The sequence below is a fragment of the Aegilops tauschii genome, chromosome 7 (assembly GCF_002575655.3).
Source record: "Aegilops tauschii subsp. strangulata cultivar AL8/78 chromosome 7, Aet v6.0, whole genome shotgun sequence".
Classification (NCBI taxonomy): Eukaryota; Viridiplantae; Streptophyta; class Magnoliopsida; order Poales; family Poaceae; genus Aegilops; species Aegilops tauschii.
The window spans coordinates 611,978,087-612,049,261 of NC_053041.3; the positions used below are offsets into that span (position 1 = coordinate 611,978,087).

Sequence of the window (71,175 nt, forward strand, 5' to 3'; positions counted from 1 at the left end):
GGGGCGCCCCCCACCAAGGCCCAAGGCGCCTCAAGAGAAGATGGGGGCAAACCCTAGGGCAGATGGGCCCTAAGGCCCACCCCAGGTGCGCCTCCCCCTCTCCCCCTTTGGCCGCCACCCTAGATGGGATCTGGGGCTGCCGCACCCCTTGGGGTGGGAACCCTAGAGGGGGCGCAGCCCCCTCCCCTCCCCCTATATATAGTTGAGGTCTAGGGGTTGCCCAATATACGAGTTATTCTCTCCCAGGCGCAGCCACACCTCTCTCCCTCCTCGTCTCTCGTAGTGCTTGGCGAAGCCCTGCTGGAGTTCCGCGCTCCTCCACCACCACCACGCCGTCGTGCTGCTGCTGGACGGAGTCTTCCCCAACTTCTCCTTCTCCCCTTGCTGGATCAAGGCGTGGGAGACGTCACCGGGCTGCACGTGTGTTGAACGCGGAGGCACCGTGGTTCGGCGCTTAGATCGGAATCAACCGCGATCTGAATCGCTACGAGTACGACTCCTTCATCCGCGTTCTTGCAACGCTTCTGCTTAGCGATCTACAATGGTATGTAGATGCACTCCCCTTCCCCTCGGTGCTAGATTACTCCATAGATTGATCTTGGTGATGCGTAGAAAATTTTAAATTTCTGCTACGATCCCCAACAGACTATGCTTCAGTCGCCCACCCCCAGTCGAATGGACAAGCTAAAAGAGCAAATGGATTGATTCTCAAAGGACTGAAACCCCGACTGATGTATGATCTCAAACACGCAGCAGGAGCCTGGGTCGATGAACTTCCATCAGTGTTGTGGGGACTGAGGACGACTCCCAATCGGTCGACTGGCATAACTCCATTCTTCTTGGTTTATGGAGCTGAAGCTGTACTTCCGAGTGACTTGCTCCACAATGCGCCCCGAGTTGAGCTTTTCTCAGAAGATGAAGCAGAACAGGCACGGCAAGATGCAGTTGATCTCCTAGAAGAGGAAAGAGAGATGTCCTTGATGCGGTCGACCATCTATCAGCAAGACCTGCGTCGATTCCACGCCAGAAACGTGAGGGGTCGAGCATTTCAAGAGGGAGACTTGGTTCTTCGAGTGGATCAACAAAAACCACACAAGCTTGCTCCTGCCTGGGAAGGCCCCTTCGTTGTCACAAGAGTGCTCCACAATGGAGCGTACCACCTCTACAACATCGAGCACAAGAAAGACGAGTCGCGCGCTTGGAATGCGGAGCTGCTCCGCCCCTTTTATACTTAAGCACTCAGTCTGTTGAGATGTAATAAGAAGCACCTTTGTAGTTTGTTTATCAAAGACAAGAGTTTTACAATCTTTTGAAATGATTGTCGTTGCTTACGTTTGTGTGTGAAATCCCCTAGTGGGTGAGCAAGCCTCTCACTCGAAGGCTTAGCTGCGAATCCATTTCGCCTAAGTTTGAAAAATCCTACCGAGTGGTGAGCAAGCCTCTCACTTGGGGGCTTAGCTGCAGTCCAGTACTCGCCTAAGTTTGAAAAATCCTACCGAGTGGAGAGCAACCCTCCCACTCGGGGGCTTAGATGCAGCCCAGTACTCGCCTAAGTTTGAAAAATCCTACCGAGTGGTGAGCAAGCCTCTCACTCGGGGGCTTAGCTGCAGTCCAGTACTCGCCTAAGTTTGAAAAATCCTACCGAGTGGTGAGCAAGCCTCTCACTCGGAGGCTTAGCTGCAGTCCAGTACTCGCCTAAGTTTGAAAAATCCTACCGAGTGGTGAGCAACCCTCCCACTCGGGGGGCTTAGCTGCAGTCCAGTACTCACCTAAGTTTGAAAAATCCTACTGAGTGGTGAGCAACCCTCCCACTCGGGGGCTTAGCTGCAGTCCAGTACTCGCCTAAGTTTGAAAAATCCTACCAAGTGGTGAGCAACCCTCCCACTCGGAGGCTTAGCTGCAGTCTAGTACTCGCCTAAGTTTGAAACACATCCCTATCCGCAAGAACAACGAGGTGCAGGTCAACTGCAACCTTCTCCTCAGAGCTACGCCACAAGTACAACGTACGCTCCATCCCTATCCACAAAGATGACGAGGTGCAGGTTGACTGCAACCTTCTCCTCGGAGCTACGCCACAAGTACAACGTACGCTCCATCCCTATCCGCAAGGACGACGCGGTGCAGGTCGACTGCAACCTTCTCTTCGGAGCTACGCCACAAGTACAACGTACGCTCCATCCCTATCCGCAAGGACGACGAGGTGCAGGTCGACTGTAATCTTCTCCTTGGAGCTACGCCACAAGTACAACGGACGCTCCATCCTCATCCACAAGGACGACGAGGTACGGGTCGACTGGGATCTCCTCCTCAGAGCTACATCTCAAGTACAAAGATTATTCCGAATGAAGAGCAAATTCCACTCGAAGGCAAACACAAGCATATTCAGAGATAAACCGAATTCAGATAAATCCTAAGGTTCCGACCGCGGATTAAAGTACTCGGGCATCAAGCCCGAAGGAGTTTAACGGTTACAAAATCGCTCGGCATTCCGAGGCAAATTTAAGGTGGGGCATAAAAGTTTGTTCACTCCGCAGGAGGAGGGCTGGCAGGCTCGACGAATTCGTCCAGGTCGATTCCGTCGGCAATCCGAGTGGCAGCAGTAATGAAGGTCTCCATGAAAGATTGGAAGTCATGCTTCTTGGTGTTGGCAACCTTGATCGCTGCCAGCTTCTCTTCTCGCGCTTCCTTACAGTGGACACGAACCAAAGACAGAGCCACATCAGCGCCGCACCGAGCAAAAGACTTCTTCCATTCTTGCACTCGACCGGGAATCTCATTAAGTCGAGTCATCAGAGACTTGAGGTCATTCTGGAGCGTTGCCCTGGCCAGAGCGCTGTGTCGATCCGCGACATTGCGACCTTCAGTCGAGAAAGATAATCAACAACGCCAGCAACACGAGATTCCAATCGCAGTACATTCATGGTAGCCTCGTCCTTCACCGGAGAATAGATGGGGTCCAAGCTTGTCTCAACTCGCCCAGTCTCTTCCTCGAAGTTCCGGCAAAATTCTGCACGTAGAATTCAAAGATGAGTCAGCAGTTGTATATCGAATCGACAATGACAAGTCAGTCAGTTCAAAGAAAATACCTTCAAGCATGACGAACAGCTTCTTGGCAAGACCTCCCAGATAATTCTCCAGATCGTCCCTCTTGCGAGCAATGCCTTCCATCTTCTCGTTCAGATTGTTCTTGTCCTTCTTCAGACGGGTCGCTTCCTTATTAGCTTCATCAAGGGCAGTTTTTAGCTTGGCATTTTCTTCCTCCAGTTTGCCGACTGAAGCTAGCTTCTGTTCGGCGAGTGCAGTTTTCTCGTCAGCTGCTTTCTGGGCGGCCGCAAGATCTTGGTCCTTTTTCGCCAAAGCTTGATTCATTTTCTCTAAAAGAAACAGCGCTCGGTTCAGAAAAAACAAAATAGAATCTGGTACAGAGACAAATCAGTCGGCAAGCTTTCTCTTACCAGCAGCTTCATCCTTGGCCTTCTGCAGATTTGTCTTGGCCAGTTCCAGATCGAGGTTGAGCTGAATCTGTTTTTTCTCCAATTCAGCAAAACAAACTCCGAGTTCACAAGATTTCTGTAATCAAGGGACAGTCAATTGACAGATGGAAAGATTAGTTACTTCAGAACAATAGTTCAATAAATTCAAGTTGTTTTCAGACCATAGTCGACTGCCCGCAGTCAACCACGGTCTCGGGGACTACACCCAGTGGGTGCACTTAGCGTGCCCCCACTGGTCCAGTTTCCACTCGACGTGGTCTGTCCAGGCCGAATGCAAAAAAAAGAGGATCTAAGACCATAGTCGACTGCCCGCAGTCGACCACGGTCTCGGGGACTACACCAAGTGGGTGCACTTAGCGTGCCCCCACTGGTTCGGATTCCACTCGACATGGTCCGTCCAGACCGAGTGGAAAATTTAGCTTCTCAGACCGCAGTCGACTACCCGCAGTCAACTATGGTCTCGGGGACTACACCCAGTGGGTGCACTCAGCGTGCCCCCACTAGTTCAAAAATCCAATCGACACAACCTAGTCGACCCAAGATACAAGTTCGCTCAGTGGCAAATCAAAACACCCAGTGGGTGTACAGATGCGAAGCACAGACAGTTGAAAAGATTCTTTGAAAGAAAGTTTTCAGGTAGCATATCCTAACAGAACAAGCTAAAAGAGTCAGTCGGCAATCTGCTAACCTGGACGTTGCTCTAGAGAGCGGAGCTGGCATCATAAGCAGCTTGGCTGGCTTCCCGCACCATCTTCATCTTCTCCATCATAATGCCCGCCTGGCGTATAGCCTCTTTGGCGGCACCCACCTGGTCCTCTGGGACGTAATGTGCAGCAAAAAGTGAAGGTGGATCGGCAGGAGTCTGCGCGGCTGACGCTGAAGGCTGAGCACTCGACAGTGGTATGGCAAAGGTGACAGAGGTCCGATTGGCATCGCCGGCTTCCTGGATTACCGGTTCCGCCACCGGCGTCGACTGAGGCGCCTTGCCAGCGGATGTTTTCCTGCTTCTTCTCCCCAAGGGCCTCTGTGGCTCATCTTCGTCGTCGTCTGGGAGATCGATGATGTTGGGAGGAGCTGTAAAAAGGTCAATCGCCAAAAATTCATCCTCGTTGGTTGTACCACAGTCCAATCGACAAAGCAAAGACAAGATCACAAATATTATACCTGGGTTGGAGGTGACCGCATCTTCCATGTCCTCATCCTCATTTTTGTAAGCAGAGGTCCCAGAGGTAGCGGCACTGCTAGTTTCAAGATCCATTCGGTCAAATCAAGGAAAAATAGACAACGCAGAATTCCGGGTAAAACTGAAGACAGGACACTTACGCAGAGGCAACAGGGATGTCGATTTTGATTCTGGGCAGCGCCTTTCGGGTCTTCTGCGGTACGACCTTGGATTGTTTCGGAGCCTTTTCAGTCGGCGCCGGAGAAGACGTCCGAGGACGCTTTGACGACTGCCCGGTCTGAGCGGTTGCCTTGTCGCGGGCGCTTGCGGGATCGTGGGTGAGCTTGGATCGCCTTTCCCTACGGGGAGGGGAGTCGACCTCTTCTTCATTAGTCGGGTCGAAGCTCTCTCGTCCCCTTCACCATCGGAATGCCACTCGCCGCTCTCGCCTCCGCTCGCCTCCCCCTCCGGATCCTGCTCCTGCTCTCCGTTGGGCATCGAATACATCTCAGTAAGAGCCTAGAAGACAACAAGCAAGACAAAAGTCAGTCGGTTGATTGCAAGCAGTTACATGATAAATCAAGATAACACTCGGCAATTCAGAGTTGGACCTTGTCTGGTTGGTGCGAGTTGTCGAGTGGAGGGACTCTCCTGGCCCCCCTGGGGTTATCTTTGTTGCTAGTGATACCCCTCAACCACTTCTCCACCGTATCCTCGTCGACTTCTTCTGGATGGATCCGAGTGGAATCGTCAATGCCCGAATACATCCACATCGGATGGTCATGGGCTTGAAGCGGCTGAATGCGTCGCCTGAGAAAAAATTCCAACAGATCCATGCCGGTCACGCCATCATGGATGAGCTGGACCACTCGCTCGACCAGCACCTTCACCTCTGCTTTCTCCCCCGGGGTCACTTTCAGGGCGGAAGGTTTCTCTACTCGAGCCATGGAAAAGGGGGGAAGTCCAGTCGACTGACCGGGAGTCGGCTGGTCTTTGCAGTAAAACCGGGTCGATTGCCACCCTCGGACTGACTCGGGTAGGATTATGGCTGGGAAAGATCTCTTACCCCTCATTTGGATTCCAAGACCCCCGCACATCTGGATCACTTTTGTCCTCTCATCACTCGGATTAGCTTTTTTGACCGACTGGGAGCGACACGTGAAAATGTGCTTGAAAAGGCCCCAGTGTGGTCGACAACCCAAGAAGTTTTCGCACATGGACACGAAAGCGGCAAGATACACGATAGTGTTGGGGGAAAATGATGAAGTTGTGCTCCAAAGAAGTTCAAGAAAGCTCGGAAAAAAGGATGGGGAGGCAAAGAAAACCCGCGGTCGATGTGGGTGGCGAGGAGGACGCACTCACCCTCCTGCGGTCGGGGCTCAGTCTCGTCCGCCGGGAGCCGCGCGGATCCGTGGGGCATCAATCCCTCCTCGGCCAGATCATCGATGTCGTCCTGGCAAATCGTCGACCGGATCCAATCTCCCTGGATCCAGCCGCGCGGCAGACCGGACCTCGAGGAAGATCCGCCCCGGCTGGACTTCTTCCCCTTCGCCTTCACCGTCGCCTTCTTCGCGCGCTCCAATGCCACCGTCTTCTCCTTCCCCATCGCAGCGGACAGAGCTCGAACGGAGCAGCGGCGCCAGGGCAGGGGCAGATGCGGTGGAGAAAACAGAGAAGGAAGAGGAAGAATGGGAGTGCACTGTTTAAAAACCCCGGACCGATGCCTTATATGAGGTCGCTTCCGAGTGACTGACTTGTGGACCCGGGCGATCTTATCAAATCCCGCAACAGTCGCGCGAGCGATACGTGGCGAAAAAGGCGGCACGGAAATCGAGGCGGCCCTGGCTTATCCAGCCCGATTGCTGCGACCTCCTCCGCCCCGCGCGCTTCCCAAAAATTCGAATCCCGCGAGATCTGCGGGCAGCAGAACAACCTGTCAGACGGAAGATTTTCTCCATATCAACACTCGAAGCTTTTCAGTAAAAGTTCACTCGACAAAACCAAGAATGGATCAAGGCGACTGAAAAAGGAAGTTGATGTCACCGTGTTGATTCATCGATCCCAACGGGACACTCCCAAATTGCAAGAGCTGAATCGGAAGTATTTTCAATTCCTTCTCCACTCAAACCCTGAACCATTCGGGGGCTAATGATGAAGCTATGTACCTAGGGTAGGGTCATAGGCCTGACCTAGACACCCCCCCAAGGACATCACCCTAAAACCAGAAGTATTCGAAGGGTACCATCATCCACTCGACCATAAACATTCCACTTGGAAGAATCACAGTCACTCGACCGTAACGGGAACCACTCGACATACAGAAGATCTAAAGTCAGTCTGCATGGCAACGGTCGGGCGTTTATTCTTAGACTTAATGATCATTTATAGCACTTTATTACAGACGTTACCTGTAACGCTCTTTCTTTATGTACATTGAACCCTGTGTAATGGAGGGGAGCTGGGGTCCTGGCGCACTCTATATAAGCCACCCCCCTCCTCTGGGACAAGGGTTCGCACACCCTGCAACACACACACGCATAATCCAGTCGACCGCCTCCGGGCTCCGAGACGTAGGGTTGTTACTTCTTCTGAGAAGGGCCTGAACTCGTAAAACTCGTGTGTACAACTTCACCATAGCTAGGATCTTGCCTCTACATGCCTACCCCCCATTCTACTGTCAGTCTTAGATCCACGACACTCACCACGTCATCTCCCGGTCAGTTGGATTGGGCCGAGGACCCCCACGGCCGTTTACTCATGGGCCGGTTCGGACAGCCGATGACATGCACGAGGAAGATTCCACAAGACTTGGTGATCAAGACAAGGACTCCTCTCCACCGGCGTATTCGACTAGGACTCTTGTTATCCTAGGCCTCTGGAACATTATATAAGGCGAGGCCAGGCTAGTCGCTAGATCATTACGACATTACTCATCATACCCTTAGGTCTTAGACCACAACATATGATCTCGAGGTAGATCAACTCTTGTAACCATATATTCATCAAGATCAATCAAGCAGGAAGTAGGGTATTACCTCGATAGAGAGGGCCTGAACCTGGGTAAACATCGTGTCCCCTGTCTCCTGTTACCCATCGATCCATGACACATAGCTTGGGACCCCCTACCCGAGATCTGCCGGTTTTCACACCAACAGCCGCCCCTCTCCCTAGTCCAATTCGGACTAGGCCTTGGGGGGCACGCGGCCTGCCCTAGGCAGCCCCTCTCTCTCTCCCCTAAAGCCCAATAAGGCCCATATACTCCCCGGCGAATTCCCGTAACTCTCCGGTACTCCGATAAATACCCGAACCACTCAGAACCTTTCCGATGTCCGAATATAGCCTTCCAATATATCGATCTTTACGTCTCGAACATTTCGAGACTCCTCGTCATGTCCCTGATCTCATCTGGGACTCCGAACAACCTTCGGTACATCAAAACACATAAACACATAATACCGATCGTCACCGAACGTTAAGCGTGCGGACCCTACGGGTTCGAGAACTATGTAGACATGACCGAGACTCATCTCCGGTCAATAACCAACAGCGGAACCTGGATGCTCATATTGGCTCCTACATATTCTACGAAGATCTTTATCGGTCAAACCGCATAACAACATACATTGTTCCCTTTGTCATCGGTATGTTACTTGCCCGAGATTCGATCATCGGTATCTCAATACCTAGTTCAATCTCGTTACCGGCAAGTCTCTTTACTCGTTCCGTAATGCATCATCCCGCAACTAACTCATTAGTTACATTGCTTGCAAGGCTTATAGTGATGTGCATTACCGAGAGGGCCCAGAGACACCTCTCCAATATTCGGAATGACAAATCCTAATCTCGATCTATGCCAACCCAACAAACACCTTCGGAGACACCTGTAGAGCATCTTTATAATCACCCAGTTACGTTGTGACGTTTGATAGCACACAATGTGTTCCTTCGGTATTCGGGAGTTGCATAATCTCATAGTCATAGGAACATGTATAAGTCATGAAGAAAGCAATAGCAACATACTAAATGATCAAGTGCTAAGCTAACAGAATGGGTCAAGTCAATCACATCATTCTCTAATGATGTGATCCCGTTAATCAAATGACAACTCATGTCTATGGCTAGGAAACTTAACCATCTTTGATTCAACGAGCTAGTCAAGTAGAGGCATACTAGTGACACTCTGTTTGTCTATGTATTCACACATGTACTAAGTTTCCGGTTAATACAATTCTAGCATGAATAATAAACATTTATCATGATATGAGGAAATATAAATAACAACTTTATTATTGCCTCTAGGGCATATTTCCTTCAATAGCTAGTTCACCTTTATAAGCACAAAGTATATTGAGCACAAATTAAAATAATATATTCATTAATTTCCCTAATCGGCTGATGTATGTTGGTGGATGCATGCATGGTCAGCCAAATTCGTCTTCTCCAGCTCTGCTTTCGGTTCTTTAAGAGCCTGTTTTGCACTGCCCAACTGGGAAAGTGTCTCCTCCTTCTCATACATCATCTCAGCAAAATCTAATTTTAAAAAATCTGAGCTCATTCTTCATCTTTCTCTTTTTCCCGTATCTTGAAATATTCTTCAGCGTTGAGAATATTTTCTCAAAGTTTATCTCTATTCTCTTCTTCATACATGCTCCAAAGCATGGCCACTCTTGATCAACCCATTCCAGGTAAGAACACTTTCTTTCATCCTATAATACTTAAAACTAAATCAATTACAATTGTAGAAAAAAATGAGTTTCTAGCAACTTAGAAAATCATTATATACATATTTTGAAAAACTGAAGAAACACATTAACTATGGCATATCCCTTCTTAGGAAGTTCAATGTGCAAATGAATTAATTACTACTGAGAACAACCAAATTCAAGAATACACAAGCTATAATTAACTGCAACAACGCTACAAATTCTTAGTCATGTATAATAACAAATTAACCATTTTATGAGAAAGCTAAATATAACTGCAATAGCACAACGACATTGTTTGAATGATATCAAATTAATACTAACAGGTATGTACACGCACAAATTTAATAACATACAACTAATAGCACTAAGGCCCTCCACTATGTAGACCAAAACATGTGCCAAATCGCTGAAATTAACCATTTTAAGATCAAAGTCGATTGAGGTTGACCTGACCGCGAATTTGCCGAGGATGTTTGGTCCCGACGTATCGGGTACAAGAGGCCTAGCATTCAGAAGTAGAAACGTGACTTTAGATTACAAGCCAATGGGAATGTAAATAATTATTTGGTGGAAAATGTTTCTAATCTGCAGTCCGTCTTGTCAGAATCGCTGAACTGAGTGATGTGATGATAATTTGCCAACACGGCCCAATATCTTCATCTTTTTCTTGCATATGCAACGACCCTTGAGGCCTCACATGTGGTGATCTGCAGTTTTGGGTAGCAACATTACAGAGTTTAGGCAAGGTTTCTTGGAGCTACACATTCCTTTCGCTTTCATACTTGTCTACGTGCCGACTGGTCTGTGACTGTGAGAAGCAAAACATTATCCTATTAGACTTTTTTTAAGGTACTAAAACAAGTATATCAGCAAAACAACTGATGGAAAAACATTTTGCAAAAGAGGTGCAAAGTCACTTTGTGGATGTTCCTTTACAATTGGTTGCTCATACTTTTCCTCTTGATAGATACGTATGTGGTTGGAAGTTCTGTACATGAGAATGTTTCTGTACTGCAAATTTGCCGCACAAATTTCTTGAAAGGCTTTCAGTTTTTTAGAGAGAGAGAGAGAGAGAAGTGCTTTCAGGTTGGAATGAGGCTCGTCACCAACTGGGTGTAAAACTTGGGAATGAAAAAATTGAATCAATTGTCTCATTCGCTAAAGAGTGCACAAGAAGCACCTACAAGTGTCGGTACAACAGCCAACAGGATACAAGTTTCACTACAGCAGGATGTGTGGCCTCAACCTTTTCTTCCCCACGAACTTGTGACCTCATTCCATGTCTTTTGACATATTATTTTAGGGCCATTTGCATTTCTATCCCTAACTCGAACCACCTAATCAGATATACCCTTAATTCGAAAGCCTGCTCAAAAATGCCCCTTCGCCGTTATGTGCACTTATAAAAATGCCCTGCCGTTACCGTCCGGTCAAAGGCCTTTGACCGTCAACGGGACGTTTTCTGGACATTTCTCCCCCTCTCTCCATGTGTCACTTAAGTGTGGGACCCGCTCAAAGAAAAATAAAAATAAAAAGCTCTCTCTCTGCCTGTCTCACTTACACGTAGGACCGAAAAGAAAAAAATATCAATTTCAAATGGGGCCCACATGTCATTGTTTTATTGTTTTTTGAAAAGGTACCCACTTATTTATTTTAGGGGCGGGCCCACCTCTCATCTACACGACGGAGCTTGAACTCCGGCGAGCACGGGCGCTCCGGGGTTGGCTCGGGACTGTGCGGGAGCACACTAGGGCGAGCTGTGAACGGTCCTGGAGCAAGGCGGGGTCACGGGGTGGTCTGCAAGGGCACTGGGAGTTTGTAGGGCAGCTCTCCGGCGATGAGGTCCTGTGGAAACGGCGGAAGGCGCCAGGCACGGGCAAGCTACAGAGGGTGAGGGGACTAAAGAACGTGAGCAAACACATAAGTGGCTCACTTATTTGATGAAGGCATGATCCAGGAGGCTTGGGATTCAACAGAGCGACGACCTCGTCGTCCACGGCGGACGGCGGAGCGAGGCGATGCTGACACGGTGGCTCGGGAATGAAAGGCTCCGCAGCGAGGGGTCCATAGGGTTTAGAAGCACCAGATGTCGACGAGGGAGCCAAGATAGAGCATAGGGACGGCGTAGCAAGGAGATCGAGGCGCGGCAAAGCATCACCGGAGGGGGAGAAGATGACATCAACCACACTGACTTGAGGCGTTATACTTCAATTAATTTGGTGTGGAAGTCGAGGACGAACAGGCGGATCCCCTGGACAAGGCTACGGGTCGTGGGGTTCCCGTTGGCCGCCTGCACGACGAGCAGCACCGGGGCGGACGGACATGATTCCCGCGGACCACGTCTTTGTCGCGTGGCAGAGAGAAAAGAGGGGGCGGGGGGTGGACCGATTCAGAAGGAGGTCATAAGGGGCCGGAGCCGTGCAGCACCTCACCCCGGCGAGGCTGCTGCTAGTTGCGTGCGCCCCCGCCGGAGTTGAGAGAGAGAGAGAGACAGGGAAGATTTTTTTAGGATGGGTCCTACATGTAAGGATTCAGAGAGAGAGATTTCATTTTGGTCCCACATGTAGGTGAGACAGGCAAAGAGAGGAGAGAGAGAGCCTTTTCTTTTTCTTTTTGTTTGAGTGGGTCCCACACGTAAGTGGCACATGGAGGGAGGGGTAGAAATGTCCGAAAAACGTCCCATTAACGGTCAAAGGCCTTTGACCGGACGGAAACGGAGCGGAAGGGCATTTCTATAAGGTTGCTTAACGGTAGAAGGGCAAATTTGAGCAGGCTTTGAAATTAGGGGCAAATCTGAGTAGTGGGTTCGAGTTAGGGACACAGATGTAAAAGACCCATTATTTTATTTTGAGGAAAGACACCAATGAGCGTCCTGTATCTGAAAATTATAAAGTAAAACATTAACCAATACAATATCTAGAAATTATATGGAAAAATACAATATAAAGACAACAATGCACAAAAACAACACAAATTTAAATTACGCCCGACGGACATCTTAAACATGCCTCAAACATCCGGACTGACCGGCACCCCTCATATCCAGCCAAATATGGGGCGGATATGGGGGCACCCGGATACGCCCGACGCGCCATGTCGGACCCAACAGCTGACCCACCTAAAAATGCAGCAAATCCATCAAATCGACCTACCGGATCCATTTGATCTCTTCCCTCTTCTTCCTTCTCCTCGACGTCCGTCTCGTAGCTCCGTCGCCGCGCGCGCTCCACAGCGATTCCTAGCCTCTGCGGCGCCAGCTCCAGCAGAGCAGTTCTCTCTCCCATCCTCGCCGCCGGGGGCGTCGTCGCCAGCCCGGACGCCACCGCGGTACGTCCAGCAACTCTCTGGCTCCGCCTTGCGCTCTATGTGTTCGACACATTGTCTGACCGGATTTTTCGTGATTTTATTATGAAAAATGATGAATTCCGATGCTTCGTCGGACGAGGAGTATGGACCGACGGAGCTTGATCAAATGATTCAAAATGAGTTCCTTAATTCCTCGGATTCGGATGAAGAAGTGGACATGATCATGCTCATGAGTATGCAAGAAGAAATGGACCGGCAGGTGGAGCATATTCTCAACTTCAAGGGCTCAATCAAAGGGAGAAGCGTGATCAATCGAGATATGGTGTCCGGAGCACGTCTATTGCAGAAGGACTACTTTGCTCCGAACCCAACTTTACTGGATGATCCATGGTTTCGCCGCCGTTTCCGCATGCGAAAACCATTGTTCTTGCCCATTGTGAAGGGAGTGGAGGCACATGTCAAGCTCAAAAGGGATTGTTGCGGCCAACATTCTTTCTTTGTTAACCAGAAGTGCACGGCTGCTACGGGAATGCTTGCACTTGGTGCTGCCGTAGAGTTCTTTATTGTGCTATCCACCATCATTCTCTCTTTTTTAGACGATGTAGATAGATCCGTCATGCATTTAATCTTGTACTGTTGAATTGAAAAAAGACTTATACATTTTGAACCAAAAGGTAGCTTGACATATAAACCATCCGAAATCTTGTTCACTCAGAGACAGAGGAGGCTAGGGTTTTGGGATTTATTTGAGACAAAATGCCGGATTGCTCGGTACCAACATTTGTTAATCACGTGCAACATTGACGTGTATGATGGACGTGTATGCATTTGCATGGATTTAAGAGTCCGGATTTGAGTTATGTGGATGTCGGGGCATAAAATATGAGGGACCGGTGTGTGCCGTTCAAAGACGCGTCCGGACACGCCCACGGGTTTATAAGGGGCCGGATTTGCCAAATCTGGATGTAGATGGTCTAAGCTACAACGAGAAGGGTTTTTGGAGTGTCAATGATCAAGAAGGGGGGACTCGGCTATACCCCAAACCAGAGTTGAGTGGCACGGCACTACAGCGGATCATGCTACAGTACATGGGAAGCCTGCTACGTTCTTCGTGCTCGTTTTCGTCCCAAGGGGGAGAGAGTCTGTGCAGAGGCAACAAGTCAACGTGTGGCTGACTGTGGGTCCGCCTTGCCGTGGGAGTATGAGTGAAGGGTCTGAACAGAATCTGAAACTCTCATCCTCCCCCGTCTTCGTCTTCTCCTCCTCTGCTTCTCTCTTCTCTTCCCCAATTCCCCCTCAAACCCTAGCGACCGATCCGTGAGTTCCCTCCGGCGCCGGCGCCGCCGCTCCGATCGCTCGCCTCTCCGTCAGCCCCAGCCCGCCGTCCGCGCCGCGGCAGCAGTCCATGGATTTCCGCTTCGGCGCCGGCGACCGCGGGCCGCCCGGCTATACTTCGTCCGTCCCAGGGCCTTTGCCGCCGCCGCTGGAGTGGCAGGCGCCGCCGCGAGAGCTCGTCATTCGCGAGCAGGTGACGCGGCGGCTCACCGAGGAGTGGGCCAAGGGCGATCCCGCCTTCGCCCGTGACCTCAACAGGGGGTTCGGGCCCGACCCGTTCTTCGCCCCCGATCGCTTCATGCCGCCGCCACCGCACGCGCCGATGCCGATGCCGATGCACCCGCTCCCGCACGCGCCGCCGCCGGTGCCATTCGAGGAGTTCGGGGGCTGGCAGGGATTCGGGCCTCCTCGCCTGCACGTGCACGCGGGGTTTGGGGAAAGGACGCGGTTTCTCTTCGGGGCGAGGTGGGGGTCCACGCCGCGGCCAGATCCGAAGCACAAGCTCAAGCTGCTTGAGGTCGAGCCTTCCGGGAGACCCGAGGTATGTGGGCACAGACGAATCTTCTTCCGATTATTCAGGCCAAGTCATTATCATCGTCGTGCCACGCCTGAAGTTCTTTTCCAGATTCGGCATGAAAAATCTTTGCTTTCCTCAGAAGCACCTTCTGTACCTCTGTTGTGTCGTTTCAGAGTCACGCGCACCATCTGTTCTGAAGTTGATTTCCAGATTCGGCATTAAAAACTGTCACCTGGCTCAGGAATTCCTTCTGTATTCCTGTTCTGTCATTTCAGGGTTCTGCACACTGTCTGTTCCTTTTTTAGCTCAGTGTTGCTGTACATTTTATGCTTATTTCACTTGCCTTATTTGATTTGACTTTAGCAGCAACGTTTAGTTTTGTGGAAAATCTCGATCTCTCATCAAGTCATGCATAAGTGGGCAATCCTTGCTATCAAGAGGAAATATTTCTTTGCTTAGTTCAATGGAACACCAAATTTGGTAGGAATAGATCGGGACAATTGCTATGATACAGAATATTGCCCTTCCAGATAACTGAAATAATCAGCTAAGGTATACTCCCTCCTTCCCATAATGTAAGAGTATGATTTAGGCACATGGTGTGAACTTGAGTGGAAAAGCGAGTATTCCTTTTGCAGAAAAAAGGTGACAGGTGAACAGACTGATTCTTGTCACCACTGTTTGGTGAAAGTTATGAGGTTATTTTTGGTGGTAATAATATTGCTTACTGGGTACATCAAGGCTCACATCAGAGTCAGAGTTTGAAAGGATGCTGACGATTTCCCATTGATTCTACTTCTCTCCATGCATTGATTGGTATCTGTAGCTGTAGAGAGATACTTTCAATCATGAGACATAGTTTCAACTTGCAACCATCTGAATAATCATAACATGCTATTATTTTAGAGCTACAAGATGTTGTTACATATGCACACCTGATTAACTATTGCGTTGAATCTTCATCTCAGGCTCTTTCACCGAAGGTTCCAATGATGAAGAGTAAAGCAGATGCAAATGCTGCAACTATTGTACCAAAGAAAGTACAGAAACTAGCCGAGGACTGGAGTTGTGCACCACCATACCAGGTTAGTGCACCATCTGAATCTGGTCTAAATGAGCATCTTGGAGGAAGAGAACATAAGGCAAAGTTGGCACAATGTGGCGTCAGCAAGGCGACCAAAGGTAACAAAAGCTGCTTGCAGACGACCACTGGGAATGTGAACAACACAGATCCTTGTGATGCACCTAAGAAAATATGCATGCTAGTAGACAGTGCAACATGTGAAGCTGGTCTAAATGAGGATCTTGGAGGAAGAAAACATGAGGCGAAGTTGGTACAATGTGGCGTCAGCAAGGCGATCAAAGATGACAAAAACTGCTTGCAGATGACCACTGGGAATGAGAACAACACAGATCCTTGTGATGCACCTAAGGAAATATGCATGCTAGTAGATGGTGAAATGCATGAAGTTGTTTGGAAGAACAACTATCTGTGGTGTGATCGCTGCAGAGTCAGGTGTGATAGTAAAGTCATCATGGCTGGCCATCTGCGGAGCAAGAATCACAGTAAGTTAAACAAGGTTTGGACATCGATAAAGGCCGTGAGGACAAATACCGATACTAAGGAAGGTTTGCCTTCTTGTGGAAGTCAGGTAAGTACAAACAGCCCTACTGAAATTCCAGCGGTAATTGAAGGCGACATAAATATGACCACCGGAGTAGATGAAAGCGGCCCTGTAGAAAATGCAGTCCAGAAAGAAATCCATCCGCGGAGCAAGAAGCACAGTAAATTAAATGAGGTTTGGACATCGATAAAGGCTGTGAGGACAAATACCGATACTAAGAAACAAATCCATACGAGGAGCAAGAAGCAAGGTAAATTAAACAATGTTTGGACATCGATAAAGGCTGCGAGGACAAATACCGATACCAAGGAAGGTTTGCCTTCTTGTGGAAGTCAGGTAAATACAAACGTCCCTACTGAAATTCCAGCGGTAATTGTAGGCGACATAAATCTGACCACCGAAGTAGATGAAAGCAGCCCTGTAGAAAATCTAGTCCAGAAAGAAATCACAAGAATGGCCACCATATGGCAATGTTTTCTTCTTAAGTTTCTTTGATACTGGTAATCAAGGTAGGAATCTTGCAAGTCTTCGAATCCAGTTCAACAGATGGCTTATAAGGTACTCCCTCTGTAAAGAAAAATAAGAGCGCTTAGATCACTAAATTAGTGATCTAAACGCTCTTATATTTCTCTACGGAGGGAGTATCTAACTTGATTACTAGTGTCTAAGCAACTTTGCAAGAGAAACATTGCTCCCTAGAAGTATGTGTTCTTGTTACTACCTGGCATGTCTTTCAAATGGAGATGACTTAATTATGTAGAATATACCCAGTTTGAACTTTGCCTAAGCTGCTTCTGTGGTACTTCTAGCCAGTTTTGATTGTCGCCCTCTGTTTACATTAATGTGAGTAGGTGGGATGGGTTGAGCTGGTGATGAGTATGGTTTCCCTGAGTGCTAACCTGACTCTAGTTCGTAATTTATTTAGGTCTTTTAGGTGTGGCTCAGGTTTTACTTTTGCATATGTTGTGTGGAAAGCTGCTCGTTTGAGTAGTTGCAGCACATACTCATCGGTAGCTGTTTCAGAAAGAGTGCAGTCACCGGTGATATAGTGATTAGAGGCATATATGTTATCCAAGCATCCTGATGAGAAATATCAGCCAAAAATGCTTCTAAAGCTGTAAATCCCATGAAAAATGAGGTGTAGATTCCAACGTTTCTTGACTGACTTATAATGCTCAGGAAGGTTGTGCTCTGTATGCATGCAAATTTCAGTGTCAAAGGAGTACAATGCTACTCGCAAGATATTTGGCACTGACATTTTGGATTAATGTAGAATATGGCCTTCCTTGGTATCATAAATGATGGTCGTTGAAACTTCTGCCCTGAGTATTCATGGAATTTGTGACTTTACAAAGTTTTTTGCTGTATATGCCCTCGATAGTATCGTCCACAGCAGCTTATCTCAGGTGTTGCTGGGAGAAACACAACAAATCATGGGAGATCAGAAAACCCAGTGAACAGCATGGCAAGCTTGCAGCGAAGAAGTGATCCATGTTCTGTTGTCCTGCTGTTTATTTCTCTTAGGCCAGAGTTCCGATGTCTCTGCATTGCTCAGCTGTTCTACCTTCTCTAGTTTGAATTCCTGATTGTTATAATTTGTACCCCAGATAGATCTGGTGTTATACATAGCCTGGGTTCCCGTATATTCTGAAATAATCTATACTGATGTCTGCCCTACTAGCTTGTGTTTGCTCAGAATGTACATAGCTAGACAGATAGTAAGTAGCTCGTTACACCTCTTGTCTGTGCATTACATGCGACATGAACACCGGCCACATTGTGACCTTGTGAATGTTTACACAAAACAGGTGATAAACTGATTCAAGTTTGGAATTTATTTAGTTGTTTTAGGTGTCAGGGTTTGCTTCTGCATATGTTGTGCTGAAGTTGTTCTTTCTTAGTAGTTGCAGCATGTACTCACTAATAGCTGTTTCAGAAACAGTGCACGCACCAGTAATCTAAAGAGAGTATTCCTTTTTGTAGCAAAAGGATGACAGGTGAACAGACTGATTGTTGTCACCACCGTTTGGTGAAAGTTGTGAGGTTATTTTTGGTGGTAATATTGCTTACTGGGTACATCAAGGCTCAGATCAGAGTCAGAGTTTGAAAGGATGCTGACGATTTCCCACTGATTCTACTTGTCTCCATGCATTTATTTGATTGGTATCGGTAGCTGTAGAGAGATACATTCGATCACGAGACATAGTTTCAACTTGCAATCATCCGAATAACCATATAACATGCTATTATTCTAGAGCTACAGGATGTTGTTACATATGCACACCTGATTAACTATTGAATTGAATGTTCATCTCAGGCTCTTTCATCAAATCCAAAGGTTCCAACGATGAAGAGGAAAACAGATGCAAATGCTGCAACTACTGTACCAAAGAAAGTACAGAAACTAGCCAAGGACTGGAGCTGTGCACTATGCCAGGTCAGTGCACCATGTGAAGCTGCTCTAAATGAGCATCTTGGAGGAAGAAAGCACAAGGCAAAGTTGGCACAGTGTGGCGTCAGCAAGGCGATCAAAGATGACAAAAACTGCTTGCAGACGCCCACTGGGAATGAGAACAGCACAGATCCTTGTGATGCACCTAGGAAAATATGCATGCTAGTAGACGGTGCAACATGTGAAGCTGGTCTAAATGAGCATCTTGGAGGAAGCAAACATAAGGCGAAGTTGGCACAATGTGGCGTCAGCAAGGCGATCAAAGATGATAAAAACTGCTTGCAGACGCCCACTGGGAATGAGAACAGCACAGATCCTTGTGATGCACCTAGGAAAATATGCATGCTAGTAGACGGTGCAACATGTGAAGCTGGTCTAAATGATCATCTTGGAGGAAGAAAACATAAGGCGAAGTTGGCACAATGTGGCGTCAGCAAGACGATCAAAGATGACAAAAACTGCTTGCAGACGACCACTGGGAATGAGAACAGCACAGATCCTTGTGATGCACCTAAGAAAATGTGCATGCTAGTAGACGGCGCACCATCTGAAGGTGGTCTAAATGAGCATCTTGGAGGAAGAAAACATAAGGCGAAGTTGGCACAATGTGGCGTCAGCAAGGCGATCAAAGATGACAAAAACTGCTTGCAGGCGACCACTGGGAATGAGAACAGCACAGATCCTTGTGATGCACCTAAGAAAATATGCATGTTAGTAGACGGTGCAACATGTGAAGCTGGTCTAACTGAGCATCTCGGAGGAAGAAACATTAAGGCCAAGTTGGCCCAGTGTGGCGCCAGCAAGGCAATCAAAGATGACAAAAACAGCTTGCACACGACCACTGGGAATAAGAACAGCACAGATCCTTGTGATGCACCTAAGAAAATATTCTTGCTAATAGATGGTGAAATGCATGAAGTTGTTCAGAAGAACAAACATCTGTGGTGTGATCGCTGCAGAGTCAGGTGTTATAGTAACGCCACCATGGCTGGCCATCTGAGGAGCAAGAAGCACAGTAAATTAAACAAGGTTTGGACATCGATAAAGGCTGTGAGGACAAATACCGATACTAAGGAAGGTTTGCCTTCTTGTGGAAGTCAGGTAAATACAAACGGCTCTACTGAAATTCCAGCGGTAATTGAAGGCGACATAAATATGACTACCAAAGTAGATGAAAGCGGCCCTGTAGAAAATCCAGTCCAGAAAGAAATCCATCTGCGGAGCAAGAAGCACAGTAAATTAAACAATGTTTGGACATCGATAAAGGCTGTGAGGACAAATACGGAGACTAAGGAAGGTTTGCCTTCTTGTGGAAGTCAGGTAAATACAAACGGCTCTACTGAAAGTCCAGCGGTAATTGAAGGCGGCATAAATACAACCACCGAAGTAGATGAAAGCGGCCCTGTAGAAAATCCAGTTCAGAAAGAAATCCATCTGCGGAGCAAGAAGTACAGTAAATTAGACAAGGTTTGGACATCGATAAAGGCTGTGAGGACAAATACCGATAGTAAGGAAGGTTTGCTTTCTTGTGGAAGTCAGGTAAATACAAACGGCCCTACTGAAATTCTAGCGGTAATTGAAGGCAACATAAATATGACCGCCGAAGTAGATGAAAGCGGCCCTGTAGAAAATCCAGTCTTGAAAGAAATCACAAGAATGGCCACCATATGGGCAATGTTTTCTTCTTAAGTTTCTTTGATACTGGTAATCAAGGTAGGAATCTTGCAAGTCTTCGAATCCAGTTCAACAGATGGCTTATAAGGTACTCCCTCTGTAAAGACATATAGTAGTGATCTAAATGCTCTTATATTTTTTTACGGAGGGAGTATCTAACTTGATTACTAGTGTCCAAGCAACTTTGCAAGAGAAACATTGCTCCCTAGAAGTATGTGTTCTTGTTACTCCCTGGACATGTCTTTCACATGGAGATGACTTAATTATGTAGAATACCCAGTTTGAACTTTGCGTAAGCTGCTTCTGTGGTACTTCTAGTCAGTTTTGATTGTCGCCCTCTGTTTACGTTAATGTGGGTTGGGATGGGTTGAGCTGGTGATGAGTAGGTAAACAGGGTTGAGCTGAGTGCTAACCTGACTCTAGTTCGTAATTTATTTAGGTCTTTTAGGTGTGGCTCAGGTTTTACTTTTGCATATGTTGTGTGGAAAGCTGCTCATTTGAGTAGTTGCAGCACGTACTCATCAGTAGCTGTTTCAGAAAGAGTGCAGTCACCGGTGATATATAGTGATTAGAGGCATATATATTTTATCCAAGCATCCTGATGAGAAATATCAGGCAAAAATGTTTCTAAAGCTGTAAATCCCATGAAAAATGAGGTGTAGGTTCCAACGTTTCTTGACTGACTTGTAGTGCTCAGGAAGGTTGTGCTCTGTATGCATGCAAATTTCAGTGTCAAATACAATGCTACTCGCAAGATATTTGGTACTGACATTTTGGATTAATGTAGAATATGGCCTTCCTTGGTATCATAAATGATGGTCTTTGAAACTTCTGCCCTGAGTATTCATGGAATTTGTGACTTTAGAAAGTTTTTTGCTGGATATGCCCTCGATAGTATCGTCCACAGCAGCTTATCTCAGGTGTTGCTGGGAGAAACACAACAAATCATGGGAGATCAGAAAACACAGTGAACACCATGGCAAGCTTGCAGCCAAGAAGCGATCCATGTTCTGTCGTCCTGCTGTTTATTTCTCTTAGGCCAGAGTTCCAATGTCTCTGCATTGCTCAGCTGTTCTACCTTCTCTAGTTTGAATTCCGGATTGTTCCACCTTCTCTAGTTTGAATTCCGGATTGTTAGCCTACCCCAACTGGTTTGGGACTAAAGGCTTTGTTGTTGTATAGATCTGGTGTTATATATAGCCTGGGTGCCTGTATCTTCTGAAATAATCTAGACTGATGTCTGCCCTACTAGCTTGTGTTTGCTCTGAATGTACCTAGCTAGACAGATAGTAAGTAGCCTGTTACACCTCTTGTCTGTGCATTACATGCGACATGAACACCGGCCACATTGTGACCTTGTGAATGTTACACAAAACAGGTGATAAACTGATTCAAGTTTGGAATTTATTTAGTTGTTTTAGGTGTCAGGGTTTGCTTCTGCATATGTTGTGCTGAAGTTGTTCTTTCTTAGTAGTTGCAGCATGTACTCACCAATAGCTGTCTCAAAAATAGTGCACGCACCAGTAATCTAAAGAGAGTATTCCTTTTGTAGCAAAAGGGTGACTCGTGAACAGACTGATTCTTGTCACCACTGTTTGGTGAAAGTTATGAGGTTATTTTTGGTGGTAATATTGCTTACTGGGTACATCAAGGCTCAGATCAGACTCAGAGTTTGAAAGGATGCTGACGATTTCCCACTGATTCTACTTGTCTCCATGCATTTATTTGATTGGTATCGGTAGCTGTAGAGAGATACATTCGATCATGAGACATAGTTTCAACTTGCAATCATCCGAATAACCATATAACATGCTATTATTCTAGAGCTACAGGATGTTGTTACATATGCACACCTGATTAACTATTGAATTGAATGTTCATCTCAGGCTCTTTCATCAAATCCAAAGGTTCCAATGGTGAAGAGGAAAGCAGATGCAAATGCTGCAACTACTGTGCCAAAGAAAGTACAGAAACCAACCAAGGACTGGAGCTGTGCACTATGCCTGGTTAGTCGACAATGTGAAGCTGCTCTAAATGCGCATCTTGGAGGAACAAAGCATAAGGCAAAGTTGGCACAGTGTGGCGTCAGCAAGACGATCAAAGATGGCAAAAACTGCTCGCAGACGACCACTGGGAATGAGAACAGCACAGATCCTTGTGATGCACCTAAAAAAATATGCATGCTAGTAGACAGTGCAATGCATGAAGTTGTTCGGAAGGACAACTACCTGTGGTGTGATCACTGCAGAGTCAGTTGTGATAACTACGCCACCATGGCTTGCCATCTGCGATGCAAGAAGCAGAGTAAATTAACCAAGGTTTGTTCATCGATAAAGGCTGTGAGGACAAATACCAATACTAAGGAAGGTTTACCTTCTTTTGGAAGTCAGGTAAATACAAATGGCTCTACTGAAATTCCAGCGGTAATTGAAGGCGACATAAATATGACCACCGCGGTAGATGAAAGCGGCCCTGTAGAAAATCCAGTCGGGAAAGAAATGACAAGAATGGCCACCATAAAGGCTGTGAGGACAAATACCGATACTAAGGAAGGTTTGCTTTCTTCTTGTGGAAGTCGGGTAAATACAAACGGCTCTATTGAAATTCCAGCGATAATTGAAGGCGACATAAATATGACAACCGCAGTATATGAAAGCGGCCCTGTAGAAAATCCAGTCCGGAAAGTATTCACAAGAATGGCCACCATAAAGGCTGTGAGGACAAATACCGGTACTAAGGAAAGTTTGCCTTCTTCTTGTGGAAGTCAGGTAAATACAAACGGCTCTACTGAAATTCCAGCGGTAATTGAAGGCGACATAAATATGACCACCGCAGTAGATGAAAGTGGGCCTGTAGAAAATCCAGTCCAGAAAGAAATACAAAGAATGGCCACCATATGGGCAATGTTTTCTTGCTAAGTTTCTTAGATACTACGAATCCAGTTCAACAGATGGCTTATAAGGTATATTACTTGATTACTAGTGTCTAAGCAACTTTGCAAGAGAAACATTGCTCCCTAGAAGTATGTGTTCTTGTTACTCCCTGGACATGTCTTTCACATGGAGATGACTTATTTATGTAGAATGCCCAGTTTGAACTTTGCCTAAGCTGCTTCTGTTGTAGTTCTAGCCAGTTTTGATTGTCGCCCTCTGTTTAAGTTAATGTGAGTAGGTGGGACGGGTTGAGCTGGTGACGAGTAGGGTTTCCCTGAGTGCTAACTTGACTCGTTTGTAATTTATTTAGGTCTTTTAGGTGTGGCTCAGGTTTGCTTTTGCATATGTTGTGTGGAAAGTTGTTCGTTGATTAGTTGCAGCACATACTCATCAATAGCTGTTTCAGAAAGACTGTGGTCAGCATTAATATATAGTTGTGAGCTCAGATGCATATATATTATCCAAGCATCCTGATGAAGACAGAAACCGGCATATATGAAATATTAGGCAAAAATGCTTCTAAAGCTGCAAATTCCATGAAAATGAGGTGTAGGTTCCGACGATTCTTGACTGATTTATAGTGCTCGGGAAGGTTGTGATATGTATGCATGCCAAATTTCAACGTCAAATTTTGGTACTGAAATTTTGCATTAATGTTTGGTACTGAAATTTGGCATTAATGTAGAACATGGCCTTCCTTGGTATCTTAAATTATTTTAGAGATGATCTTTGAAACTTCTGCCCCGGGTATTCATGGAATTTGTGAGTTTAGACAGTTTTTTGCTGGATATATATACCCTCGAAAGTTTCGTCCACAGCAGCTTATCTCAGGTGTTGCTGGGAGAAACGCAACAAATCATGGGAGATCAGAAAACTCAGTGAACAGCATGGCAAGCTTGCAGCCAAGAAGCAATCCATGTCCTGTGGTCCTGCTGTTTATTTCTGTTAGGCCAGAGTTCCAATGTCTCTGCATTGCTCTGCTGTTGTACCTTCTCGAGTTTGAATTCTGGATTGTTATAATTTGTACCCCATATAGATCTGGTGTTATATCTTCTGAAATAATCTATACTGATGTCTGTAGCTTGTGTTTACTAAGAACATACCTAGCTAGACAGATAGTAAGTACTCCCTCTGTCCAGAATTACTTGTCATAGAAATGGATGGAAATGAATGTATCTAGAACTAAAATACGTCTAGATACATCCATTTCTCCGACAAGTATTTCCGGACGGACTCCATTTCTCTGACAAGTATTTCCGGACGGAGGAAGTAGCTCGTTACACCTCTTGTCTGTGCATTACATGCGACATGAACACCGATGTGGAATATGGTATTCCTAAGTATTGTAAATTGAAGTGGTCTTTGTAACTTCTGCACGGAGTATTCATGTTATTGTGTGACTTTTTTTTTTGAGAGTGCGCCTAGGTGTATCATATTTTTATAGAAGGCGGAAAACATTCCAAGAAGACTATCCGAACAACAAGCGTAGTACATACTCGACCGCCATCACATACATTAAAGGGCCTACCCTGAGTCAGAAAGACAAATGCGTGTCACAACCAACACCGGTTCCCTCCGAAGACAACTGAAACTCATCCACCCATCTATATCTATATCTATATCTATATATCTATACCGGAAAGAAAACATTCGTCTGCTATAAAAAAAATTGCTGTATATTGAAAGTCGAACTAGGATGGCAAGTGATGCTAACGCAACACACAAGCCAACTCACCTAGACAATGCTTTTGATATTAGGAAGTCCAGCCTCAAGTCTGCTATAATTTAACTTTTTTTAGGCAAAGATAAAATTTAACTGGGCTGACCTCCAGACGCCCCGGTTTGGTCTGGCCCACGTATACTCTGCTGTTTTTTTTTCTTTTTGTTCCTTTTGCTTTCCATATTTCCTTATTTCTTTTCTATTTTTCTTTATTTTTTGTGTATTATACAAATTCATTGCGTATTTATAGACGATAATATTCATCGTATTTAAGGAAGTTCTCACCCTATATTAAGATAATGTTCATCATGTTTCATCAAATGTTCATTTTGTATTTTAAGGTTATTCTCCATATAACACTAAAATGTTCAATATGTATTAGAATATTGTTCAGTGTATATCACAAAAATGTTCAATGTGTGTTTAAATATTTTTTAGTGTATATCACAAAAATGGTGTGTACTTTAGAATTTTTCAGCATATATTACAAAATTGTTCAATATATATGTGTGTAAAAATTGCACATCGTATATAAAAAATTCAATAAATATTCATAATTTCAAAAGTTTCTTCATGTATTTCAGAATTTTGATCACTTTTTCAAAAAATGGCCATGTTTTAAAAGTTTGTTCGAATTTGAAATGTGTTCACAATTTTCATGCATTATTCACAATTTTCAAGATTTTTTCATATTTTCCCAAAGAAATGTTGACAAATTGAAATAACGATTGCCGATGTACTTAGTACGTTACATTTAGTGCTGCGCTTTGCCACAATCAGTAGGTTTCTCTACTGGTTAGCAACACATCTATCCATTGGGTTGTCGCGAGTTCGACTGCCACACATGCCATTATATTTTTTCGTGACATCCAGATTGTCACCGAGCTGTTTGAGGTGGCCATTGAGGTGTTCGACATGGGACTGCACACCGGTCTCTCCCATTGTGAAAGCAGACGATTACTTGGTGTGACTGTGTGAGCATCACGCTGGACTAGATGGCCTTATGCGTATGTACACCATGGACCGGGTTCTCCAACCGTGACACCGGTCTCTACCATCGCGAATACACTCAGCTATATGATGTCACACTCACACACAACATGGATGTGATGTGGTATTGTACATGCATGTGGTGCGACGACACGTCGGGCAGCATGCCGGCCTCGACCTCAGACGTGATAGATGTGCATGGCAAGGCCCATAATTACAATAGTGCTGGTGGTCTTGGCGATTGATCCTTTGCCCTGCCATCTAGAATTTAAACAGCTTGCATAGCTAGCTATAACTTATAATCACCAGGTATGTCTTCTCCAATTAGTTTTCTCCTTCTCCACCCTGAGCTCCTTTTCTAATTTTAGCCGGAACTTCCTAATCGAAGACAGTAGATCCTAATGAGATCTCATATAAAAATACATCCATGATATTAATATTTTTCATTTGAGACATTAGGGACAAGCGCAAGTATAAAAAATCACCTCTAATTGTTTGCACACAAGTGACGGTTGCACCATGAGGTTGGTGACAGACGAGCACATGATATTTTGTTCTCCCGTTGCAACGCACGGGCATGTTTGTTAGTGAATTCTTAAAAGAGGTTGGTGAGTAGGTGGCAGGACTTGATCGGTCCCGACGTAGGCAAAGCACCCCTAAAGATCAACCTAGAACAATGAGCATCAAAGGAATGCAACACAGGACCTCCACAACAATGAGCACCAAAGGAATGCAACACAAGACCTCCAAACCGTGTCTGCTTACATAATGCTTCGAACTAAGGAACGACGTCGGTGATGTTGCCATTGTCAATTCAGAACCGAACCTAAGCTTTCGCCTGGAGACAACAACCAAACTCAAATGTCGGGGGGGAGGGGGGCACACCTCGACGATGCCTCCAAAGAGGGGAAGGATACTCGCATGTGGTGGCGCCGCCGCCGCTGACCGAAGATAGGCATGATTTCATTTGTAACATTGCACACCTCCATCCCCACTCGCCGGATTTCGGCAACACCGTCCATGTTGGACACTTTGCCGCCGCATCCGCACCTCGTCATCATAGCTGAAACGTCATGGTCCACCACACCTGTGCGAACAAAGATCACACAACATGTCTTCCACCTCCCACGCGACCGAGAACCCGCAACCGCGAGTCATCTTCCTCTAGTCACACAATCAAGGACCCACCACACCGCAACTATTACACCAACTCTAGGCGGACATCCACACAACAGCTGCGGCCCCATGACCGAGATCAGGCCCGGATTGAGCCCAGATCTGGCCCTTGCCACGACCTCCAGGAACACCCGCACCATAGCCAGTGGCGGAGCTAGGAAAATTGAATGAGGGAGACCAAGTATTGTTAAGTCTTGTTAGGGAGGGCCAGTTCATCAAAATACATCTGGCAAAAACATCACAGTTTACGCTAATACTAGGCTCAAATCAGTAGTGTTAGGGGCGGCCAGGGCCCCTGTTGGTCCCTATGTCTCCGCCACTGACCACAACCTCCAAGAGAGTCCATCGAGCCGCCAACACCTCCGTCACACCTCCCTCCGCTGCACTGTCGATGCTCCTGGATCCCGCGCTGCTGCCACCAACGACTCTCCCATCGCGCTCTCACCTTCCCCGTACCTCCCGGCCTTGCTCCGCCGCTCTGATGAGCCTTCCATCGTGCACCGTGTGAAAACCGCTGCCACTGTGCGTCGCCCACTTGATGTCGTTGCTCTGCACGAAGGAGGCCTGTCGGGGCGCGACCGCCACCTTCGATGGCTGGGCACCGCCACCACCATCGATGCTGGCAGCAACCAACGAAACCACAAGGCAGTCATTTCTTTTCGAAAACACTAACGCCCACATGTGTGGGCGTTAGCCAACTCGCCCACACGCCTCGATCGCCACCCAGTGCCTTTTACACGAATCTTGGCACGAGAGAGCTGATTTTGTGTGCCACGTAGGAAAACTCGCGTGTGTGGCGTATGAGGGAGTTCGCCCGCACGCTGTTTTCCCTCCGAGGTCAGTGGTCGCGACTCGGGGCGTGCGGTGGAATTGCCGTCGCGCCCGCACGCCCCGCACGACTTCTGTCCCCCATCTCCCACGACTGCCCATTTTCCCACTCTCCCACACCCAAGTTGTCATTTGCCATGTTTTTTGCAGGTTACATGGCAACCGCCCTATTCGTAATTGTAAGCAGATGGCAACTCTCTTTTATCCCGAACATGTTATTGTTGCCACGTCTGTTTTTGTAGCGCTACATGGCAACTGTCTAGTGTTAGTAGGTGGCAACTCCTAAAGATACCACCGTAGTCCACATGCCCGTCTCCTCTCCCACACACCAAAAGCTATCAGTTGCCATGTGTTTTTGTAGGGTACATGGCAACTGCCCTAGTGTGCTTGTAAGCAGATGGCAACTCTCTTTTACCCCGGACATGTTTCTTGCCATGTTTTGTAGTGCTACATGGCAACTGTCTAGTGTTAGTAGGTGGCAACTCCTAAAGTTTTCAAATCATGGCAACTGTAGTAGACCAGACCATACATGGCAACAGTTGCAGTTGCCCAAAAATGGCATCCGACACTTGACCTGAGATGGCAACTGCAGTTGAGCAACCATGGCAACTGTAGTTGTCCGACATGGCAACTGTAGTTCAGCGACATGGCAACTGCAGTTGTCCGACATGGCAACTGCAGTTCAGCGACATGGCAACTGGAGTTACACGTACATGGAAGAGGGTCCGGACTATAGCAATCGCGGCGGGACCTGTGGTTACTGCCACGCGGGGCGTGTGGCTCGCAGGCGGGGAGGGGCGACGGCCGAGACGGGTCGTGCGGGCCGCGTGGTCGCTCGCCCGGACGTGCTCATGCGGGCGATCGCGCCGCACACCGAACGTGCGGGCTGTGGCGGGGTGTGCCCGGACGTGCTCGTGCGGGCGGGCCTGTGTCGATGCCACACGGGACGTGCGGCAGATACCCCCTAGATGCCACACGTGTGGCAGTTATCGACGTCCTTTCTTTTTTGCTAAGGTTTCAGGCCTCCGGGGACGCCCGCGCGAGCGATCCCTCGGTGGGATGCTGCAACTAGTGTGCAACGGAGATGGAACCGCACCCTGCAGAACTGCAACCGTGTGTCGAAGAAGTTGGGAGCCCTGCGACGCACCAAGCATTCTTTGGCTGCAACCACCAGCTCCGGCTGCAAGCCTGGAACCGGCGTGCAGCAGAGCTGCAACCATGGGCTGAAGAAGCTGGAGCTCGACGACACATTGGTCTGTGTTTGTTGTGATTGTCAACGCGATTTGCTGAAACCGGTCGCGGCCATGGCAACTTTTTTGCACGGCTGCTGATGCTACGAGGTTGCCCACACGCGCTGTCGAAGATTTTTTGAGACAGCGATGACGACCTTCGTTGCGAGCGTGAGGCGATGACACTGTGACCCGCTCAGGGGGACGAGAGCTGCAGGCACGATTTATTTTCACGGCACTGCGGTACATTAGTGCGGTGAGTCGACGACGAGCTGGTGAGCAGCGACACCGGTGCTGCAAACGAGTGGCGGTGGGAGGGCAGTGCTGCATGGGCCATGTCCACGAGTGCGCGAATGCAGTGCTGCGATGGGGCTGGCCGGCGCTGCGCTCGGAGGAGAGCGTGCAACGATCCAACGGATGTGACGCAGTAAATCGGGCGGCTAGTAGGCGACCGACCGAAAAAGTGGGCAGGTCGGCCGGCGCGTAGCGTCACCCGACTTTCCTTTTCTCGTCTTCCAAATCATGCGAGACGAACGTTCAAAATTCTTTTTTTAAGAAACGTTCAAAATCATGCGAGACGCAGAAATTTCAATTAGTAAATTCTAACCAAAGTTTTGCTCTGCACTCTGCCGCTCCAGTCGCTCGTCGCTGGATCTACTCCATGGAGTTCCGCTTCCGCGCCGGGGACCGCGGGCCGCCCGGCCCCGGAGGCTCCCCGCAGGCACGGTCCTCCCACCCCCGCGACGGCTACACCGGTGCCGGTGCGCAGGGCACGCAAGGTAAGCACCGCCGGAGCAGAGCCTCCGACTTCACTCCCCGGAGCGCCCGAATCCCTGACGCTCCCCTCCCCTCCGCGCAGCAGGGCCTTCGCCTTCGCCTTCGCCTTTGCCGCGGCCGCCGCTCGACTGGGAGGCGGCGCGGCGGGAGCACCTCATCCGCGAGGAGGTGAGGCGGCGGCTCGTCGAGGAGGAGGTGCGCCGCGAGTTCGAGGCCAAGGGCGACCTCGCCTTCGCGCGCGGCCTCCACGGGGGCTGCTGGGGGCCCGACCCGTTCCTCGCCCTCGGCTGCTTCATGCCGCCGCCGCACGCGCCGATGCCGATGCCGATGCGCCCGCCCCCGTACGCACCGCCGCCGCCGCCGGTGCCTTTCGACGAGTTTGGTGCCTGGCAGGGGTTTGGGCCTCGCCGGCACGCGGGATTTGGGGAGAGGATGCCGTTCCCCTGTGAGGAGAGGGGGTGGTCTCCGCCGCCGCGGAAGCCGAAGCATAAGCTCAAGCTGGTTGAGATCGAGCCCTCCGGGACACCCGAGGTATGTGGGCACAAATCTTTCTCAGATTGTTCAGGCAAAGTCATTATCATCGTAGTAGTACGCCTGCAGTTCTTTTCCAGATTCGGCATCGAAAAACTGTTACCTGCCTAAAAAATTCCATCAGTATTTCTGTTATGTCGTTTCAGAGTTCTGCACTGTCTGTACATTTTATGTTTATTTCACTTGTCCTATTAGATTTAACTTTAGCAGCAAATTCTTGCTCCCTCTGTATCGAAGTATAAGACGTTTTTTCAGTTCAAATTGAACTGCAAAATGTCTTATATTTAGATACAGAGGAAGTAGAAGATATCTCATAAAGTCATGCATAAGTCGGTAATTCTTGGTATCTTCAGGAAATATTTCAGGGAAAGGCTGCGTACAATAGACCCAAAGTGGTCGGACCCTTCCCCGGACCCTGTGCAAGCGGGAGCTACATGCACCGGGCTGCCCTTTTTTAGTTCAATACCAAATCTTGTTGGACTAGACCGGGACAATTGCTATGATCTAGACAGAATATTGCCCTTCCAGATAACTGTAATAATCAACTAAAATATATGATTTAGGCAGATGGTGTGAACTTGAGTGGCAAAAAAAGGGTGACAGGTGAACATACTGATTCTTGTCAGCACTGTTTGCTGAAAGATATGAGGTTATTTTTGGAAGTGATATTGCTTACTGGGTACATCAGGGCTCAGATCAGAGTCAGAGTTTGAAAGGACGCTGATGAATTCCCATTGATTCTACTTGTCTCCATTCATTCATTTGATTGGTATTCGTATCTGTAGAGATACTTTAAGTCATGAGACATAGTTTCAACTTACAACCATCTGAATACCCATAACATGCTATTATTCTAGAGCTACAGGTTGTTGTTACATATGCACACCCAATTAACTATTGCATTGAATGTTCATCTCAGGCTCTTTCGCCAAGATTGAAGGTTCCAAGGATGAAGAGGAAACCAGATGCAAATGCTGCAGCTACTGTACCAAAGAAAGTACAGAAACTAGCCAAGGACTGGAGCTGTGCACTATGCCAGGTTAGTGCAACATGTGAAGCTGGTCTAAATGAGCATCTCGGAGGAAGAAAACATAAGGCCAAGTTGGCCCTGTGTGGCGCCAGCAAGGCTATCAAAGATGACAAAAACTGCTCGCAGACGACCACTGGGAATAAGAACAGCACAGATCCTTGTGATGCACATAAGAAAGTACACATGCTAGTAGACGGTGAAATGCATGAAGTTGTTCAGAAGAACAACTATCTGTGGTGTGATCGCTGCAGAGTCAGGTGTGATAGCAACGTCATCATGGCTGGTCATCTGAGGAGCAAGAAGCACAGTAAATTAAACAAGGTTTGGACATCGATAAAGGCTGTGAGGACAAATACCGATACTAAGGAAGGTTTGGCTTCTTATGGAAGTCAGGTAAATACAAACCACTCTACTGAAACTCCAGCGGTAATTGAAGGCGACATAAATATGACCAGTGAAGTAGATGAAAGTAACCCTGTAGAAAATCCAGCCAGGAAAGAAATCACAAGCATCACCACCGAAGTAGAAATTCCAGCGGTAATTGAAGGCGACATAAATATGACTAGTGAAGTCGATGAAAGCAGCCCTGTAGAAAATCCAGCCGGGAAAGAAATCACAAGCATCGCCACCGAAGTAGAAAGTATAGCCATGGCTACCGAAGTACATGAAAATAACCCTGTGGAAACTCCAGTTGAAACAAAGAAGGAAAGCACAGAGATGACAAATGATGTGTGACGAGTTGTGCCAAAGGAGGAGTAACAGTATACCTGCTCTTTATCCAAGCTTCTTGCTTCTACCCTTTCATTGGACATGATCTTATCGTGGAACGTATGTGGGGTTCTCTCTTACCATCCACATGTAGTTTATTGGGTAACAATAATGCATATGCGCAATGTTTTCTTGTTAAGTTTCTTAGATAATGGTAATCAAGGTAGAATCTTACAAGTCTATGAATCCAGTGCCATACATGGCTTCTAAGGTATCTAACTTGATTACCAGTGTCTAAGCAACTTCCATGAGAAACATTGCTGCCTAGAAGTATGTGTTATTGTTACTCATTGGACATGTCTTTGACATGGAGATTTCTTGTATCCAGTTTTTATTGTCGTCCTCTGTTTATGTGTAATGTGCTGAGGTGAGATGGGCTGAGCTGGTGACGGGTAGGGTTTCTCTGGGTGCTAACCTGACTCTAGTTTGTATTTTACTTAGGTCTTTTAGGTTTCTGGGCACAGGTTTACTTTTGCATAGGTTGTGTGGAAATTTGTTCGTTTGAGTAGTTGTAGCATGTACTCACCAATAGCTATCTCGAAAAGAGTGTACAACCAGTAATATATAGAGATTAGAGGCACATAGACTATCCAAGCATCTTAATGAAGAGAGAAAATGGCAGATATGAAATATCAGGTGAACATGTTCCTAAAGTTGTAAAATCCATTTACATGAGGTGTGGGTTTTGATGATCCTTAGCTTGATTTATTGAGTCTGTGAAGGTTGTGATCCATATCCATGCCAAAATTCAGTATCAAATAAAATGTTACTTGTGAGATATTTGGTACTGAAAGTTTGCATAGATGTGGAATATGGCCTTCCCAAGCACCATAAATTATTTTGGAGGTGATCTTTGAAACTTCTGCTCCGAGTAATCATGGAATTTGAGACTTTAGACCATTTTTGCTGGATATGCTCTCTCGACAGGTTGTCAAGAGCAGGTTAGCGTAGGTGTTGCTGGAAGAACACAATAAATCAAGGGCCACTTCCTGGGTTTGACACGGTCCCCCATGCTATGGTCCTGCTGTTATTTCTGTTAGGCAAGAGTTCAGCATAGAAGCAATCCATGATCTATGGTCCTGCTGTTATTTCTGTTAGGCAAGAGTTCCAGTGTCTCAGCATGGCTCCGCTGTTCTACCTGGTCCAGTTTGAATTCTGATGTGTACCCCAAATAGACCAGGTAGAACGTAGAAGAGCTGAGACACCAGAAGCATGTAGGGTATTCAAGCATTATGATGAAGAGAGAATGGCAGATATGAAATACCAATGAAGACACTCCTGAAAGTTGTAGAATTCATGAAAATGAGATGTAGGTTTCGATGATCCTTGGCTGATTTAGTGCTCGGGAAGGTTGTGATCCATATCCATGCCAATATCAAATAAAATGTTACTTGTGAGGTACTGGTAGTGAATTTTGCATTGAAGTAGATTGTAGAATATGGCCTCTTGAAGTACCACCATAAATTATTTTAGAAGTGATTATTAGTGGAATTTTGCGACTTCAGATCATTTTTGTTGGATATGCCGTCGACAGGTTTGTCCACAGGAGCATAGCTCAGGTGTTGCCTATAAATCATGGTAGGTCAGAAACCCAGTGAACGGCATGGCAATCTTGCAGCCATGGAGCACTCCATGATCTGTGGTCCAACCGTCTAATTCTGTTAGGCGAAGTTCCAGTGTCACTGCTCAGCTGTTCTACCTGGCCCAGTTTGAATTCTGGATTGTCATAGTCTGTACCCCAAAAAGATCTAGTGTTACAGCCTGGGTATCTTTTGAAATAATCAATATTGATATCTACCCGTGCCTACTCAGAATGTATTACATGCAACATGAACACCGACCGCATTGTGAGTTTGTGTCCCTGTGAATGTTACGTACACAGCACAGGTTCTAAACTGACTCTGCTTTGGAATTTATCCACTGTAGTACCTTTAGGTGTCAGGGCTCAGGTTTACTTGTGCATATGTTGTGCAGAGGTTGTTCTTTCTTAGTAGTTGGAGCATGCACTCACCAATAGCTATTCCAAAAGGAGTGTACCCACCAGCAATCTATAAAGGCATATAGACTTATAGAGTGTTGTAACATTCCATGAAAGTGAAGTGTAGGTTCAGAAAGGTTGTGTTCTGTTCTGTATCCATGCCAAAATTCAGTACCGAATAAATTGTTACTTGCGAGATACTGTATTTGGTACTGAAATCTTGCATTGTTGTAGAATACCGTCTTCCCGGGCATCCTAAATGATTTTAGAGGTGATCTCTGAAACTTCTGCATCGAGTATTCATGGAATTTTGCGACTAGACCATTTTTGCTGGATATGCCCTCGACAGGTTCGTCCAGTGCAGCTTATGTCAGGTGTTGCTGGAAAAAGACGATACATCATGGGAGATCACAAAACCCAGTGAAGTGAAGGCCATGGAAAAGCTTGCGGCCAAGAAGCAACCCATGATCTGTTGTCCTGCTGTTTTTTTTTTCTGAAACAGATCCAGTGCTATCAGCCTAGGTATTTTCTGAAATAATCTGCACTGATATCTGCCCTACTGGCTTGTGTTTCGTCAGAAAGTACTCGGCTAGACTGCAGAATTTTGAAGGTGCGTGACATAGACATACAGTAGAAACGCCTGTTGAGATTGGTCTATATCATCAGTACATACAGGCTGCAGTTTCAGATACACACATGTAAAACTAGTCTATCAGAGGTAAACAAACCACAATGCTGCTGCTGCTACAAACAGCAGATTAGAAGAAAGAAAAAGCCCAGATGCTGCTGCTGTTTACAACCGTGCGTTGACACAACAGGCGAAATCGATGGACTGAAACGTGGGTTCTTCTGCAGTCTGCACGAACGTCGCGGTCAGCCGGCGAGGCGCTTCTTCTTGGCCTCGGCCTCGTCGGTGGCCTCCACCTGCTCCTTGGCGGCGCGCAGGTCCGCCTCCGCCGCCTCCTGCTCGCTCCTCGCCGTCGCCTTCCGCCACACGCCCACCACGCTGGCCTTCATGTGCTGCACCCACTCCTGCACGGACGCGCCCAACGACGCCGCGCCTCTCGCCACCGCCGGCGGCGTCTCGCCCTCCTTCCTCCCATCCCCCTCCATCCTCACCGCCCGTGCACGGTGCACCGCTCGCAAGCTTCTTCTGCCTGTGCTGTTGCTATGAGAAGAAGAAGAGAGAAGAGGGAGGACGAGAGAAGAAGAAGCGCGTGTGTACGCTACACTACATAGTCGCCGGTGCCTATGATGCGCTGTCCCGGTACCAGCGTCTAGACGCGCCACGTGGGCTTGGGAATATGCTCTGCTGGCGCTCTCCGGGGCCGCCAAGTGGCCGGCCGACGCACGCGTGCTTAATGGCGAAGCAAAGGAGGGCGGCGCCGCGCGATCTGGAACCAGCGGCGAGGATTCGATGATGGGAACGAGGCGGCGTGTACCGCGCAGGCGCAGGCGCAGGCGTGTCGGCCGCCCATCATCGATCGCCGGCCGCGTCAGTTACCATGGGTGAAGCCCAGATAGCTGCTGTTCTGTTCCCCTCAGTCGCCTGTATCTCAGTTTCTCGCCTGACCGGCCGGAGCACCGCCGCGTATCATCCCGGCGCTACGCAGGTGATGAAACATACTTGCTCTCTCCTGTACGACCTCCCCGAGGTGATCCTCGTGGACAAGATAAGATACTCGTGCTGCTGCCGCCCAAGGACGTGGGCCGCTGCCGCGCCGTCCGCTCGTCGTGGCGCAGCGCCACCTCCACGCCCGAGTTCATGCTCGACCACCACCGCCGCCAGCCGTCGCTGCCCATCGTCGAGGGAGAAGGGCGCCGCCTCGGCGTCTTCCGTGGCCCCGTGGACAGCATGGCCTGCCAACGGCTGTGGCCCAAGCTCCCGTTGGTCAATCTCCACGCTGCCGGCCATGGCTTCCTGGTGGTATCCCAGTGCCAGCTGGGGTCGAGGTACCACATATGCAACCCGGCCACCCGCCAGATCGCTCCCATGCCACAGCCTGAGTACCGGCCAAGCAACACCATACTCGGCCTCTACCGGCACGATGCAACCAGGGAATACAAGACCATTGGACTGCCGACGGCGTCATCGCCTTCGCTACAACAGGCGGGCTCGACGAGCTCGATGGATATAATGCACCAGTCCACCACCGTGGCAACCTCCACTGGCTGCCCACGTGTCGTGTCGAGATTGTTGCTTTCGACACAGCCACCGAGTCGTTCCAGTTGACGTGCAATCCGACGAATGCGCACAATTTGGATACGTTGTTTGATTTGGAGGGGAAACTTGCTCTCGGTAGTCATGATTGCCGCCTGACATATATGGATGTCTGGGTGATGGAGGACTATGTGGCGGAAATATGGGGCCTGAAGTACTGGATTGACGTGTCATCAATACAGGCATCACCGCCACTTAATTTAGCTTCCTTCAAGAAGGAAAATAAAAGGAAAAAGAAGATGGGAACCTATGTTGCTCCAACCAATGCAGAGGCCGGGGATTTCCCCCTTTTCGAAAAAAAAAATGTTGCTCCAACCATGGGATTTCTCAGTGGGCTGGTTATGGTCAACGAGCGTGAGCTAATGGCCAGGTTCAGTGATAAACATCTCTTGCGTTGCAACATTGATCGTAAGTGGTTAGGAATGGCAAACATTGATGGGCAATATCACATGGAGCTTACTCCGCATCGCTTCAAACAGAGCATTTTACCAATACCGACGAGTTGAGATGCAAGAAGATAAGAACTACTCCCTCCGTCCGGAAATAGTTGTTCTAGAAATAGATGTATCAAGACATATTTTAGTTCTAGATACATCTATATTTATCTATTTCAACGACAAGTATTTTCGGATGGAGGGAGTATGTGAGTCATGCTACAACAACATTAGAGTATCACCGGGTCTTTATGCTTCGTGTCCAACATGAATCTGCTTTCTTCGGTCCAGTTAAATGCTTTAGCTCTATGATGAAGTGTGGCCAATTTAAGACCAACCGATATATTTTCATGCGGTAACGTCCGAGATCACATAGAAAATCCTACCATTTTAGTGATGATGCCGTGGGTAAGGATTTAGGATTTGCCTAATCTTTTTCATGTGGTTCACACAGTAAATGCAGAAACTTTCCCTTATTATTCTCTGGGCATTTAATCGTGGTTTGGCTTGACGCAAAAGATCGTGCCTGCAGTTCAACATCGAACTTAGTTTTGGGAATATATCACAGTGCAGGCTGGTATTCAAGTAGCACTGAGTATTCACAAGCTATTGTGCATATTGATAGAATTGGTATCTGCCAGGAAAGAGGGCATTGTTTCAGTCCCTTTCTCTCGTGTGCCCTTCCACCTTTTCTCATGGTTCTCCAAAAAATAATGTCATATGTACTGGTTGCTCGATTCTGCATTCAGAATGCAGTTCATTGTCAAAAATGGTTGACTTGTCCAATTATTCATAAAATTGTGGTTATTTGTAGCTAGAGGAAACAATTATATATGGTTTCACATGTTCTGAAAGACATGGCCCTCAAAGTAGATGAACGCGGCCCTGTCAAAAACCCAGTGGAAATTCGCTGACATGCATATGGTCTGATTGAGGATTGGATCGGAGTAGTTTGTATTTAGAATGACATAGAATTGTATAGTGGCATTTGAAATCATGATTTGGCTTGGAATACCGAATGCAAAGCATAAATAAAATTCAGGCTATCACGGTAATTATTTTCAGTTTCAGCATCACTCTTTTACTTCCACATCTAGCACCGCTACACCAATGCCTATTTGATTTTCTGAAATGCATTTGTACTCCTACAGAATTACATCCTGCATTAAAACCAACAGGAAGCATCTGATCCAGGATTTTGATTCTTGCGATGGCATGATGAAGTTTCGCTTGGAGCTCTCTTTTACCCTGATTGATAAAAAAGATGACAAAGAGGGTAGTTGCTATTGCTGTTTGATCTCGAAGTTAAGCCCTAGCATCTAAAAAAAAAAGTTCAGCCTTGCAAAGGGGAGAAAAAAACTAACTGGAGAAGTGGGGTATCGATCCCCATACCTCTCGCATGCTAAGCGAGCGCTCTACCATCTGAGCTACATCCCCAAGGTTTGATGCATTGGAAACATAACTCTCTATATAATACTCCCTCCGTTCCAAAACTTTAGTACAAAGTTGAGTCATCTATTTTGAAACGGAGGGAGTAGATATAAAGGTGAATACAAAGTTCAGAGATTTATCTCTGCACGGGCTCGCAAAACAGAGTTCCTGCTGATATGTTCAGTCCAGTTTCTGAAACTGAATCCTATTTGGTTCATTCCATAAGGAACGAAAGCAAGCCATGTATGATCGAGGTCACCACTCACCAAGTTCTTTTAGGTATCAGGTTTGCTTCTGCATATGTTGTGCAGATGTAATTCTGTTAGGCCAGAGTTCCAGTGTCTGCATTGCTCAGCTGTTCTACCTGGCCTAGTTTGATTTCCGGATCGTCATGATGTGCACCCTTGTGTTTTCAAATAAATGTAGACTGTTATCTGTCTGCCCTACTACCTTGTGTTGTGTGTACTTAGAATGTACCTCTAGGCAGAGTTACATGCAAAATAAGTATCCACTGCTTGTTCATGGTGGTTAAACTTGGGACTTCGCTGTGAATGTCGATGGTTGCTCGCGCTAGGCACGCTGCTTCTGAATTTCAGACTGGGGACGCCCTCTTTTGAACGCGTCGGCTATATGCAATTTCAGGTGATTTTGACTGAAGTAATGTGCATAACACAGTAATTTGCGTGCTGACATTGGTCTGGATCAGTACATACTGACAAAGATAAAGGATGCAGTTTCAGTGCAGATACGCGTGCAAAACCAGTCTCACAGAGATAAACAAACCACACTTCTTAACATCGTAACAAAGTTCATCTGGAATATTATTACAAAAACAAACAGCAGATCGAGAAAAATGGCTAGAAGTCCAGAACCTAACCCAAATGCAATGCATACAGCCTAGCAATCTCGCACGCAGTCACCTCCATCAACCACCGGCGAGGTGCTTCTTCTTGGCCTCGGCCTCGTCGGTGGCCTCCACCTGCGCCTTGGCCGCGCGCAGGTCCGCCTGCGCCGCCTCCTCCTCGCTCCCCGCCATCGCCTGCTGCACCGCGCCGACCACGCTGGCCTTGGCGTGCTGCAGGCCCTCCTGCACGGACACGCCCAACGACGACGCGCCCCTCTGCGCTGCCGCCGCCGGCGTCTCGCCGTCCTTCCTCCCGTCGGCCTCCATCTCCCCGCCGGTGGCTCGAGTTCCGGCGCTGTGCCTACACCACACTATACCGACCGAATCGGAACAAGAGAATAGAGAGGAGAGAAAAGGCAGAGGACGAGAGAAGAAGCGTGTGCGCACACGGCACTATATCGACCGGTAGCAGCATCTAGACGCGGCACGTGGGCTTGGGAATATGCTCTGCTGGCGCTCTCCGGGGCCTCCACGTGGCCGGCCGGCGCACGGCTGCTTCGGGTTCGGGGCAAAGCAAAGGAGGGCGCCGGCCGCAGGATCTGAAGCGAGGGGCTAGGATACGACGAAGGGAATGAAAGCGCCGTGCAACGCGCAGATGGTGGCTGCTGTATATAATCTTGCCGGACCGGAGCACCGCCGTCCTCTCGTGTCCATCTTCCAAGCTGGTCGATCTCTTGTACCTCCGTTGTGTTACTTCTTTTTCCATTCCTGAGCACCGAAGCCGTCGTTTGTTTCAGCTGACCCGCCGGCCAGAGCACCGGCGATGATGCAGGAGGGGTGCGGGACCGAGCCAGGCGACCTGCCCGAGGAGACCCTTATCGGGTACATACGGTTAGAATACAACTTGTAATAGGATTAGGACTCCTACTCAGTTTGTAATAGGGCTAGGTCAGGTGCAGCTTGGCTCTTATATATACCTTCTGTACTGGCACAATATTACATCAACAATTATTCAATACAATTCTACATGGTATCAAACTTTCGATCCTAGGGTATGGCTAACCCGCCAGCCTCGACACCGCTACCGCCGCCCAGCTACTTCGCGCGGCGCGCTGCTTCTCCTCGCCCGCCTGCGTCGACGCCGCCACCGCCACCTCCACCAACAGCACCTCCTCAACCATCTGGCTGGCGTCCAAGTCCCAATTACCGGGGCAAACACCCTAGGCCGCCGCAGTTCCGCACGGCACCCGCTCCTGCTCCGCCCCCGGCTCCACCAACTGCACCACCACCACCCCCGGCTTCATCGCTGCCCGGATGGCGCCCATCTCCTGATCCATGGACAGGGCTAGTCCAGGCGTGGCCTATGCCCTGGTCCACCTCTACGCCATATGGTGCCCCGCCTGCCTATACCGGTGGCTGGCAGCCCGGTGCTCGCCCTCACACCGGCGCGCCCGTCCTCCCGCCCCGACAGCTGACGGTCGTGTACCACGCTGCTCCCTCCTACGCACCACCGACCTACAACACCAGTCCTTATGCATCCTATGGCGCTCCATCGTCCCCCTACATGCAGCAGTACAATGATGGTGTCTCTCTCTTTACGCCGATGCCGGCCCTACTGCCGACGCCACCACACCCGCAGGCTCCCATGACTACACCGGCCTCTACTTCGACTCCAAGCTGGGACCAAGCTGCTTTTCTACAAGCCATGAACAACTTTGCTGCACAAGGGAACTCAGGTACAGATTGGATTTTCGATTCTGGTGCTTCTCGTCATATGTCTGCATCGAGTAATTTGCTTTCTTCTTGCGCACCTTCGTCCTTTTCCTCTATTACTCTTGGTGATGGATCTTCTATTCCTATTTACTGTGTCGGTCAGGCTCAAATCCAATCCCCAACTAAGCCTTTGCTTCTTCGTGATGTTCTTGTAGCTCCTGCTCTTATTAAAAATCTGATTTCTGTTCGCCAAATCACCACTGATAATCATGTTTCTATTGAGTTTGACCCCTTTGGTTTGTCCGTGAAGGACTACCAAACCAAGGCCGAGATCGCTCGATTCAATAGCTCCGGTGATTTATATTCTCTCCATGGTGTTCCGGTTGCTGCTCCTCCAACATCTATGGTGGCCTCTGTTGATCTATGGCATCAACGTCTCGGCCATCCCAATAAAAATGTGTTATCCACACTTCTTAGTGAATTTTCAATACCTTGTAATAGAGACTCTCATAATTCTTCTATGTGTCAGTCATGTCAATTAGGCAAACATGTTTGACTTCCCTTTAGTTTCTCTCAATCCTCTAGTACTTTTCCTTTTGAATTACTTCATTGTGATCTCTGGACATCACCAATAGAAAGTGTATCTGGTTTTAAGTATTATCTCGTAATTCTTGATGATTTTACTCATTATGTTTGGACTTTTCCTTTACGAAACAAATCCGACGTTCATAATATATTCCTTAACTTTCAGCGCTATGTCTCGGTCCACTTTTTCCTCACTATAAGATTCATACAATGTGATAATGGTCGTGAATTTGACAACTTTAAAAATCGAAATTTCTTTCTACAATATGGAATTCTCTTACGTTTCTCCTGTCCTTATACCTCACCTCAAAACGGCAAAGCCGTGCGTTCTCTTCGTACTCTTAATGACATCATTCGCACTCTGCTTATTCAATCTTCTATGCCGTCGATGTTCTGGGTAGAGGCACTCCACACGGCCACATATTTACTCAATATTCGTCCATCTAAAGTTAACCCATAAACTACTCCTTACTTCTCTTTATTTCTCTCTCATCCAAATTACTCTGACATTCGCGTCTTCGGTTGTCTTTGTTTTCCAAACTCCTACTCCACTTCCCCGAACAAACTTTCCCCGCGCTCTATCCCGTGTGTCCATCTAGGTTTTTCTAACGAGCACAAGGGTTATTGTTGTCTAGATCTTGTTAGTGGTCGTGTTCATGTGTCTCGTCATGTAACATTTGCTGAAAACGTTTTTCCCTTTTCCGAGCGTCAACAATTAGATTTCAACTCACCCGCGCCGTCCACTTGTCCGTCTCGTCGCAATCATCTTCCCTTCTTTAACCCGCCGACCAATCCAGCGAAACCAGCCGCAGTAGCAGATCCTGCCGTCACCACTTCTGTCATCACCTCTATCCCGGCAGAGGAAAACACATTACACTCTGACGCGGCAGACCTCCTGCAGCCACAATCTTCACCACCATCCCCTGCGCCCGCTTCCTCCGCTGCGCCGGACGCGTCCACCACATCTTCCCCCACCCCTCCTGCTCATGCTATTCCCGTTCCAGCTCCTACTAACGATCATACCATGCGCACACGTGCCAAGTCCGGGTTTCGTTTACCTGCAAAAAATCGTCTCAATCTTCATGCATCGTTATCTCCTTCCTCTCTACCCAAATCTTACAAATCAGCTCTCCTAGATCCTAATTGGGCCGCAGCTATGAAAGATGAATATGATACCCTTCTGCAGAATAACACGTGGCAGTTAGTTCCTCGTCCTTCCAATACAAATATCGTTTCGGGCAAATGGGTTTTTCGCCATAAATTTAATTCTGATGGGAGTCTTGCACGTTATAAGGCTCAAAGGGTATGTCATGGTTACTCTCAGCAACACGACATCGATTATGATGAGACTTTCTCTCCAGTTGTCAAGCCCAGCACTATTCGCACTGTCTTTAGCATCGCCGTCTCTTCTTCCTGGCCAATTCATCAACTAGATGTCAAAAATGCTTTTCTTCATGGCTCTCTTCAAGAAACAGTCTATTGTCAACAACCTCTTGGTTTCGAACATTCCTCCTATCCTAATCATGTTTGTCTTCTTCAAAAATCTCTTTATGGTCTTAAACAAGCACCACGTGCCTGGTTCCAACGCTTTTCTACTTATGCTCAAACCATTGCTTTTACCCCTTCCCGTTCTGACACTTCACTCTTCACCTTTCATCACAACAACAACACTGCTTACCTTCTTTTATATGTTGATGATATTATACTCACAGCTTCCTCACAACAATTTTTAGATCATATTATCTCTCTTCTTCGCCACGAATTCTCTATGACAGATTTAGGTCTTTTTCACCACTTCTTAGGTATTGCTGTTATCCGTGACTCCTCTGGTCTTTTCTTGTCTCAACGTCAGTACACTCTGGATCTTCTTTCTCGTGCTGCTATGCTTGATTGTCAAACTTCTCATACCCCTATTGATACAGGTTCCAAACTCTCTGCTGACGGTGATCCTTTCTCTGATCCTTCTCTTTATCGTAGTCTTACTGGTGCACTTCAGTATCTCACTCTCACTCGTCCTGAAATTTCTTTTGTTGTTCAACAAGCTTGTTTATACATGCATGATCCTCGTATTCCACACTACAATCATGTCAAACATATTCTTCGATACCTCAAAGGCACACTAGACTTAGGTCTTCATATCAACAAATCCTCTCCCACCTCCTTGACAGCTTACTCTGATGTAGACTGGGCTGGTTGTCCAGATACTCGTAGGTCCACATCCGGATTTTGTGTTTTTCTTGGTAACAATTTGGTTTCTTGGTCTTCAAAAAGGCAGGTTACGGTCTCCCGCTAGTCTGCTGAAGCCGAGTACCGCGCTGTGGCTCATGCGGTTGCTGAAACGGTTTGTTGCGCCAGTTGCTGTCGGAGCTGCACCGTCCTATTGAGCAAGCTACCATTGTTTACTGTGATAATATTTTAGCTGTCTACATGTCAGGGAATCCGGTTCAACACCGTCGCACCAAGCATATTGAGATCGACATTCATTTTGTTCGAGAGAAGGTGGCTCTCGGTCAAGTTCGCGTTCTCCACGTGCCTACTTCTGCTCAGTTCGCTGATATCTTTACTAAAGGCCTGGCGACTACTCCGTTTCAAGACATTCGTTTCAGTCTCAATGTCGTCGAGCCTACCGTTGACACTGCGGGGGGATGTTAGAATACAACTTGTAATAGGATTAGGACCTCCTACTCGGTTTGTAATAGGGCTAGGTCAGGTGCGGCTTGGCTCTTATATATACCTCTTGTACTGGCACAATATTGCATCAACAATTATTCAATACAATTCAATAAAATTGTACAGATACTCGTGTTGCTGCCGTGCAAGGATGTTGGCTAGGGTTCGGGCACTACATATGCAACGCGGCCATCCACTATGTGTTTGGTTGCCCGCATATATGTGGGATGTCTTTGTCTCTTTGGGTGCATCTGCTTTTTGAGCCGCACAAAACTTAAAGCATCCCTAAGCCTGTATGTGAGGGAGCGGCTGAATCAGCCATTTTTTGGCTAGTCAGGCTCGCTTGGGCCACATGTGCAGTGTGCTGTCTCCTACACACATTGTGATGCGCGGGAGTCGGACGGGACTGCTCATAACTGATACGTCTCCAACGTATCTATAATTTTTGATTGTTCCATGCTATTATATATTCTGTTTTGGATGTTTAATGGGCTTTATTATACACTTTTATATTATTTTTGGGACTAACCTATTAACCCAAGGCCCAGTGCAAATTGCTGTTTTTTTTCCTATTTCAATGTTTCACAGAAAAGGAATACCAAACGGAATGAAACCTTCGGGAGAGTGAGTTTTGGAACAAACGTGATCCAGAGGACTTGGAGTGGATGTCAAGAAACAACCGAGGAGGCCACGAGGCAGGGAGGCGCGCCTGCCCCCTGGGCGCGCCCCCCATCCTTGTGGGCCCCTCGTGGCTCTCCTGACCGACTTCCTTCGCCTATATATACTCTTATTCCCCAAAAACATCTAGGAGCACGACGAAACCCTATTTCCACCGCTGCTACCTTCTGTACCCGTGAGATCCCATCTTGGGGCCTTTTTCGGCGCTCCGCCGGAGGGGGCATCAATCACGGAGGGCTTCTACATCAACACCATAGCCTCTCCGATGATGTGTGAGTAGTTTACCTCAGACCTTCGGGTCCATAGTTATTAGCTAGATGGCTTCTTCTCTCTCTTTGGATCTCAATACAAAGTTCTCCTCGATCTTCTTGGAGATCTATTCGATGCAACTCCTTTTGCGGTGTGTTTGTCGAGATCCGATGAATTGTGGGTTTATGATCAAGATTATCTATGAGCAATATTTGAATCTCCTCTGAATTCTTTTATGTATGATTTGATATCTTTGCAAGTCTCTTTGAATTATCAGTTTGGTTTGGCCTACTAGATTGATCTTTCTTGCAATGGGAGAAGTGCTTAGCTTTGGGTTCAATCATGCGGTGCTCGATCCCAGTGACAGAAGGGGAAACGACACGTATTGTATTGTTGCCATCAAGGATAAAAAGATGGAGTTTATATCATATTGCTTGAGTTTATCCCTCTACATCACGTCATCTTGCCTAATGCGTTACTCTGTTCTTATGAACTTAATACTCTAGATGCATGCTGGATAGCGGTCGATGTGTGGTGTAATAGTAGTAGATGCAGAATCGTTTCGGTCTACTTATCGCGGACGTGATGCCTATATACATGATCATGCCTAGATATTCTCATAACTACGCTCAATTCTATCAATTGCTCGACAGTAATTTGTTCACCCACCGTAATAGTTATGCTTTCTTGAGAGAAGCCACTAGTGAAACCTATGGCCCCCGGGTCTATTCTCTATCATATAAGCTTCCGATCTACTTTTATTTTGCAATCTTTACTTTTATCTTTATCATAAAAATACCAAAAATATTATCTTATCATCTCTATCAGATCTCACTTTTGCAAGTGGCCGTGAAGGGATTGACAACCCCTTTATCGCATTGGTTGCAAGGTTCTTATTTGTTTGTGTAGGTACGAGGGACTCGTGCATGGTCTCCTACTGGATTGATACCTTGGTTCTCAAAAACTGAGGGAAATACTTACGCTACTTAGCTGCATCACCCTTTCCTCTTCAAGGGAAAACCAACGCAGTGCTCAAGAGGTAGCAAGAAGGATTTCTGGCACCGTTGCCGGGGAGTCTACGCACAAGTCAAGACATACCAAGTACCCATCACAAACTCTTATCCCTCGCATTACATTATTTGCCATTTGCCTCTCGTTTTCCTCTCCCCCACTTCACCCTTGCCGTTTTATTCGCCCTCTCTTTCCGTTTGCCTCTTTTTTGCTTGCTTCTTGTGTGCCTGTTTGCCCTGATGGCCTTGCCTAAAAGCGTTGATCCTAACCCTAGAAGGTTGGAAGAAATTGAAAGCAACGTTAGAAGCTTTATGACCTTGCAATTTGAGCATAATAATTCCTTTAGAAACGAGCTTAAAGAACAAAATAGCTTTATGGAGTACATGAATAAAGAGCTTGATGATATGTCTAAAGAATTTTATGGTTTGAAATCTCAGTTTGCTCATCTCGAAAAATTGATAGCTGAAATTTCGGATAAGCAGGCCACCTTAGTTAATAAGATGGCCGCCAAACCGGAAGATTTAAATGATAATAAAGATGAAGATCTAAAAGTGATAGATGTGTCTCCTATTAAATCTTTGTTTTCCAATATGAATCTTGATAATGATGGGACTCGAGATGAGTCAACTTTAGTTAAAAGACGTCCCAATGATTCGGAGTTTTTAGATCTTGATGCAAAAATTGGTAAAAGTGGAACTGAAGAGGTCAAAACTTTAGATAGCAATGAACCCACTATTTTGGATTTCAAGGAATTTAATTATGATAATTGTTCTTTAATAGATTGTATTTCCTTGTTGCAATCCGTGCTAAATTCTCCTCATGCTTATAGTCAAAATAAAGCTTTTACCAAACATATCGTTGATGCTTTAATGCAATCTTATGAAGAAAAGCTTGAATTAGAAGTTTCTATCCCTAGAAAACTTTATGATGAGTGGGAACCTACTATTAAAATTAAAATTAAAGATCATGAATACTATGCTTTGTGTGATTTGGGTGCTAGTGTTTCTACGATTCCAAAAACTTTGTGTGATGTGTTAGGTTTCCATGAATTTGATGATTGTTCCTTAAACTTGCATCTTGCGGATTCCACCATTAAGAAACCTATGGGAAGAATTAATGATGTTCTTATTGTTGCAAATAGGAATTATGTGCCCGTAGATTTCATTGTTCCTGATATAGATTGCAATCCTTCATGTCCTATTATTGTTGGTAGACCTTTCCTTAGAACGATTGGTGCAATTATTGATATGAAGGAAGGGAATATTAAATTCCAATTTCCGTTAAGGAATGGCATGGAACACTTCCCTAGAAAGAAAATTAAATTACCTTATGAATCTATTATGAGAGCCACTTATGGATTGCATACCAAAGATGATAATACCTAGATCTATCCTTGCTTTTATGCCTAGCTAGGGGCGTTAAACGAAAGCGCTTGTTGGGAGGCAACCCAATTTTATTTTTGTTCCTGTTTAGCAATAAATATTTGATCTAGCCTCAGGTTAGATGTGGTTTTACTTTTTAATTAGTGTTTGTGCCAAGTAAAACCTATAGGATCTTCTTGGATGATAGTTATTTGATCTTGCTGAAAAAGTCAGAAACTTTCTGTTCACGAAAACAATTGTTAAAAATCACCAGAACGTGACAAAATACTGATTCCAATTGCAGTAGATCAATAAACAAATTATCTAGGTCTTCCTATTTTGGTAGATTTTTCCGAGTTACAGAAGTTTGTGTTAGATACAGATTACTACAGACTGTTCTGTTTTTGACAGATTCTGTTTTTCGTGTGTTGATTGCTTATTTTGATGAATCTATGGCTAATAATGGAGGTTATGAACCATAGAGAAGTTGGAATACAGTAGGTTTAACACCAATATAAATAAAAAATGAGTTCATTACAGTATCTTGAAGTGGTGGTTTGTTTTATTTCGCTAACGTAGCTCATGAGATTTTCTGTTGAGTTTTGTGTTGTGAAGTTTTCAAGTTTTTGGGTAAAGATTTGATGGATTATGTAACAAGGAGTGGCAAGAGCCCAAGCTTGGGGATGCCCAAGTGAAAGTGCGTTATATCGACTAGAGGGGGGGGTGAATAGGCGATTTTTATGAATTCTTCACTGAGGAATTTGCTGCTGAGGAAATTCCTTAGCGAAGAACTACTTGCAGCGGAATAAGTACTCAAAAGTATGCATAGCAGAACACAAGCATAGTCATCATGATGAAATGAAAACAAGCACAGAGTACAGAAAGCGTAAACACAGGATAACACAGGGTGAAGACAAACAGACTGAAGAAATTGAACTGAGGAAATTGAGAAAGTCTTCAGTCAAAGTCTTCAAACACAGATATGAACAAGCATACAACACAGTAATGAGGAAATGAAAGAGTTGAGGAAATAGAACCAGTAGGCTTGGTGAAGACAATGATTTGGTAGACCAGTTCCAACTGCTGTCTCAGTTGTACGTCTGGTTAGGGCGGCTAGGTATTTAAACCTGAGGACACACAGTCCCGGACACCCAGTCCTGAACACGCAGTCCAGGACACTTAGTCCTCACCGTATTCCCCTTGAGCTAAGGTCACACAGACCTCGCCCAATCACTCGTGGTAAGCCTTCAGGTGACTTCCGAACCTTCACAAACTCAGTCACTCGGCGATCCACAATTTCCTCTTGGATGGTCTAGACCATGATGCCTAACCGTCTGGAAGAAGCACAGTCTTCAAAGGTAACAAGCGTCGGATCCACGCAGGATCAATCTCTTCAGTGATGCTCAATCACTTTGGGTTTGTAGGTGTTTGGGTTTGAGTTTTCCTCACTTGATGATTTTCGCTCAAAGTCCTCGGAGGATGGGATGCTCTCAAATGACAAGTGTCTGTTTCTCTCGGAGCAGCCAACCAGCTAGTGGTTGTAGGGGGCGGCTATTTATAGCCTAGGGAGCAGCCCGTCATGATAAGGCATAAATGCCCTTCAATGATATGACCGTTAGGTGGGTAGATATTTTGGGACAGCTGGCGCATAGCACAGCAACGGTCGGAAATTTGAGTATCAAATTCCTCAGGGCTATCATGTTCCTCACTGTGTAGGCAATCCGCACTGGCGAATTCCTAACTCCTCAGTCATAACAAATTCCTCAGAGACCAGAAGAACTTCGTCTCTGTCACTGAAGAATATGACTGAACTGTATGAGATTTCCAATGGCTTCACTCGAAGGGATTGGTAGGTGTAGGATTTTGAGTTGAGCATCACATGGAAATTTTTCCTTAGTATTTCCTCGACCCCCTTTAACAGTACGGTGTTTCCTATGACTCAAGAAAGAGAAAATGAAACTACAAAAACAAAAGTCTTCACGCTTCATGTTCCTCAAATGAATACCAAGTCTTCAAGGTCACACCAATTTCTTCACTTTCAAAGTCTTCAGAAAGTCTTCAGAAATCCAAAGTCTTCAGTCGAAGAACTTCATTTTTAGGGGTCGACTTTCTCTGTAAATATCAAACTCCTCATAGACTTATAGACCTGTGTACACTCATAAACACATTAGTCCCTTAACCTATAAGTCTTCAATACACCAAAATCACTAAGGGGCACTAGATGCACTTACAATCTCCCCCTTTTTTGTGATTGATGACAATATAGGTTAAGTTTTCAACGGGGATAAACATATGAAGTGTAAATACTGATATTGAGGAATTTGATTGCAAGATATAGAAGAACTCCCCCTGAAGATGTGCATAGTGAGGAATTTGCTTTTGAAGCAATGCACACTTGAAGGGTTGAATCATGGAGATCTCCCCCTATATATTGTAATTCATACACGCATTTGACATAATATGTGAAGAATTTGAAATGCATGATGAAATATGGTGACTGATGTAATTCAGCATGCGTGCAACATTAACGAGGAATAAGCATGCAGAAGAAATAGCAAAAGTATCAGGCCACCATAGAGTTTAAGTTTACAACTCGATCCAACAAAGTCATCAGAAGAACGAGAGTTGTAACTTTAGAAAAAAAACGCCCATATAAGATAGACCCGCTTGAAGACTAACTCAAATTTCTCCCCCTTTGTCATCAAATGACCAAAAGGGTCGAAAATGAGGACTAACGCCCCTGAAGAATATCAAGGTGATGAAGCAGCGTCAGCGTTGTCGGGGTCGTTTGTTGTAGTAGGGCCTGCCGCAGTGTCGTCCAAGTCTTCATGTTCATTAGTGTCACGTGATGAAGAATAGGAGCTGGCCACCAAGGAAGGAACCTTGCCCTTCTTGTACTTCTTCGGAGGAGGTGTAGCCTAGTCAAGATCTTCCTTGAGACCCATTTTCTTCAGATCTTCTTCACCATATATGTGCGACAGAACAGCCCAAGTGCGGTTGAGGGTTTCATGAAGGTAGTAATGGTTTTTCTTCACTGCATTATGGGTAGCAGTCATGTTGTGAAGAATTGAACCAAACTGACGCTTGACCCATTTGTGATTGCGATCAACCTTCTGGTGAAGACTGAGGAGAAGCTCACGGTCAGTCATCACCCTGGGTGCTGTGCCTTGAGGATTTTGCTTGGGTGCGTTTGCGGCAGAGTCATGGGTGGCAGAGTCATCATTGGTGGAGTAGGATGCAGCCTTGCGAAATTGTCCATCCAATGGACGAATGCCTTCATCAATTACAGCCGTAGCCTTGCCCTTTTCATTAGCCGAGGAAAATGTCCTTTTGAGGACTTCAATCAGGGGCAAGTAGTTGCAATGGTTTAGTGTATCAGCTTTATAGTTGAGTGAAGACCTTGTTCTGATGAATCTCATAATCCATGGTGCATAAGGCTTCAACTCAAATGGTGACATTGCGACATTGGCCAGAGTCCTCATGAAGAAATCATGGAAGTTGACGGGAACACCATGAATGATATTGAAAAGCAGATTCTTCATGATGCCAACGACCTCTTCTTCATTTGAGTCGTGGCCCTTGATAGGACTCAATGTCTTCGTCAGAATGCGATAGACAGTCCGAGGCACATACAACAATTCCTTCACAAGGAATTTTGTTCTTGGGGCCTGACCTGGCTTCAAAGGCTTCATCAGCACTTGCATATAGTGATCCGTAAGCTCATGTTCATTGTAGACGCAACAAGCACCTTCAAGGGGCGGACTGAGAGGCAAAGCACGAAGCAATTCAGTAGCTGGTGCTTTGTAGTGAGTGTTTTCAGACATCCAGTCCAGCACACATGAATTCACATCTTCAGAGTTGCCGGTGATGTGCAGAGTGGCATAAAATTGAAGAATTAGCTCTTCATTCCAATCACATATGTCAGTGCAGAAATTTAACAGTCCAGCGTCGTAGAGAACACTGAGGACTGGCCCGAAGCATGGCAGAGATTCCATATCCATGTGAGGAATGTGCTCATGATCGAAGACTTTGTCTTTGTTGAACAGCACTGAGGAATAGAAATTTGCCTGGCTGGCAGTTCAGAAACGCCTCTTCCTTATGCGAGCAGAGTTATAAGGGTTGTAATCAGTGAAGAATACATGCTCGCCAAAGAAGGCATCAGCCTTGAATTTTTGCTTCCTTGAGAATGGATCCTTTGGCTTGGGCAGAGGAGTGTCAGTCAGTTGCATGATGACCCCAGGAATTGCAATCTCAGGTTCTTCAGGCTGAGGAATTTCTGGTTCCTCTTCAGTGGCAGCCTGGTTCTTCAATTCTTCATTTTCATTTTCTTCAGCACTAGCGGCTGGAATGTCTTCATGAGCTTCATCAGATCCCATTTGAACTGTAGTTGCTGGGGACTGAGGAATTTTCTGCAGTGGAGTGGAGAGTGGAGAATTGGGGTGCTGACTTTCCCAAAAGTCATCATTCATCACTGGTGTGGTACAGCCAATGTCCACATCTTCTTCTTCAATTTCTTCAACGCCAGCCTCTTCAGCAGTAAACTGAGGCATAGGCGAGGATACTGTGGGGGTTGAAGGGTTTTATCCACTTCGATTTCTTCATCCATCTGCTCTGACGTAGCAGCAGAAGGATTTTCCTCATCAGATCCGCTAGGGATCACATATTCTTCATCAAAAGGGATGATTTCCTTTGATGGCATGGAGGAAACTGGAACAACATCAATTGGATGAGAAAATGAGCTTGTCAATTTCTTCATCTTCTTCGGTGCTGAAGAATCTGAAGGAGCTGATGCTTTCCTTTTCTTCACTGCTGCATGCTTTGCAGCCTTGGTATTCTTCACATCTAATGCAGATGTAAGGATTGGAGTTGGAGTAGGCACAGGAGGAGCAGAGGAATGTGGTTGATTTTCTTCACGCACAACTGATGCAGTTGCCCTGACCTCTTCATTTTCTTCAGGCGCACCACTAGTGGGTGCCCTGGCAATTTCTTCAGCGGCTGGAATGCAGTCATCAGCCCTGGAACTCACATTTTCTTCAGCAGCCTGATTGTCATCAGCGGTGCTGGCATGTTCTTCAGTTGGCTGAGCAGATGCTTCAGCCTGAGGAATTTCTTGTTGTGATGGGGCTGCAACATTTGAGGTGAACATCTTAGTCAGTTTGACAAACCTGACTTTGGCTCCTTTCCAATCAGCATAGTAAGCATTGAAATCATCGCTGAGGACTTTGATTTCAGATTGGATCTTCACAAGTTCATCAGTTGTCATAGAGACAACGTTGTTCTTAGGAATTTCTCTTTCCTGTACTGAGCTTTCTTGAGCTGTCTGGCCTTCTCAAATTTCCATTTTTCTTCTTGGATGAAGGCAGTTAGCATATGACTTTGACCAGGAGTCAGCTTGAAATCAGGCATAGGAGTGTTTGGGTCCTTGTGCCAGAGGTCAATGTAGTCGAGGATCAACTTTGGATCCAAAAGCAGTGGCACATCTGTGCCCTTGGCTCTAGCGGCCCTGACTTGCCTATCTCTGATGATTTCAGCAAGTTCTTCATCATCAGCTTCGTCTTCTTCAGACGGTACTTGGAAGGCGACCTGCCTCTTGTGAGGACTTGGGCGAGAGCCTCGTCCAGCAGTGGTCTTTGTCTTCAGCAGAGATGGTCCTGTTGAAGAATTTGGTGCGGCTGAGGAACTAGCTGAAACTCCTGAGGCAATGGAGATGCCTGTAGTCCTTTGGCACGTGGCAAGATGCACAGGTGCTGAGGATTTGGGCGGAGCAACTGAGGACTTTGGAGGAGCAGGAGCGGCTTGAGGAATTGGCCGTGAGGGCTTGGCTGAGGAAATTGGCTGTGAGGGCATTGAAGAAGAGGCACTTGGCTTGTGCGCAGGCTTCTTTGCCATGGATTTCTTCGGCCTTACAGAGGCCTCAGCAGCAGCAGCAGTAGAGTCTTCGTTGAATTTCTTCACTGCATCTTTTGCCTGTTTGGCCAACTTGGCCTGGCGCTTGGCCCATTCTTCAGGAAAATCCTCACCGCGCTTGATGCTAGTGGGATCTGCCTCTTGGCCAGGTGCCAATGGTGGTCTTGAGCATGGAGGAGTAACAGCGAATTTCTTCATGTATTTTGGAGTCACATACCTATACTCCCTCCACTCTTTTGCCCATCTCCTTTCTATCCTCTGAATGCGCACCTTGCGCTGATTCTTATCTTCCTCAGGGGGTGTGCAGTACCCAGCATAAATGTCCTCAGGGATTTCAAAGGCAGTATTGATTTCAGGCCTCTTTCCTCCTTTCTGTGGCTTCTTTCCATCAGCCATTTTCTTCAGTTCAGGAATTTGAACAATTGAACTCTCTGAAGAAGTATGCAACTTTTCTTCGAGGAACGCTGCAAATGAGTTAAGTTGATGAGAACCTAGTGATTCAGCAGCGGACATGAGTACCTGTGAACAGAGTATAGTTGCGAGGAATTTGGAGAGGTCATATGCGTTCTCAGAAGGTTTTTCAAAGAGAACAAGTTTGAGGAATTTGACCAGTTGAGTCTTGAAGAATTTCACTAAGCTTTCTTTGTCTTAGGTTCTAGAGTTGTATAGATCAAAGATCCACACAATTGAGGAATCTTGAAGAAAAATGATGCTTAGGGAAACGAATCAAGAACAGATGAGATGTGAGGTGTTTAGTGTGTGAAGAATATGAAGAATAAACACCTTTGAAGATTTTGTAGAAGTCATTTGAATCAAAAGGGGCAGTAAAAGTAACTTTTAATTACCCTGAACAAAGAACACGACGAACTGTGAGGTGGAGAAGTGAAGTTCGTCTGTGCAGATCTTCCACGCCCTAGCTCGGCGGAGGAAGACGGCTACGGCGGCGGCAGAGTGAAGATTTCCGCGGCCGGCGCGAGTACGACGGCGACGAGGTCGAGGCAGTGAAGCTCTTCCCCACCGGCGACGATGAAATAGCGGCGGCGCTAGGGTTTGAGAAGCTTGAGCTGGAGAGAGGTCGAGCGGAGTAAAAGAAGTGAGGAAGGGGAGAGGGGGTATTTATAGCCACGGTGAAAAACCGTTCGCCCGAAGAAATTGGACGAACGTGCCCATGACCCTTCTCATTCGCTTGACATGTGTCACCCACGTACTGAGAAGTGGAGATCGTGTTAGATCGTGGGTGAATAGATAAGTATATCGTGGGATGCGGAACGGTTTGAGCGGCAAAGCCGAAAATTTTGGATAAGATAAGTTAAAAGTTCCATTCGCAAATTCTTCAGCTGACAAGGACACAGTGAAGATTTTGAACGAGTTTCAAATAGAATGCACATGAAGAATTTGTGAATAGATTGGGTTGAGTATAGCATAGAGGGGGAAGGGTCCGATCACATTCACTTAGCAGAAACACCAACTTGAAGAATTAGCCATAAGTGAATGCTGTAGAGGACATAAACTCATATATATATAGCCAATGAAGAAAAACGACGGAAACAGTGAAGATTTTGCAAAGTTGAAGAATTTGAACAACTGAGGAATTTCAAAACTGAGGAAAAACTCAAATTGAAGATTTTCAACTTTTGGTGATGGCGTGACCCACCGTATAAGAATGATGATTTCAGACACCGCGTACAATTGTCGTAGGGTTCTGAGAATCAAATTCTTCATTAATTTCTTCACACTTAGAGTGTTATTCTTCATGATTGAAGAAAAACGTTTCTTCATGTGTTGCACATCTAAGTCATCAATTTTGCATAAGTGTTAGGATGAGTGTCCTTTTCAAAGAACATTCGAAGATTCTAAGATATTTAGCTCACACCGCAACTTGCTAAATCTCTTCTCATCCAAGGGCTTTGTGAAGAAATCGGCTAGCTGTTCTTCAGTCTTCACATGCTCAATAGAAATGTCGCCCTTCAACACATGATCGCGAAGAAAATGATGATGAATCTGAATGTGCTTTGTCTTCGAGTGCTGAACTGGGTTGTGAGCAATCTTGATGGCACTCTCATTGTCACAGAAGAGAGGCACATTCTTCACATTGACGCCGTAGTCCTTGAGAGTTTGCTTCATCCACAAAAATTGAGCACAGCAAGAGCCAGCAGCAATGTACTCAGCTTCAGCAGTAGACAGTGATACACAGTTCTGTTTCTTCGAGGACCAACAGACCAAAGATCGTCCGAGGAAATGACATGTACCAGATGTTGACTTGCGGTCCACACGATCACCAACATAGTCAGAGTCAGAATATCCAATGAGATCAAAAACCGAGCCCTTGGGGTACCATAATCCTAGTGTTGGTGTGTGAGCTAGATATCGAAGAATATGCTTCACAGCCTTATGGTGTGATTCCTTCGGTGTAGCTTGAAATCGGGCACACATGCAAACACTAAGCATAATATCTGGCCTAGATGCACATAAATACAATAAAGAACCAATCATGCAGCGGTATACCTTTTGATCGAAGTCAATACCATTTTCATCAGTGCACAGATGGCCATTTGTGGGCATAGGAATTTTGACGCCTTTGCAATCTTGCATGCCGAATTTTCTCAGTACATCCTTGAGGTATTTCTCCTGAGATATGAATATGCCATTGCGCTGTTGACGAATTTGAAGACCTAAGAAGAATTTCAACTCTCCCATCATAGACATTTGATATTCTTCACTCATCATATAGGCAAATTCATCACTATAACGTTGGTCAGTACAGCCAAAGATGATATCATCAACATATATTTGGCACACAAACAATTCATCATCATATGATTTAGTGAAAAGAGTAGGGTCGAGTGAACCGGGTTTGAAGCCTTTCTTCATGAGGAATTCCTTCAAAGTATCATACCACGCCTGAGGGGCCTGCTTGAGGCCATAGAGGGCCTTATTGAGTCTGAGGACTTTGTTAGGATGCTTAGGATCTTCAAAACCTGGGGGTTGAGCAACATATACTTCTTCCTCAAGCTTACCATTGAGGAATGCACTTTTCACATCCATTTGATATAGAGTGATATCATGATGGTTAGCATAAGCAAGTAATATGCGAATAGCTTCAAGTCTAGCAACAGGTGCAAAAGTTTCATCGAAATCAATTCCTTCAACCTGTGTGTAGCCTTGAGCTACTAGCCATGCCTTATTCCTCACCACAAGGCCATTTTCATCTTGCTTGTTGCGGTAGATCCACTTTGTGCCAATGATGTTGTGTTTGCGTGGATCTGGACGATTGACCAGTTCCCAGACGTTGTTGAGCTCGAACTGATGTAATTCTTCTTGCATGGCTTGAATCCACTCAGGCTCCAGAAATGCTTCATCTACCTTAGTGGGCTCTGTGATAGAGACAAAAGCATAGTGCCCACAAAAGTTAGATAAATGTGAAGCTTTTGAGCGTGTGAGAGGACCTGGTGCTTCAATGTCATCGATGATCTTTTCAACTTGCACTTCTTTTGCAACGCGAGGATGAGTTGGTTGTCGTCGAGGAATTTGATCAGCATTTTCTTCAGCACCATTTTCTTCAGCATTTTCTTCAGGTGCATTAGCTCGACGTTCTGGAATGAATTCTTCAGCAGATTCTTCGGTAGGAATGACATCCTCAGTAGCCTTGAACTTGATAGTTTCCTCAGGTGCTGGTTCATCTATCACAGAGGGTAGGTGCTCTCTTTGCGAGCCATTAGTTTCATCGAACCACACATCTACAGTTTCAACAACCTTGTGAAGAACATTGTTGAAGACTCTGTAGGTGCGCGAGTCCTTTCCATAACCAAGCATAAAACCTTCATGTGCTTTCGGTGCAAATTTAGCATTGTGATGAGGATCTCTAATCCAACATTTAGCACCGAAGACTTTGAAATAACTCACATTGGGTTTCTTGTCAGTGAGGAGTTCATAGGCAGTCTTCTTGAAGAATTTGTGAAGATATACCCTGTTGATGATGTGGCACGCAGTATAAATTGCATCAATCCAGAAGTGACGAGGCGTCTTGTACTCATCAAGCATAGTGCGAGCCATCTCAACAAGAGTTCTGTTCTTGCGCTCCACGACGCCATTCTGCTGAGGAGTATAAGGAGCAGATAACTCATGAGTAATACCAAGTTCATCAAGATAGTCATCAAGACCAGAATTCTTGAACTCAGTTCCATTGTCACTTCTGATGTGCTTGATCTTCACACCAAAGTTGGTTGAAGCCCTCAAGGAAAATCGTTTGAAGACTTCCTGCACTTCATGTTTGTAAGTAACAATGTGTACCCATGTGTAACGAGAGTAATCATCAACAATAACAAGGCCATAGAGAGATGCGTCATTTGTGACAGCTGAGTAATGGTTAGGACCAAAGAGGTCCATGTGAAGCAATTCGAATGGTCGAGTAGTGGTCATGATAGTCTTCGCTGGATGCTTAGCCTTGGTCATATTTCCAGCTTCACAAGCTCCACACAGGTGATCCTTGAGAAATTTGACATTCTCAATGCCAATGACATGCTTCTTCTTCGCAAGCGTGTGCAAATTCCTCATGCCTGCATGACCAAGTCGTCGATGCCATAGCCACCCTTCTGAAGCTTTTGCAAGTAGGCACACGGCTGGTTGCGGTCCTGTAGAGAAATCAACAATATACAAGTCTCCTCTCCTAAAGCCTTCGAAGAGTTTGGAATTGTCAGCTTCCATAACCACAACACAACGATACTTGCCAAAGACAACTACCATATCAAGATCACAAAGCATTGAGAAAGACATGAGGTTGTATCCTAAGGACTCGACAAGCATAACTTTGTCCATGTGTCGATCCTTTGTGATCGCAACCTTACCTAGACCCAATACCTGACTTTTGCCTTTGTCAGCGAAGATGATATGCTTCAGATGCGATGGTGATAAGGGTGCATCTATCAATAGATTCTTGTCACCAGTCATGTGATTTGTACATCCACTATCGAGGACCCACTCAGTGGCTTTGGGTTGATCATCCTGCAGATGAATTAGTGCAGCTTACGAACTTCATATACTTCATCAGTGAAGAATATGACATCACAATTCATCAGACGAATTTCATCAAGCAATGCAACAGTTAAAACAGTATGAGGATGTGAGAAATGAAAGTTCATTTCTTCATGATTAGCCTGCGTCCTTTCAGGCACTTTTCAGGTCTCCATCAAATTCTTCAGACATTTACACACGTTTGGAGACCTGACCCTGCATAAGAGATTAGTTCTTTTTCTTCACCACCCACATCTGAAGGGGTGGCAAAGAGTTCATCACTCTGCGAGCTCCATACGAGAAAGGTGGCATAGAAGCCAATCCATTTCGTTTCACATAAGAGAAGTTAGGGTAAGCATATGAATAAGCAGAGAAATTCTTCGAGGACTTATGAACATAATGATTAGAAGAATAATGCTCATATTCATAGCCCTTGGCTCTTCCCTGTGAAACAGAGTGGTTAGCACGATGATGTTCATATGAGGACTTTGATCCTTTTGAGGAATTTGATCCATGTGAGGAATTTGGTCCGTATGAAGAATTTGATCTGGGGTTCATATTCTTCACAGGTGGTGTCATGAGGACATTCACCTGAAGACTTTCAAGGCACTTTTTGGGAACCCAGATTTTCTTCATAGGAGAACCGTTCCTGCAGTTAGTGCCAACATATCTAGCAAATACTTCACCATTCTGATTTTTGAACAGTTTATAGTTGGAGTCAAATGACTCATCAGAAGAATGAGAAGATTCACATGTAAAGCCAGATAAATTAGATGGATCAACTGGAGGTCCCTTTGCAGCAACCCATGAGGTTTTGGGGTACTGCTCAGGCTTCCAATATGTACCATCAGCATTGAGTTTCCTCTCAAAGGCAATACCCTCTTTCCTAGGGTTCCTGTTGAGGATCTGCTTTTTAAGCACATCACAAAGAGTCTGATGCCCTTTGAGGCTTTTGTACATGCCTGTCATGTACAATTCCTTCAGCCCTGCATCGTTAGTGAAACTAGCAATATCCTCAGATGAGGAATTAGTGATAGCAGAGACAGTTGAAGAATTTGTAGCATTAGTAGCATTAGAACATCCAGATGAAGAATTAGCAGATTCACGTTCAATGCATTTCAAATATGGAGGAACAAATTCTTCCTGAGTAGCGCTGATTTGTTGAGCAAGTAATGAATCGCGCTCCTTCTGAAGATCTTCATAACTTACGCTTAGCTTTTCAAGATCTTGCTTTCTTTGAAGAAATTCATAAGAAAGCTTCTCATGATCAGACAAGAGAGTGTTATGATGACCTTGAAGGTTGTCAAACCTAGTCTGAAGTCTCTGAAGATTTTCAGTCAAGGTTTTAGTGTGATCCATTTCTTCACCCAACATATCATCACTTTTGTCTAGCATGTTTTGAACCTTTTCAAGGGCCCTTTGTTGTTTCACAGGAATCTTAGCAAGTTTAGAATAGTTGGGCTTAAGGTTTTCATCAGATTCATTCTCACTTGATTCAGAGGAGGTATATTTGAGTACCTTGGCACCCTTTGCCATGAAGCAATAGGTGGGAGCGTAGTCATCATTGCCTTCATCAGCCTTGTTGGTGAGGTCATTTTCTTCAGTGTTGAAGATAGACTTGCTGACGAATGCAGTAGCGAGGGCTAGGCTCGCCACACCAGATTCAGAATCCTCAGATGCCTCCTCTTCCTCATTTTCTTCAGATTCAGCCTCAGAGTCCATTTCCTTGCCAATGAATGCCTGAGCCTTCTTGGAGCTGCTCTTCTTGTGAGACGAAGACTTTGAGGATTTTGATGATGAAGATTTTGAGGATTTCTTCTTTTTCTTCGCATCATCAGAACTGTAATCCTTGTATTTCTTCTTCTTTGATTCCTTTTCCCACTGAGGACAATCTTGAATGTAGTGTCCTGGTTTCTTGCATTTGTGACAAAGCCTCTTCTTGTAGTCACTGGATGAGGAATCATTGCTCCTTGATGGCCTTCCAAAGCGACCACGTCTTGAGAACTTCTGGAATTTCTTCACGAGCAGTGCTAGATCATGGCTCAGTTCTTCAGGGTCACCAAGGCTGCTGTCAGAGTCTTCATCCTCAGACTCAGAAACTGCCTTGGCCTTCAGTGCACGTGATTTGCCATAGCTCGAACCATATAGACCTCTCTTTTCAGCAATCTGGAACTCATGAGTGTTTAGCCTTTCGAGGATATCAGCGGGATCAAGTGACTTGTAATCAGCACGTTCTTGTATCATCAATGCCAGAGTATCAAATGAAGAATCAAGCGATCTCAACAATTTCTTCACCACCTCATGGTCGGTGATGTCAGTGGCACCAAGTGCTTGAAGCTCATTTGAGACGTCAGTGAGGCGATCGAAGGTTTGTTGAACATTTTCATTGTCGAGTATTTTGAAGCGGTTGAAGAGATTGCGAAGAACATCAACTAGAGAGTCACGCTGAGTTGAGACTCCTTCATTCACTTTGGACAGCCTATCCCAGATAAGCTTAGCAGTTTCCAAAGCACTCACTCTTCCATACTGTCCTTTGCTCAGATGGCCACATATGATATTCTTCGCTTGAGAATCGAGTTGCTTGAATCTCTTCACATCGGTAGCGTTCAGTGAGGGTGAGACAGAGGGAACACCATTTTCCACAACATACCAGAGATCGTTATCAATTGCCTCAAGATGCATTCGCATCTTATTCTTCCAGTAGGGGTAGTCCGTCCCATCGAAGGTAGGACACCCAGCAGAGACCTTGATCATACCTGCGGTCGACATAACTAAAACTCTAGGCGGTTAAACCAAAATCACATAGAACAGGGGAGTACCTTGCTCTGATACCAATTGAAAGTGCGTTATATCGACTAGAGGGGGGGGGGTGAATAGGCGATTTTTATGAATTCTTCACTGAGGAATTTGCTGCTGAGGAAATTCCTTAGCGAAGAACTACTTGCAGCGGAATAAGTACTCAAAAGTATGCATAGCAGAACACAAGCATAGTCATCATGATGAAATGAAAACAAGCACAGAGTACAGAAAGCGTAAACACAGGATAACACAGGGTGAAGACAAACAGACTGAAGAAATTGAACTGAGGAAATTGAGAAAGTCTTCAGTCAAAGTCTTCAAACACAGATATGAACAAGCATACAACACAGTAATGAGGAAATGAAAGAGTTGAGGAAATAGAACCAGTAGGCTTGGTGAAGACAATGATTTGGTAGACCAGTTCCAACTGCTGTCTCAGTTGTACGTCTGGTTAGGGCGGCTAGGTATTTAAACCTGAGGACACACAGTCCCGGACACCCAGTCCTGAACACGCAGTCCAGAACACTTAGTCCTCACCGTATTCCCCTTGAGCTAAGGTCACACAGACCTCGCCCAATCACTCGTGGTAAGTCTTCAGGTGACTTCCGAACCTTCACAAACTCGGTCACTCAGCGATCCATAATTTCCTCTTGGATGCTCAATCACTTTGGGTTTTTAGGTGTTTGGGTTTGGGTTTTCCTCACTTGATGATTTTCGCTTAAAGTCCTCGGAGGATGGGATGCTCTCAAATGACAAGTGTCGGTTTCTCTCGGAGCAGCCAACCAGATAGTGGTTGTAGGGGGCGGCTATTTATAGCCTAGGGAGCAGCCCTACATGATAAGACATAAATGCCCTTCAATGATATGACCGTTAGGTGGGTAGATATTTTGGGACAGCTGGCGCATAGCACAGCAACGGTCGGAAATTTGAGTATCAAATTCCTCAGGGCTATCATGTTCCTCACTGTGTAGGCAATCCGCACTGGCGAATTCCTAACTCCTCAGTCAGAACAAATTCCTCAGAGACCAGAAGAACTTCGTCTCTGTCACTGAAGAATATGACTGAACTGTATGAGATTTCCAATGGCTTCACTCGAAGGGATTGGTAGGTGTAGGATTTTGAGTTGAGCATCACATGGAAATTTTTCCTTAGTATTTCCTCGACCCCCTTTAACAGTACGGTGTTTCCTATGACTCAAGAAAGAGAAAATGAAACTACAAAAACAAAAGTCTTCACGCTTCATGTTCCTCAAATGAATACCAAGTCTTCAAGGTCACACCAATTTCTTCACTTTCAAAGTCTTCAGAAAGTCTTCAGAAATCCAAAGTCTTCAGTCGAAGAACTTCATTTTTAGGGGTCAACTTTCTCTGTAAATATCAAACTCCTCATAGACTTATAGACCTGTGTACACTCATAAACACATTAGTCCCTTAACCTATAAGTCTTCAATACACCAAAATCACTAAGGGGCACTAGATGCACTTACAGCAAGGCACCCCAAGGTAAAATCCAAGGACAACCAAAAGCCTAAGCTTGGGGATGCCCCGGAAGGCATTCCCTCTTTTGTCTTCGTCCATCGGTAACTTTACTTGATGCTATATTTTTATTCACCACATGATATGTGTTTTGCTTGGAGCGTCTTGTATGATTTGAGTCTTTGATTTTTGGTTTACCAGATTCATCCTTGCTGTACACACCTTTTGGGAGAGACACAAATGATTTAGAATTTATTAGAATACTCTATGTGCTTCACTTATATCTTTTGAGCTAGATAGTTTTGCTCTAGTGCTTCACTTATATCTTTTAGAGCACGGTGGTGGTTTTATTTTATGGAAATTATTGATCTCTCATGCTTCACTTATATTATTTTGAGAGTTCCTTAGAACAGCATGGTAAATTGCTTTGGTTATAAAATTAGTCCTAATATGATAGGCATCCAAGATTAGTATAATAAAAGCTTTCATGTAAAGTGCATTGAATACTAAGAGAAGTTTGATACTTGATGATTGTTTTGAGATATGGAGGTAGTGATATTAAAGTTGTGCTAATTGAGTAGTTGTGAATTTGAGAAATACTTGTGTTAAAGTTTGCTAGTCCCGTAGCATGCACGTATGGTAACCGTTGTGTAACAAATTTGAAACATGAGGTGTTCTTAGATTGTCATCCTTATGAGTGGCGGTCGGGGACGAGCGATGGTCTTTTCCTACCAATCTATCCCCCTAGGAGCATGCGCGTAGTGCTTGGTTTTTGATGACTTGTAAATTTTTGCAATAAGTATGTGAGTTCTTTATGACTAATGTTGAGTCCATGGATTATACGCACTCTCACCCTTCCATCATTGCTAGCCTCTTCGGTACCGTGCATTGCCCTTTCTAACCTTGAGAGTTGGTGCAAACTTCGCCGGTGCATCCAAACCCCGTGATACGATACGCTCTATCACACATAAACCTCCTTATATCTTCCTCAAAACAGCCACCATACCTACCTATTATGACATTTCCATAGCCATTCTGAGATATATTGCCTCGCAACTTTCCACCGTTCCGTTTATTATGACATGCTTCATCATTGTCATATTGCCTTGCATGATCATGTAGTTGACATCGTATTTGTGGAAAAACCACCATGCATATTATTTCATACATGTCACTCTTGATTCATTGCCCATACTGGTACACCGCCGGAGGCATTCATATAGAGTCATACTTTGTTCTAGTATCGAGTTATAATCATTGAGTTGTAAATAAATAGAAGTGTGGTGATCATCATTAATAGAGCATTGTCCCAAATAAAAAAAGGAGAAAGGCCAAATAAAAAAAGAAAGGCCAAAAAAAGAAAAAAAGAAAAAAGGAAAATAAAAGAAAATAAAAAGGGACAATGCTACTATCCTTTTTCCACACTTGTGCTTCAAAGTAGCACCATGATCTTTATGGTAGAGCGTCTCTTGTTTTGTCACTTTCATATACTAGTGGGATTTTTTCATTATAGAACTTGGCTTGTATATTCCAACAATTGGTTTCCTCAAATGCCCTAGGTCTTCGTGATCAAGCAAGCTGGATGCACACCCACTTAGTTTCTTTTGTTGAGCTTTCATACATTTATAGCTCTAGTGCATCCGTTGCATGGCAATCCCTACTCCTTGCATTGACATCAATTGATGGGCATCTCACTAGCCCGTTGATTAGCCGCGTCAATGTGAGACTTTCTCCTTTTTTGTCTTCTCCACATAACCCCCATCATCATACTCTATTCCACCCATAGTGCTATATCCATGGCTCGCGCTCATGTATTGCGTGAAAGTTGAAATTTTTTGAGATTACTAATGTATGAAACAATTGCTTGGCTTGTCATCGGGGTTGTGCATGATGAGAGCATTCTTGTGTGACGAAAATGGAGCATGACCAAACTATATGATTTTGTAGGGATGAACTTTCTTTGGCCATGTTAGTTTGAGAAGACATAATTGCTTAGTTAGTATGCTTGAAGTATTATTATCTTTATGTCAATATTAAACTTTTATCTTGAATCTTTCGGATCTGAACATTCATGCCACAATAAAGAAAATTACATTGAAGAATATGCTAGGAAGCATTCCACATCAAAAATTCTGTTTTTATCATTTACCTACTCGAGGACGAGCAGGAATTAAGCTTGGGGATGCTTGATACGTCTCCAATGTATCTATAATTTTTGATTGTTCCATGCTATTATATATTCTGTTTGGATGTTTAATGGGCTTTATTATACACTTTTATATTATTTTTGGGACTAACCTATTAACCCAAGGCCTAGTGCAAATTGCTGTTTTTTTTTGCCTATTTCAGTGTTCCGCAGAAAAGGAATACGAAACGGAATCCAAACGGAATGAAACCTTCGGGAGCGTGATTTTTGGAACAAACGTGATCCAGAGGACTTGGAGTGGACGTCAAGAAACAACCGAGGAGGCCACGAGGCAGGGAGGCGCGCCTGCCCCCTGGGCGCGCCCCCACCCTCGTGGGCCCCTTGTGGCTCTCCTGATCGACTTCCTTCGCCTATTTATACTCTTATACCCCAAAAACATCCAGGAGCACGACGAAACCCTATTTCCACCTCTGCAACCTTCTGTACCCGTGAGATCCCATCTTGGGGCCTTTTCCGGCGCTCCGCCGTAGGGGGCATCGATCATGGAGGGCTTCTACATCAACACCATAGCCTCTCCGATGATGTGTGAGTAGTTTACCTCAGACCTTCGGGTCCATAGTTATTAGCTAGATGGCTTCTTCTCTCTCTTTGGATCTCAATACAAAGTTCTCCTCGATCTTCTTGGAGATCTATTCGATGTAACTCTTTTTGCGGTGTGTTCGTCGAGATCCGATGAATTGTGGGTTTATGATCAAGATTATCTATGAACAATATTTGAATCTCCTCTGAATTCTTTTATGTATGATTTGATATCTTTGCAAGTCTCTTCGAATTATCAGTTTGGTTTGGCCTACTAGATTGATCTTTCTTGCAATGGGAGAAGTGCTTAGCTTTGGGTTCAATCATGCGGTGCTCGATCCCAGTGACAGAAGGGAGAATGACACGTATTGTATTGTTGCCATCAAGGATAAAAAGATGGGGTTTATATCATATTGCTTGAGTTTATCCCTCTACATCATATCATCTTGCCTAATGCTTACTCTGTTCTTATGAACTTAATACTCTAGATGCATGCTGGATAGCAGTCGATGTGTGGAGTAATAGTAGTAGATGCAGAATCGTTTCGGTCTACTTGTCGCGGACGTGATGCCTATATACATGATCATGCCTAGATATTCTCATAACTATGCTCAATTCTATCAATTGCTCGACAGTAATTTGTTCACCCACCGTAATAGTTATGCTATCTTGAGAGAAGCCACTAGTGAAACCTATGGCCCCCGGGTCTATTCTCTATCCTATAAGTTTCCGATCTACTTTTATTTTGCAATCTTTGCTTTTAATCTTGATCATACAAATACCAAAAGTATTATCTTATCATCTCTATCAGATGTCACTTTTGCAAGTGGCCGTGAAGGGATTGACAACCCATTTATCGCGTTGGTTGCAAGGTTATTATTTGTTTGTGTAGGTACGAGGGACTCGCGCGTGGTCTCCTACTGGACTGATACCTTGGTTCTCAAAAACTGAGGGAAATACTTACGCTACTTTGCTGCATCACCCTTTCCTCGTCAAGGGAAAACCAACACAGTGCTCAAGAGGTAGCAATAACCCCCCTCTCTCTCGAGTCACCTCCCACGGCCATTCATACCGTTTTCTCTCCCTCTCCCTCCTGCCCCTTCGTGCTCTCCTCGATGGCACGCGTGCAGTCGCGTCGCCCCCACCCCTATCCTCGTCGAAGCAACCCAATCCAAGACCGGTGGGTGACCAGCCTCTCCCACAGTGGCATTTACCTCTTGGTGGCCATTCTCGCGTCGCCCCCCCTTCTGCTCCAGGTCGCGTGCTCCACTAATGCGCCATCAGTCGCTCCGACTCTGCCTCCATATCCGGACCTAGCCGTTGTAGGTTCGACTACGGGGGCGATGACACCCCCGTTTGCTGTGACAGCGACAACCTTGGCCGGAATGGGTTTTTTTACCCCCATTTGAGGGTTTTCTCCGGTACAAGGCGTCGGGAGTGCGGTACGTGCAAGGATAGTGGCACCATCTTCATCCACCCCGCGTGTGACGAGGAGCACTGGGATAGGGCGGCAACCCTCGTATCGGCCGGCTCATCCTCTTCTGCCGCCCTATTCCCGCTAGGGTTTGTTCCTCGACCGACGTATGCTCCAAGGACACCCACTCTGGTATGTGAATTTTGTTTTCTGTCCTCATAGTTGTAGTTAAGGTTTTTGCTTACTACATACTTGGTAGCATTGGATTGGATCCATCTCGATTCAATTCGATTCCAATCAATTCGAATCAAAATCGATTGAGGTTAGTGCTGTTTTTGTTACAATGGCAGTAGATTGATGCTATTATGGGGGTCTTCTTGCTAGATTGGGGGTTCTTAATGGTAGATTGTTGCTAGGTTGGGGGTTCTTGATGCTAGATTGGTGCTATTACGTGTTGTTCTTGTTTTATTGACAGTGTTGGATTGCTGTTGTTAGTAGTAAGGGTTTGTGCATGCTCAATGTATATGATTGTTGCATGATCACAAGAAGAAGACAATGCATGTTCATGCTCAAAATAGTAGTAGGAAAAATGTGCATGCTGCCAAATAGGAGTAGGCAATTTTGGGCATTACTGATCAGTGGCATTTGCAGATGGGCAGTGCTATGTTCAAGGATGTTGAACATAGTACTGCCCATGTGCAAATGCCAAGTGGCACTTCCAAATGATCAGTGTTATGATTCAAACATAGAAGCACCCAAGTGCAAATGGCACTGATCAGTGGCAGTTGCCAAAGACCAATGCAAATGTTATAATCATAGCACTGACCAGGTGCAATGGCCACTGATCAGTGGCGGTTTCTAATGATCAGTGGAATGATTTGACCATGCTCTATCAGTACTAACACATGTCCTCATACCTGAGAAGGTGGTGAAGACGGAGTGGGACACCGCCGGTAGAGGAGCGCAGGTGGTGGCTGGCGTCGAGGATGCCGAGGACCTGATCTCGACGAACGATCGCTGAAGAGGGTGCACCTTCTTGGTAGGGTCACTGCCATGAGCCAGCCGCTTTACATTAGACGCAGGGCAAGGATCGGCCACGAGGAGGGGGCGCGAGAGTCACTACAGCTCCATGTGCAGATCAAGGATGAGGCGGATATCGACGTGCTAATCATCCAGCCGGCTTTTAGGGCGGTGATGAAGTGGTGGATGGTCCTTGAGGCTCTCGTGAACACGTGGTGTGAGTTCTTGGTGCAGGCCTAGACCTTCCAGGACCAGATGGTCTGCGGGAGGGGCTAGCAGTACTTTTTCCGCTGTCACATGATCGTCCCTGGTGACCTCATTGTCCTTTGGGTCTCCAGCCTAGGCTTGAAGGTGCAAATCTACAACGCCAATAGCTCCATCATGTGCAGGGTGAGGTGCTAGACATACTGCTGCTAGGGCAATATCGAGCGTGCCCTCTGGTTTGTTAATTAGTCTAAACTTGTTAGTGTGTTTGTTCATCTGAACTTGTGGTGCGAAACTGCCTATATTTTACCCAGAGATCATCACCCTGGTGTCGCGCAGGGGCATGTGATACCCCTAATTTCATAAAGCTTATCCTCTACTATGTTAGTATGCACAGTTTAGGTGCTTATATCTGTCGTGTGATGTTAATTAGGTAGTGTTGTTCTTATGTGATACCTGCTGTGAAGTGCTGCACTTGGGTGGTAAGGCCACCATGTTTGAAAGGGATGAGAAGAACAGATACAAGCACACAACCAAACAACAGTTGTTTGCATCTGCTCACCCCCAAAGATCAGATGCATGCAACCAAAGAACATGCCCTAATATGGGCACTGATGCAATGCGGGCAACCAAACAATGTGTAGATGTTCTTTTTAGCTAGTTTTTCTTCAACGAGGCACAATTGGGACAAGCGTGCAATGCAGGTAAATCGACGTGAGCAATCAAACACACCCCAGAGTGCTCCCCTGCCGCAGCCTGAATACTGGCCAAACAATGTTATACTTGCCTCTACTGGCACGATGCAACCGGGAAATACAGGGTGCTCTGGTCCTCAGGGTGCCACAGGAATGAAACCACTGTATATATTCTCACAGTGGGAGAAAATGATTCGAGAACACTGGAGTGTCGACAGTGTTGTCACCTTTACTACAACAAGCAGTACATGATGTGCTGCTACGAGGTCCCTATATTGCATATAATCCACCAGCCCACCACCATGACAACTTGCATTGGGTGCCCACTAGTAGAAAAAGGGCCTATTGTCCCGGTTCGTAAGGCCCATTTGTCTCGGTTTTTGAACCAGGACTAAAGGGTCGTTACTAAAGCTCTAGTCCTTTAGTCCCGGTTCTTACACGAACCGGGACAGATGGGCCTCCACGTGGCCGGTGCTGCGAGCCCAGGCAGGAGGGCCTTTAGTCCCGGTTGGTGGCACCAACCGGAACAAATAGGCATCCACGCGTCAGCTGTTTAGGGGCTAGGGTTTTTGTTTTTTTTTCTGAAAGGGGGGGGGGGTTTGGGGGTTTTGTATGATTAATTAAGGTGTTTCATATATTGTGTTAGGTAGTTAATTAATTAATAGAGAGAAGTGTCCTCTCTTATCTCCGTGCTTGGTCGACGCTACGTACTATACGTATAGAGAGGCCCTCGACACGCTAGCTAGTAAGCAAATGAAGGAAACCATTAAGTACAGAATTTCATCATGCATACCGATAGAAGTGATATCGACCTCTCCTTCTCCAAGAGATTGCGTGAACAACAAGTTTTTGTATATCTATCCGACGCTACTGGCTACATATATACAATATTAAGATCTCTTACAATATAATCTCCCCTAATTATATATGAACTCAAGATCAACATGGTATTCTCCGGCTTTATTGATGACGTGGTCAAGAAAGAATCCTGCCAATTCCTCTTGAATTGCTTTCATGCGATCTTGTGGTAGGAGTTCATTCCGCATCTGCCACGTCTAATTTGAAGAAGGGGGTTAATACATATATATGAATGAAACTCAACAAAAATGATGGTGTAATAAAATGAAATTGTGAATATTATTGCTTACGCACTTCATATTGTCTTTTAGAGTAGCCCCGCTTATCTTTGCAAGTCGCGTTGTAGATGAACTCGCACACGTAGTATCTGCACTAATCATTCCCTTGTTCCTGCCACAAGCACTTTACGAGAAATAGAGGTCAATCAAACTGATAATGAAGCATTATAAATGGCATTGATAAAAGTAGATAGAATCAACGGGAGATGCGCGGAACTAGCTAGCTAGTAGTACTTACTTTCGGGTATGTATATCGCAGATCCTTCGGCCGTCCCGGAGCTTCTGCGGTGAACTTTTTCCAAACCCTGCAAGACAAAGAAAATAATTATTACTTGAGATATCAGGAAATGAACAAAAAGTTGCCGATATGGTGCGATAATGATCGATTGAACTTACTTGTTGAGAATTTTAGTCATGTCCGCATAGGTCTTGGGATCTTTTTGTCTCGAGTCTAAGACGGTTACTAGTACCTGCTCAAGCTTAATCTCCAGGAGAATATAGTGGAAGCTGCGCACGCATGCATAACTCATCAATTACATTACTATAACCTCGCTCGAGTAATAAGGGAAACCGAATATGCACAAGACAGTAACACTCACTTGAAGTTGTAAGGAAAGAGTATTTTATCTTTGTTTTGATTTATTATCAATGATTTGAGCAAGTTGGCCTCGGCATCTTTGGCGCTCTTTTTAACCTGAAATTCATCTATGAGATTTGGGTTAATGAACCCAATATCATACATTTCTGCTTTTCTGCACTCGACGATCTTCAATCTGCATAATATAGTGAGGATAATTATAAATACATGCAATGAAAGAGCTGAGCTATATATAGAGACTTAATGACAAAAGTAGTACTTATAGACAGTAGAAAGTGACCGTTAATTTATCGAGGGCTTTTTGATTGAAAAACTGAAAGAACTCCTCAAATGGAACAGACAACACATCAATTCCAACGAGGTCGTGCTCCTCTTTAACTCTCAGATACAAAGTATTCGTCCCCCCAGACTCTCTGCAGGTTTTCATGTACCAATCATGGAATCTTCGCATCATCATTGTTAGAGATTTTTCATCTTTGACGAGAGGCTTCCCGTAGTGGTATTTGTGTTCGTCCACCTCCAAGAAATCATAATGTACATCGTCGGGCAGGTAATCTCCAAGATTTCTATAACCGGGCACTATCCTCGGATCATTAGCGACGATATCGCTAGACACCTTGAGCGGGGGGCACGATTGGTCCTCTTGTTCTCCGAGCTGGGCAATTTTTTCCCAGCTCGTCGTTCTGCTAACCTTCGATCACTGATAGTACTTCCCGACCGCTCCGCTTCAAGATATACCTTTTCAGTAATGCGCTCATAGTTGG

At 45.8% G+C, this 71,175-nt stretch overlaps 4 protein-coding genes and 1 non-coding gene across 9 annotated transcripts; 2 read left to right on the forward strand and 3 right to left on the reverse strand.

The window, feature by feature from the left end:
- The first annotated feature begins 13,899 nt into the window (after positions 1 to 13,899).
- LOC109767334 (uncharacterized) lies at positions 13,900 to 24,268 on the forward strand. 4 transcript variants are annotated; one of them, XM_020326097.4, is made up of 4 exons: positions 13,900 to 14,544; positions 15,489 to 16,481; positions 18,463 to 19,917; positions 22,158 to 24,268. In XM_020326097.4, exons 1-4 carry the CDS (start codon positions 14,074 to 14,076, stop codon positions 23,187 to 23,189), a joined length of 3,951 nt encoding a protein of 1,316 aa, XP_020181686.1. In that variant the 5' UTR covers positions 13,900 to 14,073; the 3' UTR covers positions 23,190 to 24,268. The 4 variants fall into 4 exon arrangements, with proteins under 4 accessions (XP_020181686.1, XP_020181688.1, XP_020181687.1 ...); XM_020326099.4 differs by having other exon boundaries at positions 18,463 to 19,698; XM_020326098.4 differs by having other exon boundaries at positions 15,489 to 16,172; positions 18,463 to 20,136.
- Positions 24,269 to 29,731: 5,463 nt separating this feature from the next.
- On the forward strand, positions 29,732 to 32,835 carry LOC120968339 (uncharacterized). Of its 2 annotated transcripts, none has more exons than XM_040395019.3 (3): positions 29,732 to 29,926; positions 30,010 to 30,455; positions 31,375 to 32,835. In XM_040395019.3, exons 1-3 carry the CDS (start codon positions 29,809 to 29,811, stop codon positions 32,218 to 32,220), a joined length of 1,410 nt encoding a protein of 469 aa, XP_040250953.1. In that variant the 5' UTR covers positions 29,732 to 29,808; the 3' UTR covers positions 32,221 to 32,835. The 2 variants fall into 2 exon arrangements, with proteins under 2 accessions (XP_040250953.1, XP_040250952.1); XM_040395018.3 differs by having other exon boundaries at positions 29,743 to 29,926; positions 30,007 to 30,455.
- Positions 32,836 to 34,857: 2,022 nt separating this feature from the next.
- Positions 34,858 to 36,681, reverse strand: LOC109767342 (uncharacterized). Its single transcript, XM_020326106.4, has one exon. It carries the CDS (start codon positions 35,342 to 35,344, stop codon positions 35,105 to 35,107), a length of 240 nt encoding a protein of 79 aa, XP_020181695.1. The 5' UTR covers positions 35,345 to 36,681; the 3' UTR covers positions 34,858 to 35,104.
- A 1,569-nt stretch (positions 36,682 to 38,250) lies between these two features.
- TRNAA-AGC (transfer RNA alanine (anticodon AGC)) lies at positions 38,251 to 38,323 on the reverse strand. Its single transcript has one exon. It is a non-coding gene; the product is annotated as a tRNA-Ala (tRNA).
- A 768-nt stretch (positions 38,324 to 39,091) lies between these two features.
- Positions 39,092 to 39,593, reverse strand: LOC109767343 (uncharacterized). Its single transcript, XM_020326107.3, has one exon. It carries the CDS (start codon positions 39,486 to 39,488, stop codon positions 39,243 to 39,245), a length of 246 nt encoding a protein of 81 aa, XP_020181696.1. The 5' UTR covers positions 39,489 to 39,593; the 3' UTR covers positions 39,092 to 39,242.
- Positions 39,594 to 71,175: the final 31,582 nt, after the last annotated feature.

Coding starts and splice junctions, on each gene's coding strand:
- LOC120968339 (XM_040395018.3), top strand. CDS start 29,809: ATGGAGTTCCGCTTCCGCGCCGGGGACCGCGGGCCGCCCGGCCCCGGA. Junction 29,927..30,006: donor CGGTGCGCAGGGCACGCAAG/GTAAGCACCGCC, acceptor CCCTCCGCGCAG/CAGGGCCTTCGCCTTCGCCT. Junction 30,456..31,374: donor AGCCCTCCGGGACACCCGAG/GTATGTGGGCAC, acceptor TGTTCATCTCAG/GCTCTTTCGCCAAGATTGAA.
- LOC109767334 (XM_020326096.4), top strand. CDS start 14,074: ATGGATTTCCGCTTCGGCGCCGGCGACCGCGGGCCGCCCGGCTATACT. Junction 14,545..15,488: donor AGCCTTCCGGGAGACCCGAG/GTATGTGGGCAC, acceptor TCTTCATCTCAG/GCTCTTTCACCGAAGGTTCC. Junction 16,482..18,462: donor TGCCTTCTTGTGGAAGTCAG/GTAAATACAAAC, acceptor TGTTCATCTCAG/GCTCTTTCATCAAATCCAAA.
- LOC109767342 (XM_020326106.4), bottom strand. CDS start 35,344: ATGGAGGGGGATGGGAGGAAGGAGGGCGAGACGCCGCCGGCGGTGGCG.
- LOC109767343 (XM_020326107.3), bottom strand. CDS start 39,488: ATGGAGGCCGACGGGAGGAAGGACGGCGAGACGCCGGCGGCGGCAGCG.